The sequence below is a fragment of the Gastrolobium bilobum genome, unplaced genomic scaffold (genome assembly GCF_033153095.1).
Source record: "Gastrolobium bilobum isolate Gb01-03AN ecotype WA unplaced genomic scaffold, APGP_CSIRO_Gbil_v1 utg1991, whole genome shotgun sequence".
Taxonomy (NCBI): domain Eukaryota; kingdom Viridiplantae; phylum Streptophyta; class Magnoliopsida; order Fabales; family Fabaceae; genus Gastrolobium; species Gastrolobium bilobum.
Window position 1 is genome coordinate 32130 of NW_026898956.1, and position 72089 is coordinate 104218.

The window sequence follows — 72089 nt, forward strand, 5'->3', positions numbered from 1 at the left end:
CCAAAGTACAAAACTCATATTCTAATGGGGTCACTACACTGACCCGGTTCTGCCTCTTTTGAGAAGGTCTCTGACAAAGGAAAATTTAAAGGAAGTAAGAATGAGTTTTTGTTTTCCATCGACAACTCGTAAGGATTTCATTTGAAGGGGTAAAATTCTTACCTTTTCTAGAAGATTCATGGCAGTGAGGTGAAGATTGAAAACATTTAGGTCACTAGGAGAGAAGAGAACAATTAGATTTAGGTTTGCAAGCATTTTTGTTTATTTTTTTAATAAAACAATGTTGTTTAATGGAATTTTTAAAAAAAAAAAAACATGTAATGACCCCCTTTGACCCGGGAGTCACTGAAATCCGGCCGGGTTTTGGAGGTCGGAGAGGTCGATATGCATATAGGGTCCAACTTGTGACCCCAACCCTCAGAGGGGAGGGGTCAGGGTTGATCCGGGTCAACCCGGGAGGTGGGGCGGAGTTTTAAAACACTGCTTAAAACTCCAGCATATAAATTCATTAATTAATATTTTTGTATGTAAGTATCTAAAATTTGACACTCTAAACATTGTATGAATAAATAAAAGTACCTATAGTTATTTGCAATAGCCTATACTACTTGCTAAAATTATTATAATTTATGAACAATGCATAATGAGCTAAAATAATCTGTGTACGAGTTTTTTTTTTTTTTTTTTAATTTGATAAGCAATTACAGTAATAAAAACAATTTCAGAATTTGTATCCATCCACGTTGGGAAATGAAATTTTATTCTGATATCATGTGGCAACGTTCACATATGTTTGATAATATATTCATGAATATAAATAATAACTAAAATTTCTTTTCTTATTAAAAACAAATATATATATAGCAAAATAGTAATTTAATTTAATTTAATTTATTTGCACATATACGATTGACTCAGATTCGTAGCTGGTACATGTGTCAATTAGTATAATTATATACTAATTAATAGTCTAAGAGGGATACCAATTTATATAGATGCAAGCAACCCGATTCGAAAAATAATATTTATTTCCATACGTGCAACATATATAGTACATTTATTACAGAATTATGTTCATAAATGAGGATGACTTACAAGGTACCTAATTAAACACTGATTTCCAAATCCATTATATAAATTGACCGTATCTATTTTATAAAACAAAAAATCTATAAAAAAAACCACAAAAGCACAGAAAAACCATTTTGGCCACATCCAAAGACCAACTTTTTTGCCAAAATCTGTGTATTATATTAAAGAAAAGAAGCAAACACATGTAAACAAATTATGGAGACATGCCAACGCCAAACACTTTCTTTAGAAGTGCTGTTTGATTCTTGCTGCAATGGGAAAAGCAAACAAAGATCTAGATCACATCAAATTGTTTCCCCTACCAAGGACATTGATAACAAGGAGGAAACCCCATTAGTAAATTTTCTGTCTGCTTGTCTCTGTTTCTTTGCATTATTAGATGCTCCCCATTTATCCTATTCTGCTGTGGAGAATGATGCAAATAATTGGTGGACCTTATGGGAAGTATTCAATATGAATATTTTCCTTTATTTTTCTCTCTCTGTATATATATAACTTCCAAAACTCATTTCCCTTTACCTGGTTTGCTCCAATTGGATTAGAAGAATATTTTAATAGGATAAAAAAATATGAGTATGGTGTTTGTCATTTTAAAAGATATAAGTTATGTCATTTTGCCGAGTTAGGTTGCTTCAACTTGTAACCCAAATGGAGGCATCAAAGTTATGTCATTTTAGAAGAGAGATAGACACAAGGAATGAAAATCATGGGGAAGAGTGAGTGGTTTTTTTTTTTAAATTTAAATTTTAAATAAAAAATGATATTTTGTGTTTATATCTCTATTAAAATGACATAACTTTATGTCATCTAAAATGACAAACATTTCCCCAAAATATATATATATATATATATATATATATATTGAATGAGAAGAGAGAACGTGGGGTTCTTAGAAGGTGACGAGAAATGGAGGGGGAATTCAATGCTCATATATATAATTAAGAATAAACTAAAGTATAAACAAGTTTTGGGTCTATTATGGATTCCGCTGGTTCAATGGTTTTTGGGTGTAGCCATGGAGGGGACACGGTTGTATGGGTCAGCATACCTCATTCATAAGCTAAGTATGGTACCTTATCCTGTACCACTGTCTTGTACCCCTTATGCGTGCATGTATCTCCAGGATCTTCGTTTTGAGACATGATGGGCACCAGAAAATAAGGAAAAACAAAAAACTTGTCAATCAACACATAATTTCGTTGTTATTCTGCCATGTGATTGAATATCTATGCCACCTGGTTTATAAGATTGAATACGAGAGCTTAACTTCAATTCTGTATTGTCTTTATCCGAAGCATATATGAGAATATATAGTAGTTTGTTTTGTTGTGAGAGTCATAACTGATAAGTGTAAGTATGTACAATTTAATATGATATGAAATGTTAGTATACTAGAACACAAAGTTACATATAATGACTCTTTTAAAAGGTCCATATCGCATTATGTAATCTCTAATCTCGACCGTAGTTTAATGATTAAAATTTGTTCCTTTTAGGTCTCACGATAAACCAATTGTCCTATTAGGCATCCCTGTTCTGCTTTTCCTCCTCTTTACAACTTAATTTCATTGTGTTAACTCATTATTTAATCTTAGCTAGGATTAATTTTAAAGTATATCATGATAAATATCAACATTGTTGTATCCTTTGGAATGCTTACATAGTTTGTATCTGGAAGTTGGAAACATGCAGTTGCACGCTCTACTTTACGAAAACAACCGGGGAAAATTTATTGATCATTTTCTGCTTATTGAAAGTAAAAATGGATAAAAAGGCTTGACACAGTTGGAATGTTTTGGATTGTGTATAGAAAGTCCAAATAACGCATGAGATGGACTACGAACTGTGAAACATATCCAAGTCCAACATCCTCAATTGTCCAAAAAAAAAAAACCTTTATTTTAGTCGGTGCATGTTTCCCAATCTGTAATGTCCATTTACTGTTGGGCCTTGATCGAAATAGCTCATCGTAGCTTACAGATAGGATCATTAGGGAGTTATAAAAATAATTTTCGGAATTTTCTTTTTAAGGTCAAGTTTGTTTTAAAAGTGATCATTTTCAGTATTATTTTTGAAAGAGATTTAAAGTTTTAATTCTGTACCCGTCCCAAACAGAATTGTCTTCTGTGAAAAATAGCGGTGGTTTATACAAAAAATTTGCTTTAAGAGTGAACTTCTTTTTCTTAAAAAAGGTAAAATAAATAAATGAAACCAAAAAGATTAAAACGATAAAGTAGTCAACTTAGAGCCTGTTTGGATCCTCTTATTTTTAAGCTAGAAGCTACTTATAAGCTAAAGTTAAAAAAAAGAGCTTAAAAAAAGAAGCTAAAAGCTGTTTGGAAATTACATAAAAAATTTAACTTAAAAATTACTTAAAAGCACATATTTCAAGAAAATTATCTCTCTCTCTATCTTTATCACTCTTCATTTAAAAAAAAAGCACACAATTCAAGAAAAACAGATAAGAGCTAAAAAAAAGCTCCTCCTTGGAGCTTTTAATTTTCAGCTTTTTCTTCATTATAAAAAAAAGAGCTTTTCGTTATAAGAGCTTTTTCCAAAACCTGTTTGGCCTAACTTATGCTTATAAGTAGCTTCTAGCTTAAAAATAAGAGGATCCAAACAGGCACTTAATAAGATTAGAAAGAATTAAAAAAAAACAACGGTTGTCATTTTGAGAAATGAAAATCAAGAAAAAAAAAGTTAAAATTGACAAGATTAAAAAAAAAATATTGAGTTTCCTTTTTCTTTCTGGGTTATTTAGAAATAGTTTATCTTATGTTGGGTGATTTGACTGATCACTTTTTTTTACTCAATGGTATGATTTTGTGTTAATTAAATTGTTGTTGCTCATGTTACCAAAAAAAAAAAAAATTGTTGTTGCTCATTTATCCTAATCGTTTAATAAAATTTTATATATTTTTTAATGCATGCAATGATTTCTAATATTGACTGAGTAGGCTTTTACTAACTTCAATATCTTCTGACTCAGAAAAGTTTATTAAATAATCAAGGGCTAACTTAAACGCTGCATAATAGTGAATTTGTTTACCTTAAAAACATAAATAATCTTGAAAATAATAAACGCATCACAGTATAAGATCCTATGAAAAATTTGACATTAGAGGATTATTTTGTAATCTGATTATTTATCCATTATAATCTCATCTAAAATATATTCGACGTAAAGGAAGAGGGGATCCGCCAATTCAGTAGTTAACTTGCTAAATTCTCATATTTAGATCACGGAGAGATAGCTTTAGAGTATTAATATATCTGAATTCTTTGAGTTCTATCTAATCAACCTTAATAGCTTCAATTAAGAACACAATGAACTATACAATAATTGTTCCTTCACAAGTCACTAAGAATAGGCTAACGGTGAAAAACTTTGATAATTTGCTTCTACATCAATGTTATTATTGTGTAAAAAAAATGTTCCTTCTAAAATACAATAAAACAAGACAAAAAATATATACTTTCATAAATCAACTTCTTCATTAATTTTCATTTTCGTATAATTTTTCTTCTTGATGAAAGAATCTGAAAACAAAAACTTAGAGCAAATATTAATGGGCCTAATTCTCTATTTTATTTTTCTTCTTATCCTATGTATTGTATGTGTTCTATGTTATATTTAGTCATAGGTAATGAATTTTTTCATCTCTTTGTTTTTTAGTGTTATGTTTCTCTTTCAGAGTATCTTCAAACTTGCTCCAATAAAGCAACAAAATGTTCTGCTATTGCAACAAAGCTTAGGAAATATTGTTACATCAAGGTTTTAAAATGGTAACGTTGCTTATGAAATCTTGTCGTAAATTATACATCATTTTGTCGCAATATACTTTTTTTTTTTTTTTTTTTTTTGGAAATAATGTCGCAATATACTTTTATGATGCAAAGTTGTTATTTTTTAAAACCTTTAATGTCTTTTTTGAACTTTAAGTGGGTCCTCAGGGGTATCAACAACATGTCTTTTTTGAACCAAAAACAAGATCCGTGATTTCCTCTCCGTTTTTAATCATACAGCTTTTCTACAATTAGAAGTTTGGATTTAATTATGGAAATAAAGTTAGATAAGTAATTTAAACTTTTTAATGATCATAAGCGACAAGCTTTATTATAGGTAAGGTATAATGGAGATATGATAACTGCATTACTTTGTTCTTTCTTCTGAGAGTTAAGTTCTAATTAGTTTAAACGACATAACTTCATTATGAACATGGAATTCTCCTTCTCGTTGTTATATCCATTTATTTTTCTCTTTTTATGGTAAACTGAATTATCTTTGAGCTTGAACCTTAATTGGATTGTTTAGGCAACAAGAATTTTTTTTTAGAAACACAGAATAATCTTGGAATGAGATGTCGTTATAATAACTCCATCCATTGCATTCAGATTGAGGGTATAGTAAGTTTTCAAGTGGGGGTGATTATTGGTTGATCCCTTTCCCAAGTTTGTATAATCCAATTGATTATTAAAAATCTCGTTGATTGCTGATATCATATATGTCACTCTCTTTATGTAATGGTAGGACTAGTCCTCTCGTTTAATCAAAGTAAAATTTGAGGGTCTATGTTTAATGAACTAATAATAGTATAGTACCACAATTATTTCCTTTTATTCTTTTTTTCTGATTAAATTGGGGCCACTTATACAAGAGCCAATTATGCCATTGATTGGTGGGAGAAACAGAATGAGAAAAGAAAGAAATCTCATCAGGGAGAATTTGTCTTGACAATTTTGCAGGGTCACGCATTAAGTGGAATGGAACTGCAAAAGTTACACACCATGTGATAGAAATGGCACATAATGCTGTGTACTTAAAGTTTTTGCAGTAAAACAACAATTGCAGTTAGTGTCTAACTTGACAAGCTATAGTTCTTCTTCATCTATAATTATATGAAATTTTCATGCAGATGGACCATTAGCTTTCAACGTCTGGCAACTTGCAAGGATCAACGACTGTCCCCACACATTAACACGAAATTTTTCAGCGTGCTTTGTCCTCACTCGCACATTTCTCGAGAAAACTTCCCAGGAGGTCACTCATCCCAGAATTGTCCCAAGTCAAGCACGCTTAACTATGGAGTTCTTCCGTTCCGGGCTACCAAAAAGTAGATGCATCTTGTTAGTATAGGTAGTACAAATTAATTCTTATAAGCTATTCCCAACTGTACCGTCCCATACCAGCACAGTCTCTGGAATCCCTCTCTTTCGAGTGTTGACTCGATTCATTCATGTACCCCCGTCGCTGGAAGCCTGACAGGAGCCGCTCCTTATCCATGCCCTTTCGCACCGGCGATCACTGCTCGCCCTTGTCAACGTCCGGGATGTTACAAGCTTAAGCCAGACAAGAAAGGAAGATTAGGAGATGAGGAATTAGTAACTGAATTATAATTAGAGGAGTTTTGAGTAATACTAGTAGGACCTGATCACAGTATGTCAGCAATAAATTAGAAGATAGACCCTCCCCACTAAACCTTTGTATGATGATATCATGTGTCTGTGTTCCTCACTATATGAAATTGATGCTATATCTTTGAAGGGAAAAATGTTTATCCTTTTAAATGACACAAGTTATGTCATTTCACTCTCACAAAGAGGTTAGACCCACACCTTTATTTTTTTGTCAACTCTCTTTCTTCCTTTATCTATTTCTTTCTCTTTCCTAAAATGACACAACTTTACATCATTTAAAATGACACACACTTTTTCCATCTTTGAAACCAGATAATCAGACCAGAAACAAAAGTCATATATAATTAAAATATCCTCGATTGACATTTACTATGAGCTTCAGAATCGTGAAATTGATTTAGAAAGTAGCTTTCCATAAAACAAATTCAACCTACTTTTATACAAACTCACATTAACTGAAATAATTAAGATCAAAATAAAAATAAAAAAATAAAATAAGACTCCTCCTTTATTCTCCTATATAAAAGCACAACATGATCATGTCTAAATAATTAAGCATTTGAATGCTATATTTTAATCTTTACTATTGGGATTTTTTATTTTGTATTTTTTTGAAAATTTGATTGTTATCAGAAGAACTTTACAAACAGTGCCAATAGATTAAAGCATGATAAAGATAAAAGGAAACATTCCAATTGGTTTGTAGTGCAATGAAGTTTGTAAAAATGTCTAAATAAAAAGCATGCAATAATTTATAATTTAAAATCTAGCAAACGAAAGATAAATGGCAAAAGCTTTTCCATGAAATGTATTGGGGTAAAATATTTCAAGCAATTCATTTAGGGGTTTGTATTCATCATGCAACATGATCACAAAATTTTTTCTACACACACAACATATTGTGGGGCCCACATTTTTTGAAAGAAAAAAAAATAAATTACAGCACGAAAAACGAATTTCTATAACATAACACAATCACTTTTTTTACACTATAACTTTTATAAAACCCATTCATTTAACTCTACCTTGAATAACACATTTCAGAGGAAAGGGGGCCTAGGATTGGTTGATACGACAAGAAAAACCTACTGTCCAAATATTTGTGAGGAGATGAATTTGACTCAATGTAATCATTTGCCATCATAACACACTACAATTTCTAATCTACCAAAATACTACCATAGGTTCAAAGTTTACTTGGTTAGTTAGCCGATTGTAATAAAAAAGACAGTAGGGAATTATCAACTGGGTCTAAAATCGGCACCAAAATATTCCTTTAAGATTAAGGTCAACACTTTAATAATAAAGTATAACTTTTGCATCTGTAGAACAGCTCCTGCAGAGTATGATCGAAAATAACACACTAATCACATAACCCGAGGCAGCAGAGCACTATTTTTTGAATCTCTTGTGGGTGTTGAAAACTCCTCCCGTACTTACCTTTTCATGATCACTTCCATAACCACCAGAAACATGATAAGGAAAAAGTTCTTTGTTACTTTATTAATTAAGAGCAATAATAATAAAAAAACCAAGTGTTTAGATGTCAAAATACTACACCATACTATGCTATCCAAAAAAAAAATTCTACACCATACTAGTGAAATTATCTAACATACATGTTTTTTTTGTTTTCTTTGACCAGGATATTGTCATAAGCATTGTTGTGAAATTAACTCCTCTTAAGAAGCCCTTCCAATAATTATCGTTTACAGAATTTGAACTTTGATCCTCTCCATAAAAAAGTAGCTAGCTTAGCACCATATCCTATTATGCAACAAGAAGGATTGTGTTAAGAAAAGAAAAAGACATTAAAAAGAAGATTAATCATGAGGGAGCATGAAAGTATGAAGATTCTTGTAAAAAGATGGACTTGTCCTATGTCAATCATCACATTCTGCTCTCGTATACAAGAACCAGGATGGAACGGAAAATGAAATTATACCATACAAGCAAAGGAAAAATTAAGGGAAAAAAAAAGAAACACACATACCTACTAGTTGGTAGACAGTCAGAAATGTTTGCCCTTGCCGACATGATCCACTGTCACAACACCAAATTGATTACCAAGATAAATCAATTATGAAATCAGAAATGCAGCGTTTTATTCTATTAATGAGCTCAATCAGCCCACGAAACTTTTTCATTCACATCCTTATTTAACATTTTGCCAGTGATTTAAGGAGGCAGAGAAACTTTCATAATTTCTGGCCTAGAGGTGAGTTAAGACACTTAAACCCGTAATAAGAAGAAATTTTAACATGCTCTAACCTATACCTTAAAAACTGTGACATGTGACAGTTCAGATAAATACGGGCTTTTAGATTAACTTTAAAAAACAATCTGAAACGTTGGGAGAAGATAATATTTCATAGGCAATAGATTGCCTGGGTACTATTGGAAATTGTTAACAGCCTATTTCTTTATTTCATGGATTTAAATGTTGCATCGCACACGAAGATTCAAAAGTCCTATTTGCACACACATGGAGAGGCAAACAAAGTTCCATCCACATTATGGTGAAGAATTTATTTAATTATTGACAAGTAGAGTGGAGGATGCATGCATTAAGTTGATAGAATGTCAGAATACACTTACATCAATTTCTGAAGCTTGCATAAGTATGACACCAAAAAGGGAGTCATGTGCATATGATATGACTATGACAAGAGGGGAAAATGATATGAGATGTCAACCTGCTGTTCATGGTTAAAAATAATCCCCTAAACGTATATGCAAAAAAAGCTCTATGATGTAGCATATTGCAATATTATCCCCTCAGCCATATCGTGTATCTCCTCATGCCGGCAGGCCTACTTGCTTTCCCTTTGTTTATCTTTCCCTACACTCCATGCTTCAACTTTCCCCAAGACTTTTTAGCAATCATGGCAAGCAAACGATTAATTCGGCAAACCTACAATTTTCAACGTTAAGGTAAACAGTTTACATCAGGTCCCATTAATAAGTATATTATCATAAAAAATGTTTTTGTAACGGAAGTTACCTAAGGTTGTGGGACATTAGCTAAGCCAAAACAACAATAAACATACACATAAAGTGCAATGACGTAAAGGAAGGCCACTCATACCTCACTTTTCTTTGACCATGACAACCAAAGCAGTGACATGGACAGCCACTTCCCCCAGATGGGTCTAACCATTTCTCAGAAACAAACACATCAGTAGATATGCCAGATTATTTATAAGAAGTGCTTCTTCGGCAACAAAGATTCTTTCTCATGTTCTTCCGAGGTTGACCCACGTCATGACCAATTCTGGTTTACCACCCACCCTACTGCTTCAAGCATTTCCAACTCTGCAGCAAAAAGTAACATTCAAATTTTGGGAGCCTGCTCCAAGCAATTCCAATTATGCAGCAAAAAATAACATTCAAATTTTAGTAGCCTGCTACTTTAGTAGTTTCCTTCTACATGAAAACTTTATCTAACCAGAGCATATAGTGGCATGAGTAAACCATATTCTTTGAGATGTGTTTTCTTAAGGACATATAAATATTATAAATTTCAACAGATTTCTTGATCAATGTGGTTTTAAGAGCATTTCAATAAAAAATTCTGGATAAACAGTGTTCCCATTTTATCTTTCAAATTGATATAACAGAATCATTATAATCTCTCGTTATGATGAAAAATTACTAGGATTATTCCGATAGACATTTTTTTTGGGTGAATTCCTATCTAGTTTGGGATTAAAGTGATGTTGACGTTTGGTGAATTCCGATAGATATATCTGCAGCTATGTTTTTCCTTTCAGGAGTATAAAATAAATTAGAAGGGGAGGGTAATGTGAGAATGTAGTGAACTGTTGGAAACAGAAGAATCCAAAACTTAAATTAACTTTAAAAAGTGAGGCCAAAAACTGGCCTACAATAAGTTTCCACTTCACAAAAGGAAAGGCAATCATATACAACAGTGGTCTTCTCTGAAAGAGAGAGACTAAGGAATATCAATATTGTTCACAAATTCTTGTACTTGTAACTTGCAAGTTTAAAATTTCTTGAAAGTGAATTTATGCTTAGTTACTGGCTCACTTGTTTGCAGTAGCATTGTTGTTCTTAATATTTGTTGACTTGTGAAATTATCAGCAACTTTATGAGTTTCAAAGACAACTGATTGACTCAATGCACAATGTTTCATCTGATGGTAAGAACTTGATAATTCTCTTAATTCTTTGTTGTTAGAACAAAATAAGAATAAGTGCTGATGTATGCCCTTCTTGTGAAGCAAAAGAGTTGGGGTAAGTCCAACAAGTGCATCGTCGATGTTCAAGTGGTTTAGAACTTAAGAAACACAAATAAAACTCTATTTTGCTAAAGAAACTGCGAGTACCTCAAACTTCTACATGAAGCAGTTAGACCCATTTTTTGTCCTATGTTCAACTGAGCTTGGAACTATGCTTGAATACTAAGGTCTTTGGATGTGATGGACAACAGCTGGTCAAACAGTAAGATATTTCATCTTGTTCTACTCACACAATTGAGCATGACAAGCAGAGTCTAGACCAAGCATGGTGTAATGTCGTATCAAGACATGAATTATCAATAAGATGCATACACAAAAGTAATTGATTATCGTAGGATGATTTTTCCACTTTCATGTGTAAGTTAATTACCCCCCCGACCTTCCCAAAAAAAAAAAAATTGTCTTTAATGTAGAGAAAGGGGAGAAATGCTCCAGCCATAATATTTCCTACTATTAATTTTTCCCACTGACAATAAATTCAGTTTGCCTTCAATTTCTAAATATCATGCATCAGTGCTTGGTATCAACATCATATCAGTTTCAAGAGCTAAAAAACGATCCACAGCAATTTAAGGAAAATAACCAATCCAGAAAGATGCTGACTGTTTTCCTGAGGTTGTGGGATAGTAATTCAACTGATACCGTCAGCACTTAAAAGTTTCCAGTCTAGCATTTGATCTACGCAAGGTGAAACAGGAGAACAAGTTGTGGAATAGGACTAAATTCATTTCTTAGTAGTGACTTTCTCTGACAATTAGAGCTTAATTTTCAATACAAGAGGAAATGACTAAACATGACTTAGTTCACTACGACCAATTTTATATATTCATTCGCAAGATCAGCTTTTTAAGTTATTATGAATTAATTTTAGAATAGGACTTAAAACAATTCTCCTTACAAATTTTTCAAGAGGTTTTATTGCATTCTTCTAGCCATCTTACCGAATTGTTCTTGTGCTAATTAATGAGCAACGGTTCTCTGACAATTAGAGCTTAATTTTCACACAAGAGGAAGTGACTAAACATGACTTAGTTCACTACGACCAATTTTATATATTCATTCGCAAGATCAGCTTTTTAAGTTATTATGAATTAATTTTAGAATAGGACTTAAAACAATTCTCCTTACAAATTATTCAAGAGGTTTTATTGCATTCTTCTACCCATCTTACCGAATTGTTCTTGTGCTAATTAATGAGCTACGGTTCCTCCTTTACAAACCTAAGAAATCCAAATAATGGCTGGAAAAAAACTGATGATTGATTTGAATCAAAGATAATATCACAGCCACTAACATGCTTTTTAGGTCCCTCCCAATATCCTTTTGTTTCAATCACACGTCACAAAAAAAAATTCAGTAGAGGTAAGGGAATAATAGAACAGTTCTGGAAAAAATCTGATAAATCCTACAATTACAGAATTCTATGGGAGTTGAAAAGAAGCACATTACACTAGGGGTGTATCAGCAAAGACCTCAGCCAGCATGCCATCATCACTACCTGCCATGTCACCAATCAGTTGTGCGTCCTTTTCTTCCTCATTTGAAAAGTCTAGTCTTTCAAGCTTGGCATGATTTGCAATATACACCATTTTCTGAGCTCTTTCCAAGGAATTTCTTGAGCATTTATGTGCATAAATCATCCTCATGAAAGAGCAACTACTCTTAAATCCACATGAGGTTGCAGGCAGAAAAATAAGCCTCACCGCAATCTTCCCCAGGGATTTAAATTCACTTAGGCAAGTTTCCCAGACAAGTCTACTGCTCAGTGGATTTGCAACTTTCATCTTCCTTGTAACCGGGTCTCGTTGTTTCATCTGTACGGCCTGTGCATAAAGTGGATCAAGCCCTTCTGACCTCCATTTCATGAGCTCCATCAACACAACATGAGCTTCTTCTCGGGAAGATAGCCTCGTCAATAACTTATCTACATCTTTTGCTTGTTCACCAGTTAAGCACTTGAATGGAGGAAGGTACTTCCCACTTGTGTCTTTAATCAAGTAAAGTGGATCAAGTATAAATGCAGCTGACCATGCAGGATGATAGTTTTTTCTGAATCGTTTCTCAAGTATTTTCTCCACGGGTTCTTCCACAATATTGTACTTGGCACACCACTCCTTCACTTTGGTTCTCAGCTCCTGCCAAAGTGGCAGGCATCGACCAATCAATGGCCTCTCAGCCTCAATGTCCTGAACCACTCCTCTGATAAGCTTTACCAGTGAATAAACTGCCTCCAGTTCATTCCAAAATCCCTCATTCTGTATGATTCCAGCAACTTCTCTGGCTAGTGGATCCTCCATGCACGCCATCTTAAATGTGTCCTCCAACATGACCATTTGGATTACTCCAGCACAGCTCAGGATGTCTTCCATCATTGGAAAAACAGATGCAAAGTTCTTCACCACATCACATTTTGGTGAGGGAACTCGAACCAACCCAGCACACTCAAGCTCCTGCATCCGGTACCTGAGAAAACTATTCCTAACCGGAGATTCATTATTTATAAAATTTGCAACCTTGAGACAATTCTCAGTCACAACCCTGAAAAGTGGGAGGCCGTTGCTAAAATCCTTGATCAAACTAACGAAACCCTGAAGCTGACAAGAAATATTCACCATCCAATGGTTCTGCACCTCCAAGTTCCTCAATGCTTTGGCCTTAAACTTGTCTGCAACAATCCCCACACATCTCTGCACAACACTCCCAGTAACTGCAGTCACCATCTCCCACAAAATCTCCTCTGCATACTTGGATGAAAGCACTCCCCCACCAGTAAACACAGCCTTTTGGAACACACAAGTCCCATTTGGAAGATTCACTGAGAACTTCACCAAACCATCTCCTCGTCCACAACACCACTCCTTGTTCTTCCAACCATCACACCCCAGTTGGAAAAACAGTGAATCTCTTATTCTAGCTTCTGACTCAGCCTTGGCCACACGGAACCTATCCTCAAGTCTAGAACAACATGATATCTCACGTCTCAAGGTTGTTGCTGGCAAACCAAGTTGGGTAAGAAAGGCTTGAAACTTGGGGTGTTCAAGGGTGGAGAGAGGCACAGATCCACATGACTCATAGAACCAATCTGCTAGAAGTTCAACAGCAGAGTCAACCTGTTCCTTAGTCAAAGCAGGATTTGATGAAGAATTCTTGGGACTCTTAAGCTTCTTCACACAGTCTTCAAAAACAGCCAAAGCACACAAATCTTCCTTCCCACCAGACAACACCAAATGCTGTTGTTGTTGATTCACCTGAGAGTAACCCAGTTGCTCAACCATTGCCAATGAGTGATTTTGATTATAAGACCTTCTCTTCCTCTTCGAATCCGAAACCACAGCCACGGCCACCGGCACAAAGGAAATCGGCGTCGGCGACGGCGAAGAAGAAGAATGGTTGTGGTTGAAATTTGTGCAAGTCCCTCTCTTAAGGTGCTCGGAAGCGGTTCGTGAAGGGTTCGACGCGGAGAAAATAGAACCGCAGAGGGAACACTTGAGCTTCACCGACTTGGCTTGGGCGGAATCAGGGTTGGGAACGAGAATGGGTTCGAAGTGAGGCCAGTACCAAGCACCTTTGCCCTTTATGGCTCGGGAGCGCATTGTGAGAAGGCCCTCGTAACGCTTGTTCACGGCCCTGTCGTCGACGACGGAAGGGGTGGAGGCCATTGGGTTGTGGTTTTGCGTCAGACACGCCACCGTGAGAGTTCCATGCAGAGAATATTCGAATGGAAGGTGTTTGAAGAATTGTGTAAATGGAAAGAACAAGAGTTTAGTTTTAGAGTGAGAGAAGCATCAATATCATATCATGCATGGCATGCTGAGAATTAAAGGAGGGAGGGGGCCGTGTTCTTTTTTGTTTGGTGGAGAATAGAACTAATGACTTATAAGTCAACCAATTTTGTATTTTTATTTTTTTTCCACTACACAAATACGGCTTTGTAATTATTTTTATTTTACTTGTAATATGCATGCGAGGACGGTATTTTATTGTCATATGCTGATGTTTTGCAAATTATTCAGTGATGTACTCAGATATTTAAGCAACCATGATAATTGGGTGCTTTTTCATGTTCATTATTTTTAACTTCATATTATCCAAAAAAAAATTATTTTTAACTTCATATATTACTTTTTCGCTTTTTTTGATAAATTATTAATTAGTTAGTTGATTAAAGCTTAAGCCAATCGAGTGCTTATTCATGCTATAGTTTTGCAAAGATATTGAAGCTATAAAATAAGGGTAATTAACTTGTCATGTTACAGGAAAATAATTAAATTTTCTGTATAATTAAATTTCCTGTAGATAAAAGATTATGGTGAGATTCACTAAAAAATGAAATAAAAATAAAATAAAATCATAATTCATGTTTTCAATGTCTTTGCAGGAAAGAACAGTAGCTTTCTAGTAACAGTAACAGGACAAGTTGATTTCCCATAAAATAATTAGGTATATGCAACGAATCAATAAAAATATAGAGAATAAAATTTTTATAAATAAGAATATGTGGGCCATGTCTACCAAAGAAAAGAAAAAAAAAAGAATATGTGGGGCATTAACTCAAGCGTGTTTAAATCGGCAAACAAAATAATACTGCATAACATGGTGATGAGTACGGGTGAAACTGGGCGGGCCAGCCTACAGGGGTTTATGGCTTGACTTACATCAGGTCAGATCTGATCTAGTATATTTTGTAAAATAGGTCGAGTTTAGGTTTTGAAAAAGCTTGTTTAATAAAAAGGCCGTAGGCCCACTTTCATAAGATCTGGCCTATAAGCTTATAGGCCGGCCTATATTATACTATTTATTTTAAATAAAATAAAATAAGTATGCCTTGAAGAAAAAATAAAAGATATAAATTTAATCAATTGCAATTATTTATAACATAATTATATTCAATTATATTTTAATAGAAATATGACTTTATCTCTTGTGTAGAGGAACAAAGATCTCAACATGTTAGATTATGTATATGAATATATTAAAAGATTTTCGGGAGAGGTTATACTTACTACAAGCATCAAGATGTGTTTGTTGGATTTATGTAGTTTTTAAATTTAAATAGTATGAATTTGTTTGTTGGATCTGATGAAATATATGTTATTTAGTTTGAGCATTTTGTTTTTGAAAGTGACTTAAATGCATATTGTATAAGTTTTGTTGTGATTGAAATTATGATTTTTGGTTTAGCAACAGAATTTGAGTATTTTTACAAAGTTGATTCATGATTATGCTTCGAAGTTAAAAATCAACAGGCTAACGGGATAGGTCAGACCATTTGTTTTTTTATAAACGGGCCAAGACAGGCTAACAGTTAGACTCGTACCACGCTTGCGCCAGACCAAATTAAAATTTTTTGGCGTAGGCTTGGACTTTTCGGAGCAAAGTTTGGCTCAGCCCAGCCCATTTTCACCCCTAGTGATGAGTGATGACCCCTTTAAACTGTAAAGAAAAAGGCAATTTAGTAGAACAACGTCCGAAAAATTCGTGGGATATATTAATAAATTTGTTTACTCTTATGTAATAAGAAAAAATATATCTTATGCTAAGACATAAAATGAAAAACTCATCATTAAAAAAAAATAACAACACAGTTATTGAATGGTTTATGATATAAAATAAGGGTTCGCTTTTTCTACGGTTAATGTAGATAACTTATCTACAGTGAGCCCAAAATGACGTCGCTTTGAGGCGGAAATCAAGGTATTTTTGTAATTATAATTTATTTCAGAGTTATAATAGTCTTTTTATTATAATTTTTTCAACCCAAAACGATGTCATTTTTAGAGCGAATGTAGATAACTTATCTACATTCACTTTAGAAATATTAAAGTCATAAAATAAAGGGAAATATGATCATCATGTTACATGACACAAATTATATCATGTTATAGAGACAAAGTTGGTGGGGTCCATTGTTTAATTTATTTTTCATTTTTTATTTAAAGAGTGAACCTCACCAAATTTGTCTCTATAATATAATGTAACTTGTATCATGTAATACGACGAAAAACAATCCCTAAAATAAAAGTTTCTTACAACATGAGATTTGTATTTGCCTTTATTAATATACATGGCTGTGGAAAGAAAGCTATTGCGGTAAGGATATTTCAACAATTAAGCGTTTAGAATACTAAATTACAATTTAACATTTTTTGTTCTAGAGATATAATTAAATTGGAAAAAATTATGAATTATTTTAATTATGGAATTATATTTTATATGGTTTTTAAATTTTAAACATAATATAATATTTTTTTGAAAAAACTTCAATGTATTTTAAAAAATAAAAAAGAGATGATTAAGACTCAAGGGATATAACTTTACCTTAAAGCAACAGTTATCGAAAACCATTAATAGAATTTGTTGATAAAAAAAATATAATTTTACTTGAATTATGTTTGAAGCAGCTTACAAATACCAGCTTGTCTATGTTTATTATTAAAAGACATAAGAAAAGTAACCGTCTTTACAGATTTGTGCTAGCGCTTTTTTTATTATATATATATATATATATATATGAGGCAGGATCATTTGACACCGGTGTTAAAGGAAAAGTTTGACACCTCATCTGAGAGCCGTTAGATTAAAAAAAATCAATGGTGTCACATGTTTACAAATCAGAATCGTTGATTTTTTTTAATCTAACGGCTCTCAGATGAGGTGTCAAACTTTTTTTTTGACACCGGTGTCAAATGATCCTGTCTCTATATATATATATATATGAAAAAATATTTCTGAAGCAGTTTGAGATAAGTTTATTTTCGGTTACCTCAAAACTACGTCGCTTTATTTATTTATTTCTTTATATCAATTGATTCACCTTTGAATGGTTATGATTCTCTTTTTCTCTCTCTTCCTTTTTCACTATTGATCCATCTTTGTGCGGTTATGATTTAGTAGCCGGAGATAAAGTTATCTCCGACAGCTTGAGAAATGATAAGATATATATATATATAGGGCTTATCGTTTCTCAAGTTGCTTAAGATAATATTATCTTCGGCTACTAAATCATAACCGTACAAGGAGGGATCAATGGTGATAAAAGAAAAGAGAGAAAAAGGAAATCATAACCATTCAAAGGTGAATCAATTAATATAAAGAAATAAATAAATAAAACGATGTAGTTTTGGGGTAGCCGGAGATAAACTTATATATATGAGAAATGTTTTTCCCATATATACGTGTGTGTGTGTGGTTGAGGTTTATATTTCTGCAACTGTTGTACGTGCAATAATCAAATATTTCTCATATATATACTTGAAAGTATTAAATATGGATAATCATAACCATACAAAGGATGAAAGCATTAAATGTGAGAAATCATAACCATACATATGTCATTGTTGTACGCAAAGCGATTGTAGAAATGATTTTATCTATATTGTTTGGATTTTCTCATGCCAAAGACACATATTGTGTGGAGTCCACATTTATTATAAATAAATAAATAAAATTAATTGTTGCACGAAAATCGAAAGTCACTAATAAGAGAAAATAATTCTCCTCCAACGTGAAAAATATTTTCTCGTATATATATATATATATATATATATATATATATATATATATATATATATATATATATATATATATATATATATATATATATATATATATAATTATAAGCGTCAGATGAACGGAATCAACGGCTGCGATGAAGAGTAAGATTTTTAAGTCTTACTCTTGAGTCAAATGATCCCTCCATATATATATATATATATATATATATATATATATATATATATATATATATATATATATATATATATTTATATGATCAATCGGATGTCATATATATGGTTAATCGAATTTCAAGTCACTTGACATAAGGATTTGTTCAGTCAGAAAATCATAACCATACAAATAATGGCGGAGCCAGGAAAAAGACTCAACCAGGTGGAACCAGGAAAAAAGATCAACCAGGTAGAACCAGCCAGCGCCAAGATTGTATTATTTTTAAAAACTTAACCAGTTATAGATATATATATATATATATATATATATGATCAATCGGATGTCATATATATGGTTAATCGAATTTCAAGTCACTTGACATAAGGATTTGTTCAGTCAGAAAATCATAACCATACAAATAATGGCGGAGCCAGGAAAAAGACTCAACCAGGTGGAACCAGGAAAAAAGATCAACCAGGTAGAACCAGCCAACGCCAAGATTGTATTATTTTTAAAAACTTAACCAGTGCCAAGCTTATACCATAATTTGAAAAAAAAAAATCTATATGTATTAAAAAAATATAAAGAAAATATATGTCATTTTTTAAAATTAGCTAATGTCAAGGTACCAATTAGCTCTGTCACTGCATACAAAGGTGAATCAATGATGATAATATCAATTTTTGATCAATTAAATAAGAAAAATAAATATTTAAAATGACATAATTTTGGGTGATATATATATATATATAGGGGAAATATTTCTACAGCCACTTTAGATAAGGTTGTCTACAGTTAGCCCTTTTTAACTAAGTATGACCGGTCATTAGGGGTGTTCATCAACCGAACCAAACCGATTCAAACCGCAATAACCGAACCGAAAAACCGATAACCGAATAACCCGAAAATCGAAAAACCGAAACCGAAAAAAAATCGCAAATTTTAATTGGATTGGATCGGTTTTCGGATTGAGTGATGAAAACCGATCCAATCCAAACCGATCCAATATATTAATTCTCCTCTACCTACTTGGGCCTTTCCCCAATCATATTCCACAAATTTTTAAACTCAAGACCCATTAACCCATCAACTAAATCCAAGAAAAATCCTAGTCACATCTTATCAACAAAGTTTTATCCGTGTAGAGCTTCATATCTCATTGCCGAAAAAATTATATATATATTATTGTTTACTAATGTTTTTGTATTTCAAAAGAAAAAAATTTACAAAGCCAATATATACAAAAGATGTTATTTGCACAATAATTATGAAACAAATTTAGGAATTTCAAAAAACCGAAAACCGATCCAATCCAAACCGAAAAAAATTGGATTGGATCGGATCGGATTTGAAAAAAAATCCAAACCGAATGGATGATTACATGATCAAACCGAAGGGATTGGATCGGATGATTTTTGCTCCCAAAACCGATCCAACCCAGACCGCGAACACTCCTACCGGTCATACATTAAAATTGCATTTTCTCTCTCCGCCAAGTCAACCGACAGTGTCTGAGGAAAGAGAAAAAAGAACAGCTTTATTGTTATAACTAAGTATGACCAATCATACTTAGTTAAAAAAAGGTAGTTGTAGATAATCTTATCTAGAGTGGCTGTAAAAATACTTTTTCGATATATATATATATATATATATATATATATATATGAGATAGGATCCTTTGACACCAGTGTCAAATCTAAAGTTTGACACCTCATCTGAGAGTCGTTAGATCAAAAAAGATCAATGGTGTCACATGCTTACAAATCAGAGTCGTTGATCTTTTTTGATCTAACGACTCTCAAATGAGGTGTCAAATTTTAAATTTGACACCGGTGTCAAAGGATCCTGCCCCTATATATATATATATATATTATTTATCGATTAGTGACCATATAGGCTGCAAAACTCTATTCTAACACTGTTGCATTTTGAAGAACTTGAAACCATTAATTGAACTAGAATAACTCAATGTAATATATATCCAAGCGTTTGGTGGTGATTGTTAGCACTTTAGAGTTCACTCAAGTCTTAATATTCTTTAAACTCATATTGAATGGATTTTCTCACGTGACAATGTTATTTGATCACAATCACTCATATAAAAATTATATATTTTTCTCTCTCTTATCTCATCATCAATGAGTGGTTGTGATTAGGGGTGAAAATGAGCTGGGCTGGGTCAAGCTTTGTCCCGAAAAGCCCAAGCCTACGTAAAAAAATTTCAATTTGGCATGGCCCAAGCCTAGTATGAGTTTAACTGTTAGCCTGGTTTAGCCCGTTTATAAAAAATAAAAGGTCTGGCTTGACCCATTAGCCTGTTAATTTTTAACTTCCATGCAGAACCATGAATCAACTTTACAAAGTACTCAAATTCTGTTGCTACACCAAAAATCATAATTTCAACGTCCAAACAGAATCATGAATCATAACAAAACTCATACAATATGCATTTAATTCATTTTCAAAAACAAAATGCTCAAACTAAATAATATATATTTCATCAGATCCAACAAACAAATCCATACTATGTAAATTAAAATAACTACATGAATTCAACATACACATCATGATGCTTGTAGTAAGTATAACATTTCCCAAAAATCTTTTAATATATTTATATACACAATCAAACATGTTGAGATGTTGATTCCTCCTATATAAGAAATAAAGTAAGATTTCTATTAAAATATAATCGAATATAATTAAGTTATAAATAATTGCAATTGATTAAATTTATATCTTTTGTTTTTTCTTCAAGGCATACTTATTCTATTTTATTTTATTTAAAATAAATAGTACAATATAGGCCGGCCTGTAAGCTTATAGGCCCGACCTTTTGAGAGTGGGCCTACGACCTTTTTATTAAACATGCTTTTCTATGGCCCAAACTCGGCTTATTATACAAATTATACTAGGTCAAGTATGGCATGATATAGGCCGAGCCGTGGGCCACTGTAGGCCGGCCCGGCCCAGTTTCACCCCTAGTTGTGATCAAACCACTCTTTTAAAAATTATACACTTTTCTCTCTCTTATTTCTTTATCAATGAGTGGTTGTGATCAAATAATATGACCACTTTTTCACATGAGAGAATCCACTCCCTATTCCAACGGATTTGAATTTTTTCACATGAAAAGATAGTTAGGTGATCATATTATTTAATTACAACTATTTATTATTGATGAGATAAGAGAAAGAAAAATATATAATTTTAAATAAGTGAATATAATCAAATAATATGATCAGTTTTTACGTGGGAAGATTGACTCCCTATTTCAAGCCTCTTGTTTGGAGCCTGCATACATTAACCAAAATCCACTATCCAAAAAGACAGGACCTCTCTCTCTCCCGTGTTATGTATAGCTATCATTAATTATCATTATTGTCAATGATTACACAATACATATTACCACATATCTATCTTTTAAATATTGGGCTTTTATTTGTTATAAACAAGAAAGGTACAGAAAATAATTCAAACACTCATTCAATAAGCCCCCTTTCCTAATTTGGTCCGGATATTTGGCTTTTCAATTGAAATGTAATAATTAGAGTAGCTTTAATTCAACGATAGCCAAACTTATCAACATTGCATGCCAGCAAAATATACTATTATATAACAAAAATAAAAAAATTGCCGGTTAACACCAAGGTAGTTAAAAATATAATTTTATGTAAAAATAAAAAGAGGACAAAAAATCATTAAAACGTAAAAGAGTTATAACTATCATAAAAATGTTTTAACGAAAAAAATCATAAAAATATAAGGATAAATCAAGATTTTAACTATCACAATCCACATTTTCCCACAGGTTTCTTTTGATATCACTACAATATCAAGATTCAAGAATCATCAATTAACTATTAGATATTGTTTGTGAAAATTGAGATAATTAACACAATTTAGGTCTAAGACAATGTTTATGAGCCAAAAAAAAGTTTGATACTTTTCAGAGTCTAAATTGCTAAAGGGATTGTAGGATCATCTAATATAAAAAAATGTAAGACATTTAAAGATTTAAGAGACTGAATTTGTTTTATGAAAATTATAAATTTTAATTGACATTAAAGAAATTGAATATTACAACACCCAAACTTGGATACCACCCTAGGTATAAAACAACCATATGCCAAAAACATTTAAATTCATAAAACTTAACTCTAAAAACTTCGCTTCAACCTCAAACCAAACATACTCTACAAGTAAAATGTTTCAATTTTTTAAATAGAAAATTTTCATTCTACAAGGTATATATTATTTCAGGCATAAAATGATATATCCGGTTGAAATAATAACCCTTAACAAATTGCGGATGTAGTATTAGCAGAGTAAAGAATTCAGCATTAATAATTATAAGCTCTAAACTGAATCGTATTTGATAACACAATCATAAAGACGTGACCCAAGAAATTCTGCAACCTCAGGATGTTTCACCTGTAATAATAAGAATAGAATAATCAGAATTCATATTCTCATATGTTAAAGGAAAAAAAATGATGAAATGCATTACCATAGCAATCTTGAGGGAGTCACATTTAAATTGAGCATAGAGATTTGTTTCTATTCCACGACCCTGTCAAAAGGAAATAGGTCAGTATTTAATGTATATGAGGCACCAATAACTGACAAGGCTCAATGGATAAGTGTAGAGGCCTTATTGGAGCAAGAACTGAAGAAACATTACAATGTAGGAGCATGCAACTTGTCTAGCCCAACAGAAACATTACAATGTCAAAGGAAGAACTTACCATCCCTTCTAAGATGACAAGATCTGCATCATTGGCAAGGTAAGCAAGCTCTTGTGACACCCTTGTAAGATCAATAATCTGGAATCCATTGAACAAAACAAGAGAGAAACATGCAATCATCATACAAGTCAATTGTCTGACATATAGGCCAAAAACTATATAGAAACCAGAAATCTCCTAATATAACAAAAAAATACTTCTGATTTTCTTACAGGTAAATCATTGCCAGAGTTGGCAATTAACAGATTTGAAGTACTGACACCCATGAGACATCCTTCTTCATCCTTTAACTGGCAACCAACATGACAAGAGTTAGCAGAGAACTTGGTTATACCAAAAATTTGCCAAACCTAATTTGTGTTACCGTTGATATAATTTCAATTAGCTCAGAGTAAGTCACATCATTGATGGAAGGTAAGTCATTAGCAGCCAATACAACCTGCAAACAAAACAGGAACAAATAAAATATGTTGAAGCAGGCAGCTAACCTATAAGAACGGGCACATTGAAAGCAATTTCAATTTCAAACAAAACTTTAAAATGGACAAATACAATTATACCTAAAACATGGCAGTTCTGATAACAAATCGTTTCATCCAAAAAGAAGAGTTCAGTGGATCTAATTTAAGTACTTAAAATAGATTAACAAAATCTGTAGTTCCTCAAAATTCCCTATAATGCAACATAAATTCCAAGTATTTCAACACATTGATCTACTGAGCTAAATAGTAAAAAGGCTACCACTATCCTCCTGATAGAGAAATAAAATGTCTGTAAACCTGACTCCCACGCCGAAGGAGCTCCCTTGCAAATGGCAAAATACCCAAAATGATATCTGCACCAGAGTTATCCACAAATATGATAACCTGCCATGATAAAGAAGTTGATTAGGACACTACCCTTCACAAATATGCCAGAAGACATAAATGCATCATAAAATTGTATACTTATATAGCCATATGACACTTGCCTTCTTCCAGGACTTCTTGCTCCATTTCATTTTGCAAGTGTCAAGGTCATCAATAACCCAAGGTCGAGGGACAAGATTTTCACAAGTACCCAAAAAGGACATTCCATCCTTAGAGAAAACCTCCGCAAGCTTCAAGAAATTGAGCGAAGAAAAAGGTAAACCATAAACTACAACTAGTTATAATCCACCAAACTAGTATATGATTGTAATAAATAACACAACAAGTGCCTCCAAGTGGGCGAATAAATCCAGTTTGAGCCTTTGAGGTAAGGTTTGAACTATATCTAGTTTCCCATGCAAATTGTCAGCCTATGGTTGTGTACATTAAGGCATCACAACGAGAAGCAATTTTGTTCTAATAGGCATTTTTTTGCAATTTTTTTTTTTTTTTTGGTTGTATGAAAGTTTGTATGCTCTCTCCGTATATTACAACAACACATTTATCACACATTTATAAGTGCGGCCCTACATTTGGCTGCGGGTGAAACTTGAGATAAATGAGATTATACAGTGATAGCCATGTTGAATGTACACCGTGTTTGATTATTGAGAAAACCTATTTATATTATGACTCTTTCATGAATGTTTCACATCTAATAATTCACCTATTGTTATGATCAACTTTCCACAATGAGATCTTAGCTCTAAATACCAAAATCCTTAGCATCATGGAACCAGCAAATGAGACTTATCAGGTGTTAGAATGACCTATTGACCCTCAGGATAAAATTCCTACAATTTAAGTTAATCTAATTTAGGACACAAAGAAAGCATATCTCTTTCTTACTCCTAATTTTCACAGAAAGCATATCTCTTTCTTACTCCTAATTTTCACTCTTGCATTCTACATAGTTCGACCTGTTATGCATAAACATAGTTCTCATCCTTTTAAAAACATAATTTTTTGAAATTTCATCTTTTATTTACCCATGCATTTTGCGTAGTGATGCACGTTAGGCACGAACATTGTTTACACCTTTTCAAAACTCATAAAAAAAAAACTGCATCATTTCTAATACTCACTCCTTCCTATGTCAAAAATCATCTCAAGAGAGTTTGTCAGAGAATGGTCGAATTTCAAGGCTTGATTATAAGTATCATTGACGGAAGATAATATGGAATCAAATATCAGTAAGGCAACATCATCAATGTTGAAAAAGACACTACATCTTAAGGCCAAGAAGTCTAAAACTTAGAACTTGAAGATTTTGAACTAGATGTCGAAGAAATTGCAACGTCTAACCTATGCCATAAAGTTTGGGAAAATCGTGGATATATTAGAAGTGGAGGCAAATACTGCAATAACCCAATATTATAATCCACGTCTGAGATGCTTCACCTTTCAAATCTTCTAGCTGGCCCACACTTTGACAAAATTCAAGCGGATCTTGAGTTTGTCTTTAGTGATGAAAATTTGTACCACTACTTCAGGCACTACCATTCTAATCATATTGTTGCTAGAGGCTTCAAAGTTCATGTAAATGACTTACATCAAGGAAAAGAAAGATCAGAATTAGGACCAAGAAATTCCAAGGAAGTATCTAGAAGCACTCACACCCGCCATTTAGCTTAGTTGAGGACCGGGATGCTTTTATTAACATATTGACCCTGACCATTTTTTGACATACTTATATTCCCAAAATTTGACGAATTCATGAATCCTGCAGTTATGGATCTGTTTAGAGCTCGCAAGTTTAGGGTTGAAAACCATGTTCTAACCATTCTCGTCGAAGTCTATTACTCTCTTATACCCTAAACCTTTGTTTCTACAAGAGGATAGGTAAACTAATCTTGTGTAGTTTGTCAATGCTATTTGGATGACTCACTGCTCATGTGTTTAATAGAGGATTCAAGGTATCATGTCATATCGCCAATCTCTGAATGTATCAGTTGAAAACTAAAAGTGGCCATGAGTGGGCTCAAAGTTTAGCTAAGGTTGATGAAAACATTATCAGATAATATTCTCAATGGGTGGAAAGATAACTTTAACTTACTAATGTGGGGACACAATACACAATATATCTTTCTTGGGTACACATGCATATTGCAAGCAACAAACACCTCTATAGCTGCAAAATTCACAAATTGATCAATATGCAAAAATATAGAATGTCATAAATGGTAAGTGTCAATATATCAAGTGCCATTGGTATCCTTTATATCCTTCCTTGGAATTTCTCTCCTTCCAATCCTGATCTATTTTTCCTAGTATCCTTTACATGGCCCTTCAAGACCTTGGCAACTATATGCTTAGACAACAATGTGCATAGATAGTACCCAAACAGGAGTACAGCTTCTCGTTTTCTAAAGACAAATACAAATCGATTCAAATTCTTTCAAAGTAGGGGCATAACAGAAATTCTAAGATAAAAGATATCAAAGTTGATCATAATAGTAGACCATGCAATAATTTCCTTGAGTATTGAATTCGGTGAATTTCTTAACTGAGCTCATTCACAGTTTTTGGGAGTTATTGTTCTGAGGTTTGGTTCATTTCTTAAATCAATTATTCGCTATCATAACAACATAAGTGACCAAAATTACATATAGAAAATCAACCTACCTGGGCAGAACCAAGATCAAATATGTTCCCTGCAAAAATTCCTCTAACTAAATTCTCAAGTCGCTTGCCTTCGTCTTCAATGGCATCATTAAGACGAACAACATTCTCAAATAGGGAGATAGCCTTTGCATTCTCTTCATCCTGTTGCATTCAATTGGAGAGGAATTACAAATCTTGGGCAAAATAGAATTACAAATCCTTAAGACGAACCACTCCCTCTCTTATTGAAATTGAAAACTATTAGTTAAATCTCTTCAACTTTGGCTAATAAAAATTTAGACCTCTAGCCAACAACATTATGAAAAGAATGCCATTAAATTTCCCTATGTTATGGTCAGCATTTACCACACAAAAACTAGATTGTACAGTTAAGTTACCTTCACTTTCTTGAAGATATCTCTGAATCCCAGTTCTCTAAGGACTTGCTCACGAAGTTTGCATAGAAACTAGAACCCCTCACCCCCAAACAAAAACAAGAGAAATAAAGGAAAACACAGAAGGAGGAAATTAGACATATACCAAACTGCTGCATTTAATGTTTTGTTATATTTCCTTCTTTTTTTGCGATAAATTTTCGTATGACTTCAGCTAAAGAACTTACAAGGATATCAGGAGGCCCGCCTTGACTTGAAGGATCTTTCTTGAAATTTTCAAGTATTTCAGCATACCTTTTTGCAGGAAATGCATCAGCAAAAGATGCAACAATGCAATCAGAAACTCTCGTATTAACAAGAAATTGCATTACTTGAAATAAGATATACATAAATATAACAAGAGGAGCATAAAGACAGGACAAGTCTATGATCCACAAGAAACGTTATGCCTTTCTAATTTTCAAAAATATGCTGATGTTGTTATCAAAAACCATAGGTCTCTGTCATGCAACAAGCCTCTCAAAGTGGACAAAAAATAAAGAGAAGCAGTAGGAGACAACCTTTGAGCAAATTTTTCAGCTTTATTTGCAGCATCAGGAACAGAAGTATCACTCTCAGCACGCTTCCTGTACCAAATCAAAGCTAAAGATTAATGTAAAACAAGAAACGTTGAAATAATAGAATCCTTGCAAAGATGTAAAAACCACATATTTCACTAAAGCAGGTAATGGCTACATTGATTTTGCTTTTAACCAGTTGCTTCTACTTACCAATAATTACTAATTAGAAGCAAAAACTATGCTGTGCTTTTAAAATTGCGTTAAGAAACATTCAAACTCCGTTGGTTCTTTTTGTTCTTTCGGTAAAGGTCCTTTAGACTTGAAGGTGAAGGTGAAGGAACAATTATCCCAAAAACTTAAGTTAATAGAGAAAGGTTTTTTTTTAAATGGCTATCATATATCTCTACCAGAAAATACATATATAAATTCAAAATTTATAACGAATGAGTCTAATAAGCCATTGCAGTCAAAAAAGGGTAAGCAAGCAAGATATGAATTATTGTGAACCACACACTAAAAATCATTTTTTTATAGGGAAAAAAATGCTAAATTGTTTAATTTTTTTATTAAAGCAGAAATTTGAATCACACCCCATTTTTTGTTTGTTAGAAATTCTTTAAAAAAAAAGATAAAGATAAGTGATGAATGAAGAAATTTAAACCACACCCCATTTATGTTTTGTTGGGGGCGAAAAAAAAAAAAAACAAAGTAAAGAAAGAGAACATACTTGTAGGAGGGTATAAGATTGAGTAGGAGATTAATCCAAGATAACTCGGTGGGAGTGGTGACGTGTGGATCATCAGAAGGGAACCTCCAAGGAATGGTAGAAGCTTTGTAATTGGTATTCAATAATAATGGGAATGGTACCAACTGTGATGTACTCTCCATTGCTTCTTCTGCAGATATATGTCAGTGACAATGATTTACTCAACAGTTATATCAAAAGGTTGCAAATGCAAATGAGATCAACTTAGATGAAGCAAAATGGACAGTCCTTAAATATAAAAAAAAAATGTTCTCATTTTTAATATGATTTTCTTTTTTTAAAAATTAAAAAAGCAATTCCTTTTTTTTTTTTTTTAAAAAAAAAAAACATGAATGGATAACGTTATATTATGGTACTGTTACCTACAGTTTTGGAGTGGACGTTATGATGAGATAGGGAGTTAGGCTTGGTAGAGAGGGTAAGAGAGGAAGCATAGAAACGGAAGGACATTGATGATGGAGGATTCCAACGCCTGCCCCATGGGACAAAAGACCTCTGAGTCTGCTGAGTTGGTGTTACCATCGCTTTCACTTTCCCCATTGAAGCTGGTAATGTGAACTTGTTATCCCCTGAACTTCTCATATACCTTGGTAGTAGTACTGTGTGCCCAGGAATTCCTTATAAGGGTTCATATGTCAAACCCATGTACATCACACGGAATATATGTTTTTTTTTTTTTTTTTTTTTCCCGATATGTAGCCATCCCGTATTATAGGCCTAATCCATAAAGACCGTTTGGTACAAGTTTTTTTTTTTGAGATTCTTGAAAAATTGAAGGTGTAATCTTATTTACTCATGAGATTTTTAAAATTTTACTAAAGAATCAGATTTTTTCGGAATTTTATTTTCTGTGTAATTTTTTTTGAAAATACCATTGAATGGGGTGATATTCTACGATTTCTATGACAAAGAAAATTTTAATACACCCAAACATAATATCAAGAAAATTAACCCAATATTTTCAGAAATATATTAGTCTATCAAACAACTTTTTGGTAACATTACCAGATAACTCATTTTTTGATCATATTCTTGGAAATCGTGATTCCTTAATAAAAAAAAATTCTCCTACCAAACGCCCCTTTAGTGGTTTGAAGGGTAAGATTTTCATTATTGGTTTTAAATTGGTTCCGGGTAAGAATTGAACTCGTAACTTCATCAACCACATAAATCTGAACCTTGAACTTTTTTTTTGCAATTTACACCACTCACTAATCACAACTGCCGATAAGGGAGTGAGTTGTAAAGTGACGGTTTTTCAACGCACTATGAATGCAGAGTAAGGGTGTTAACGGGCCAAGCCGAGCTTTGGTCTTAAAAGGCTAAGTCTGTGTTTAAATGTGACAGCATGTCCAAGCATTATGAATATAATTTCAGTATGTGGCCTGTCTTATTTACAAAAAATAAAAGTCTGGTTTAGCCTGTTTAAAAAAAATAAGACAACAAAAATTTATCCAAACAAAATATACAATCAACAACACTAGTAATTCCATAAATATTCATAAATTTAATGTATATCCAAACAGCATAATATAAAACAAAATCATTCAAAAAGTCTGTTTAATTAATAAAATGGGATGAAATGAATTGAGAAGAGAGAGCTATCACAAGTAGTATAAAAATATAAAATAAAAATAAAAATAAATATATTAGACCAGTCTGGGAGGCTCTAAGGCCGAGCTTTTGGAGCCTGAGGCCTTTTTATTAAACGAGTTTTTATACAAGTCCAAGCCTGGTTCCAACAATCAATTCTAGACATGTAAGCTTAGGCTTTCACGAGTCGGACCAAAGACCCCTGACTCGTTTAGCACCCCTAATGCAGAGGAGACTTAGCCAAACTTATTAACTCCAGTCTCATTCATATCATGAGTCTCTAGATTAGACATACATTGTTACCTACACTATCAGTTTACAAATATCCAAGCTCAAACCAATGATCGCTTAATTAAATTTGCTTTATACTACACTCCCATGTGGATAATGACTTAACATGTTTTTTTATCAAAACAAGAAAAACTACAATTGATTAAAGCTCACAATGATTATAAAAAATTCTGAAAAATATTTTAATTTTGAAAAAAAATAACTTTTTTATTATACCGACCCTAATTACCTTTGAGTCAGTCATCAAGTTTTAACTTTTTGAATTGGTCATGAGACTAATACCGAGTGTTCACCCCTTCCTAATAAGACTAATCTCGAGTTTTTATCTCTCTCCAAAAATATATTTGGTGGCAATTGAAATCAGATTCTCTTCTGTCTCAGCATGTGTCGCCAAGGGATAGAAAATTAACTTTAAAAAAAAAAAATCCACCCAAACGGCGCTAAATACTTTATTGGTATAATTCTTAACTTGTAACAAAGCTATAAACAGATTAAAAAAAAAAAAAACAAAAAAACAACAAACAAAGCTATAAACATAATATAGTTAGAACATGGAAGTTAGAAAGCAAGTAGTTCTGTCTCTCTCGGATATAGTGCAATTGAAAGTCAACCAAGGAGGATACCCTATTATTATTGGTGGGGGTGTTTCAAATTTCAATTATCAATATTTAAAACAGTTACAACTTCACCGTAAATATGTAATAGTCATGGAAAACAGCAAGAAACTGCAGCACCTTTAATTTTTTGTTTTTAAGAGACTTTAAATTGGATTCATCACTGAATTTCGTAGCTGATTCGTACAAATACTTATTTCGAAAAATATATAAAAAATTTGAAATTTTGAACTATAACTATTTCTTCAGGCTTGTCTCAGTTTTGGGCAAATAGATTCACCAAGATGATAAAATTGAGATGGTAAAGTTAAAAAAAAAAAAAAAAAAAAAAAAAGGAAAAATTGTTTATCATTTTAAATAATATGTCATTTTAAGAGAGATATGGACACAGAAAATTTGAATTTTAAATTAAAAAAAACCACTCACTTTTTCTTTCCCATAATTTCTGTTTTTCTGTGTCTATCCCTCTCTTAAAATGATATAACTTATGTCATTTTAAATGACAAACACCAAACCCAAAAAAAAAAAAAATAGTGAGAATTGTAGAAATTACATAAAGAGAAAACAGTGATATAATTATGGGTTTTATAAGAGTTATGTTGTAGGAAAAATGATCGTGTAATGTTATAGAGATTCGTTTTGCGTGTCGTAATTTTCTTTTTTCTTCAAAGAGTGTGGGTCCCACAAAATGTTGTATGTATAAAAAAGTTTGTTGTGTCATGTTAAATGAGAAATGCAATCCCCTATAATTATTTAAAATACTAATGTACACTACACAAAAGTCTGAGTTACAGATAGAAAATAAATGCCACGTAGAAGTTTTGGTGGTGGATGACATAAGAGTTCTGTGCACATGAGTCATCAATTAAGAAAGTTCCATGTGAGGTTCTCCTATCGTATAATAGACTTATGTTTAAATTAATGAAATAAAAGCCCCACATATAGTTGAATGAAATGAAACTTTCCACATACATTTATACATCAACCATTACAAAAAAAGTATATTGTATTTTGTTCTGTTTTGATAGCTTTCACACCACACTTCACCATCAGCTCCTTAAACTTTGCAACAAAAAGAAGGTTCTGTCCACGTTTGCATCTAATCCAAACAGGACTTTAAATAGGCCTTAAAATTCTCAATCTGCATATACCACAGCTATCTATCTGTGTCTAACTCAACTCACATTCCTCCTCCTTTTTTGTGTTTGTAATTGTCTCCTTGTTGTTCATAACCATGTTAGATTCTGTGGTGGAGTACATTACTCAGGCAGCTTCCAGTTCTGCTTTCATTTTCTTTTTTTGCAATTTGATCATAATCATTATCCTAGTTGACTTGAAGATCAAGCTCAATTTTGATCAAGAAAGTGAAATCCCTCTTTCCATGCCCACAAACACAGATATACAAGGAGCAAATTCCAAGTGCCTAGTCAACAAAAACACATTGTTCCCACAAGCTGGAGAAGTGTCACATGCCCAGGAAGAAGTAGCACTAGACAAAACTGAAACTGAAGTTAATAATGATAATTCCTACAGTGAGGAGGTGGAAGAGGGAGAGGAGGAGGATGATGAGCTGAGGAAAAGAGTGGAAGAGTTTATAGAGAAAGTTAATAAAGGATGGAAAGCAGAATATTTGAGCACATCTAGTTTGTTATAGGACTCAAAACAAAAAAAGAACTTTAGGCCTAAGCTTGAAGTGAGAAATTTAACCTTCATCAGTTTGTTGGGTGATTCTCTTCATTTTTGAAACATTTGTAATGAGATGAGGCTGATTATAAGCTTTGTTGATCATTGAAGAAAATGTCTTACAAACTTAGAAGTGCGTACAGAATTTCCTTGGTTATAACCGAAAATTTCTCTTTCTTCTGTGTTTTGGAGATAATTCTGCTCAGACATGAGAATTATAGTGCTTTGGTAAATCTGAGACTGAACAAAAATGGAGAGAGAGAGTTCCACTGAGAAAGAGATAAATACATATTTCGATGCAGGACTCTATTCCTGTTAACTGTCACATGGATAAGGAGAAAAAAGCAAAGCGCTTAAAAAGCATGCTAAAAAGTAGCAGCATATTTGGAAATTCCATTTTCACCTTATGTTCAATTTTTTATTTTTATTTTTATTTTTATCATAAGAAATAGTTCCAAGACATTCTTTTTTCTTTTTTCCTTATAATTGATGCACTACCCAAGGAGGTGTGCTCTATTTTTCTTTCTTGCAATTGGATGTTAATAGAAGAGAAAAGTAGTGTAGAATATTACAAAGCCTAAGATAATTGTAAAGTGTAAGAAATGCAGCGAAATTGCTGCACCTACTATTATACAATAAATTTAGTTTAGGAAAAATCAATGTTCTAGACAAATTAATGATATTTTAAAATCAATTTAAGTTTATATGACTGTGAATAGATAACTTTGAGTTGACTAATCCTAAAGTTTATGTGGTTGTAGAGATGGTTTTAACATCGTAATTAACTGGAAGCTGTGGCACTTCAGGCTGTAGTATAATGTTCATTAAGCTAAGGCAAAACAAAAAAAAAAAAGGAAAGATGAAACCCCTTTTGCATCTTTTCAATTTTCATGATCAAAATTATAAATCGGAGCCTTATGCTTTTACTTTATCAAAGTCACAGATGTTTGGCCAAAAAGAAAAATTATATATATATGAAATTGGAGATATCTATTAGTTCCCTGATGATACTTTAGAGCAAAGAATCATGGCAGGAAGAGAAGGTAAGCCGAAAAGGCTGATATGCAATTTCATCTTTCACAACAAATAATATTAATTGTTGAGTTACAGTACAGAAACACTCACATCCACTCACATTTATAACATCCATATAGAATGTAAATAAGGGAGAAAAAATGGCACAACATATATCCTACATCTAATTGCTACAACAATGAGTAAACAATACTAAAGATACATCAGGAGAACGGACACGTGGAAAGCCTAACAAACAGATTTCCCAACTAACACCTAGTACATAAGAGTCCAACTTTTGAGTCAAAACCACCATGTGACACTCATCTGACTATCAGAGCTGTCTTTGTAAGTTAATTGTCAGAAATTGAGGTTGACTCTGTGGAATACCAAATAATTCACAATGTAGCCTCAGCATTTGATTGGCCTAGGTTAGACTCCTTTTCAGGTAAAGGCTCTTTATCATCAGCAGATGAGTTCCTAGAGTCTTGAACATTGTTAAAAGAAGCATTATTCTCTTCTTGAAAAGCAGCAGGTGTCATAATAGGCTTTACTCCACCAAAACTGACATTTATTTCCTCATTAGATATAACATTAACATGTGTAGAGGTCATAGTTGGCATATGATCCACCCTCTGCTTCTTGGGTTTATGCTCAAGCTGGTGACCAGGAAGAAAACTGCCCACAACAACCTGATAAGGAAGATAGTTAAAGGAAATGCCCTTCATGAATGTAATGTGGTTCTTCATTGCATGTTTTCTGCTTTTATTCGTATTTTTCAGGGTTAGTCGATATGGCATGCATATAATTCATAAACCATAATAATTCCTATCCAAGATCATTGGTCATCTAACCTACAAACTTAACAAATTAAAATTTGCTTTATGATGATGGGAATAATTTGAACAACTAACTTTCGCATTATATTATCTTGTTTTGACTAAGGTTCTTTAATATATATTTTTTACCAAACATCCTTTTCAATAGCATGAGGTTTACCTGCACAGGACCAGCAGCTACCAGCAAACCAGCAAGTCCACCCCCCATTACTCGACCATCGGGACCTGCCAAAGTGACACTCATCCCACCAGATCTGCTTCTTGCAACTCCATTCTCGGTTGGCATAAAGGAACCGGACAAGGAAAGAATCTCAAACCGTCCCTGTAAAAGCACCAAGTGTGAGCATTTTTAATCTATTCACTAAGGGCTGTAACTCAAATGAAATTGGAAGATATCTGTAACATCAATTCAGTGTGTAATGAATTAATGGTAAAAGAAGAATGAGTTATCCTTGTTGAGGAAGTTAGTGAATTAGCCATTTGTCAAATCTCTGATTCCAAAAGCTACAGAAGTTATATCCTGAAACCACACACAATTAGTCTCCAAAATAAGTATCACATGCAAAGAGACATGAGTTGTTGATGTCCAAAATGAGGTCCTCGGCAGTATCCAAGACAAGTGGCAAGTATGGAAACATGAAAAACTACAGGATTCATCCCTAGTGTTCATATAGGAAAGATGCCAAAATCTATGCTACTTGCTTAGAGCTATGAGGGTAATTCAAACTAAAGCAATTCAGCTAGAAATTATGAATATATGAAAACAAAACGGCATCCCAAGTCCAGAATTTGTGGATAAGAAGTGAGAACAGTTACAAAAATCCTTCTATTTCTGTCACTTCAACATTTGCTAATATCGAGATTATCATAGCAACCAATTGACTGATGAACATATTAATGTAACTAATAACATCTGTCCTTACAGAGAATTTTACGCGAGAAGCCAAATCACATAATGATGGTTATTATCCTCTGGGAAATGTACCCAAAAAAAGGTTATTATCCTCATGCACTTGCCAAAATCAAATATACTGAAAATGTTTAGTCAGCAAAGCCCCAATTCTTAATTTTTTTTTGGTAACATTCGAACAATCTGCAGTGATGCATTAGTTTCCACTTAAATGCATGTTTTGTTTCAGCTTATTTTTGGGGAAATGATTGCTTTTGTTAAGCTCTCTCACTAAAAATAATAATTTACTTTCCCAAAATATGTTATTCCCAACACACACTAATATCATCTAAATGTGCCCTTCTTTCTAAAGTAAAAAAACCCAGCACCAAAGGAGCCTTCACTTTTAGGGCACATTTAAAAAAATTAACATTAGATATATAACATCAATACATACAATGCCAGATAGTCAGGGCTGCATATAAACCAAGTGCATTGGTGTTGCATATTATGCAATTGACTAAATGTTATATAAACATTATCTGATAGAGAAACAAATGGCTGAACTCATTTTCTTTTTGTGCTGATTACATAAGATTGAACTCACCTCATATGTTAAAGTACCCCCGGAAGAAGTCGGTTGACGAAGTGTAACATTTGAAATTGTGCCAGTCGCAGAGAGAATGCAAATAGCACGTGATCCTTGTTGAGAGAATGACATAATCTTCATAGTAATATCCTGAGACAGACCACAGGAAAATCACAAATACAAATAAGCACACCAATAATGAAATTAAAAAACAATAATGCATGTCAATAGTTTACTTCACTGATAATGACATTGTACACAACCACAAGATATGACCCATGCAATAGTAAAATACAAGTTGTGCGATGTCACATCACTATTACATATTGCAAATAACTGTATTTCTTCATTATTATAAGTATAACAAGGTTAACATGCCAATGTCTCTTTTCATAATTTATGGATAAATTATATGTTACATAGTTGTACTTTAGAGTTTATTAGAAATGAAAAAAATAAAAATAAACATATATTTATATACCTTATTTCACTTATTTTTTCTACAACTTCAGCATTTACTTTAAACAGCCTGGTATTCTTTAAACTATGTAACAACTATGTAATTAAAATTGGTACTCTAGAATCAAATAATTTCATATAATTGGATATCCTCATTCCTTAATAATTAACATCAAGCAGACAAATAATTTTATCATAAGTAATAGGGTTTTATAATTCTCATTCAACATGAGAATTAAAATTTTCCTACACACCCTTTGATTTCCGTGCTGACATGGATTCTACATATAATTTTTTGTAACACATGAGTCTCACATGCTTTTTATCTCTACAACATAAGATTTCAATTCTCATTCAACATGAGAATTATAAAACCCTAAGTAATATTATAGTTTAGCACATCTAAAAGACAAGAAATAAATAGGAGTTAGTTAATGCACGAACAATAAACATACATAAAGTACATAAACACATACGAGTTTGGACCAAAAGGAAAATATTGCATGTTCTGAAGTTATTTACATTTTACACATTAGATTTTTTTTTTTTTCTATCTTTTAACAAAATTTGTTTTTAAGAAAATTTGGCAAGGGAGCAAGCCTAGAGAAGTGATAAAACTGCTCTTTTGTTATCGAAAGATCATGGGTATGAATCCAAAAAAGGCATCTTTATAACATGCAAGGGCAAGACTGCGCGTATAAGGATTTCTTCACCCCTACGCTCGCAAGTTTGGATTTCGTGGAGTGGTTTTTATATGAAAATGGCATTTAAAGTGTAAGGAAAATGAATGGCTTTTGCATGTCAACTGTATATGGCATTCATACACAAATTCATAAGAATAAAACTATAATTTAACTAAACTTCCGCATATAGACCTAAAAGGAAATGAACAGAATACCTCGCCAGCATTTACTGTAAGCACATGCGGTGTGAAATTGGCACCAACTGAGTATGCAATTCCCTCACCTATAAAATACATATATGGGAAGATGAATAGATGGAGAGAGACAGGAAATAAAATAGTGCATTGATGTAAGTCCAAAGAGGAACTTTCTAGTTCGCTTAAAAAAAAAAAAAACACACACACTAATCGGTATTCACACACAATACCATATAACCCTGGTTGCTATCCTAGATCTACTCTGCTTCACGAATCAAGTCCATAAATAACCTACTGTTCTATATGGCATTCTAGACCTCCTTCAGAACCTTCAAAGACAGAGAGCCAACTCTCATAAAAAAATTCATGAACCCGGATCTTGTTCATATTTAGAAGTCAGCATATTCAGTCAAGCAAGATGTAGCATAAGCATGCCTACTATATTAAACAAAAGTATTCAATGTTCATAACCCCCCTTGTCATTATTTAGAAACGTATCTTGCACAAGAGGTGTGTTTGGATGTTAGCAGAGAAAGAGAAGGGAAAAAGGAAGAGAATGAAATGAGGGATAAAATAATAATTTATTTTCTTTCCTTTTCTTTTGATGTTTAAAATCCTACAAAATCGAGAGAACATTTTAATGTTCAAAAAACTGAATAAGGGAGAGTTTTAAATGATCTCATGAAAATCCCTTATTATCTAGTTCTCTATTTATAAAACCCCCCACACAGAGGAAGGTCCACTTAAAACCTTCCCTTATCCTTCTTCCAAATCTACCCCATGGGACCACAAAGCTCTTCCTTGAACTTTAAAAATATTTCATTGCATTTGAATGTTATATAAACATATACTATCATGCTAAGAAGCCGCTCTTAACATCCTTAAAGGATAAGTTCAACTATTTGAAAATATTTCCAACCAGAGTTCCAATTATGGAATCCATTTTATAAACTTTTCCAATCCAACAAAGCAGTTAGTAAGCAGCTAAAAAATAATTATTAGTTTTAAGACTTTAGACTAGTTCAAGCGAGGTCACATCAGCTAACAAACTATTTGACTCAAGCTACTGAATAAGCTGGTTCCTTCATTTACTCTAAATGTTTCCATGGTCAGATAATGCCAACCTCTTCGTCTCCTCATATAGAAAAATAAAAAAGTATCATATGCTCCCTGAAACAAAAACCAACCTCACTTTCAACCACAAAATATCTCCATCCACCTCACAATATGTATACAGATCTGAAAAGGAATCTGAGCTAAGGGTCCACTCATACCCCCACACCCCATATAAACTCTTATCACAAAAGAGTAAATAAAATCCAAGAAACTAACTATACACTAAAAACACAGATCAGAGGAAAAAACTAACTGATCAAATGATTACCTCCAAATCAAAATAGGTTAGAACCCAAAGCAAAAAAAATAAAAAATAAAAAAAATAAAAATAAAAATTACTTACGATATTCCTCCACTAAAAAGGTAAATGACAAGAGCAATTAGGTTAGAAGGATTCATTCATTTATTATTACTCTCATACTCCAAAATTCTTAAAAACTGCAAATGTAGCAGTAAAAACAAAATCTCAGCAACGAATGTAACTGTAAAACCCAAAAAAAAAAAAAAAAAAAAACAGTAACAAACATTAAAGGCTTTCATTCAAAGTTCAAATTCAAAAGATCAAAGAAACTATATAATACCTGGTCCTGGACTTTCAACTTCATACTTATATGATAACTTCTTGATAGATTCAACAGGCTTCCCTCTACCTCGTTTCCAAGCTGAGAACTCGCCGGTCAACGGAATCGACGATGAAATCGGCATCGGCGATAGCGCCGTCACAGTCCCTAACGCCAGCTTTCCGTCCGGTGCATACTTCCTTGGCCTCCCCCTCTTCTTCTTCTGCACCGTCGCCGGCGTCGGCGCCGGCACCGTGGCCCTGGAAAAGTCCAAGTTGTTCTCAATCCTCGGAGCCACGTGGAAGCTCTCTGGGGCCTCATCCCCCACCACTGCATGCCCAGCACCAAAACTCACCCTTTCCTCCATTTTTATGCGAATCAAAGAAAAACTAAGATACCCCAAAACCTCAAAATTTTGCTTAAACCCTACCCATTGAAGATTCAAACATTTTCACACTCAATCACCCAGAAAATATCAGAAAAAAAAAATTTAAAAGGGAAATAATGCTAACTTTATTGAAGAGAAGTTGATTTTAATGCAGGAAAAACTTACAATCTTACAAGACACTTCAAAAACACAAACTTTTTTGTATGAAATAGTGAAAATATGAAAACCCAGAAGTGGAATTGGAGCAGTTGAGCTTAGCCTCCGAGAAAATCGCAGTTCTGCAAGCTCAAATCTGCACCATTGCAGAGATCACACAGAACTTCGAAATTAACACAGAATTTTGAGAAAAAAAATTCTACAATTACAGAGAAAAATACAAACTCTGATTCACAAATTCTCCAGAGTGATATGTGAATTTAGGGTTTTGCAGGAAAAAGGTGGAGTAAATAAATAAAGTTGATATAAAAAAATTCGGAAAATTAAATAAATCTTAAAATAAAGTAATTAAATATTGGGAATTTAATTATGAATTAATATTTTAATAGTAAAATTCAAAGTATAAATTTTGGTTAAGAAATAGGTTCACGTCCGTCTTGGAAATTTAATAAAGGTGAATTAATAAATGAGTGTGAATGCAGATACTTAATTTGAATGCATTAAAAAAAGATGTAACATTTTTGAAAAGGAAAGAAATTGCCTTTTTTAATACAAAACTGGCATTTATTTATTTAAAGCTTTTCTTAAAAAAAATATATTTAAAGCTGTAAAGCTAAGATTGGAGCCACTACATTTTCCCAACTACTGACAAGTTCTTTGTCCTTTCAGTTAAATTAAATTAAAGTTGACCTACAAAACACAAATTGATGAATTTTTAAGAAAAAAAAAAATGTAATTTGAAATTGCCCTCTTGGTTTGGTGAATCTACTGCAAATGCCACGGTACAAACTCTTTATCAAAATTAAAAATAATAAATAAAACAGATGTAATAAAGATAATATCATGTTTCCCAGAAAATTTTGTTCAGATATCATCTCATGATGCTCAAAATCCATGTTCTCTGTGTCACGGATCTGTTCCCTCTATATTTAAAGCTACTAATATTATGGAACAGTTACTTACGATACTGTGTCAGATTTTTTTGAAGTCTGCTTCATGGACTGGTAAGTAGGTAGATAGATACTTGAACCAAATTTTGCGTTACTTGTGAAAGTAATTTCAAATGTGCAAGCTTATCTTAAGATAAGTGTATTTATAAACTAAGTTATTTTATGTTCAAATAACTTTTAATTAAAATTTTATTAAGAAAAATTATAAGTGCAATTATTTTGAAGGAACTCATATAACTTAGCTCTGTGGTTCATTTATACTAGAATATATAGATGGATCTTGGATGTCTAGAAATTTGTACAGAATACATCTATTTATCATAATATAAATAAATTACGGATACACTGAACTGAAGATTTTTTCCCCTAACCGTGGTAAAGACATAGAGTAATGTTACTCAATCAAGTTGTACATAAAATGACAAAATTGACAATTACTTCTCTTATTTATTAATTTTTTTTTTTTTATTGTTGATTTGATAAAGGTCCTTACACAGTTGTTACATGAAAGGAAAAAAAATAAATGAATGATTCAACTGATCATAAATTAATCAAAGCTTTTAGTAATTATAATAGATTAAAATCAAAGTCTCGGGAGTTTCCCTCGCTAAGAACTGATAAGCAGACAAAACATGCCACGAATAAGAGGTGAAGCACTTTTTTTTTTTTTTTAGTACATAGGTGAAACACTTTTTTAACATTTCTTATTGCAAAACTCACAAGATCCTACTATATGGTGGAAAAACAGTACTCAAACCGCATTGGATAAAAAATAAATAAAAAAACGTAGGTTTGCAAATATGACCACATGGATATTATTATTTTTTCCAATTATTTTAAGAGTTACCTAATATGATCGCCTGACAAATATTGCTTTCAAGGTGATGATGAATCGAGTGCTTGAAAAACAAATGTTTGATGGCACTATAACTAATAGAAGAATAAGATGTCTCATCGTGTTGAATATCAGTTATATCCTGAATCTAAAATTGAATTCAATAATATATAGTTTTAACAAAACAAGTCCAGAAAGTGGCAGAAGAAATAAGAAAAGCAAGAGGATGATGAGTTAACTTGCCAATCGTCTATATGATGATCTCTACATGTCAATAAACTCTCCCATTGAAATTTGAGTCATTGTAGGAGAACTACAATAATGAAAGGTACTGTTAAATCTCATGATAAAATATTTTGAATTCAAAATATTAACGAAGAAACTAAATCGCAACAATAGAACGCAAATTCTCACATTAGTATATTTGTTCCGCATCCTAGTCTACGTCCACTCCTCGTAGACTATGTACACAAATCAGGAAGCCAATTACAATTGACTTCTGATTATCCAATATCCATCACAGCCACAGGAAACAACAAAAGTAAAATAAAAAACCAAACAAAAAGAATTATGCTAAAACAAAACCGAGCCTTCTTTCCTCGAAGGAATATTCAATCTCTTGAGGAACTGATGAGGGAGCTGGAGTCACGCCCATATTCAACAGAACTGATGAAGGAGCTGGAGTCATGGCCATATTCAACATAACTGATGAAGGAGCTGGAGTCATGGCCATATTCATTGGAACTGACACCGTAGAAGGTGTAGCTGGGACAGGAATAGGCATTGCCTTTGGTGTTCTATTCTCTTCATCTACAACAGTAGCTGTCTTGGAGGGAGTAGTGAATGCCACATTGTTAAGTGGCATGGTTTTCAGCAACTTCTCACTCTGTATATTCATTTCATCTTTTGATGATGATACATTAGACGAGATGGGAGAAAAAGGTTGTCGGGTCAGAGGAGATTCTATGCCGTGAGCACTCCCAGAACCAAATGAGTGCTTTTTTATAGGAACACCAGCAATATCCAGCCCTCTTCTAGCTGCACAAACACAAGGCAAAACAAAAATTACATATATGAGTTCTAAACGTGTCATACGGTAACATGAGAATGCGTAAAGCCATCATCATGAAGAAGAATACTAGGGAGAATCCGTTGGAACATCTTCTACTAAAACAAACGAAAACATAAAACTGGTATCTGACAATCTTTGAGGCTGGTTTTTTATGACAAGTTAGACCTGGTAACTACATTGAGCAAGGCCTCTCTTTGTGTCATCCATTTTGAGAAGAAAATTCACAGATTGAAAAACACTATGATACTGGAATCTGGAACATCATCTGCTTCCTCAAACGAAGAAAAGAAAATATGGTTTTACACACAATATTTTTCTTTTACCCACACTAAGAGACTGACTTGATTCCTATTCTTTCTTCTTTTCAGCCAAACAGGAAGAAACATGATTTATAAATTCTTAATACGCCAGAAATCTGCAACCCTAAACTTTAACCAAAAAAGGAGAGGAAAAGCAGAGTTTAAAGAAACTACCTGATGATAAACCCGAAACGCTATCATCCAGGTAATTTAGTTGCTCAAATTGGTGCGCTTTGTCAGTCTTTTTCATGGCACGTGAATGAGTAGCTTTTGAATCAGGTTTTGGAGTTTGAAGCATTGCTCCTCCAAGGGAGATTCTTCTACTAGCTGCACCTCCAGTTGACATCCTAGGTGCCTTTTTTACACTCTGAGGCTTTGAAGGGCTTGGCTTTGACCCATATAGTGCCTCCTGTTCCGCTATAATTTGTCCCTGAAGTTTCTTCAGATCCTGAAACAGGAAAATAATATTTTAACAAGTTTTGGAGGAACACCACAAAACATCTATTTGTTGAATGATATACAGGTCAATAAATGTTGCCTGGATTTCAAAACCCAGAGTCAGAGACAATACCAGATTTCAAAACCCAGAGTCAGAGACAATAATAAGTGTTTTATAACTGGAAAGTTCATCTGGGATGAATTTTTAAATGCAATAAGAGGCCCATACCCGCTGCCTACGACGTTCTTGCTCTTTCTCTTGCCGTAATATATTGTACTCTTCAACCATAGAGAGTAGACGAATCTAGAAAGCCCCACACAGAAGAAATCATTTTGAAGTAGATTTACTTGAGCAACCAACTAAAACAAAATCTGAAAAATTAAAAATTCTTTATGAAACTAGCTCATTGCAGGTATTATAGAGAGTGTACTTACACCATCATATGCGAACTCAATGCCTTTTTCCTTTTCCCATGCTATAGTTTTTGAAGTCAGAGCATCTACCATTGCTATATGCAAAAAGAGAGAAATTTTAAAATTATACACAAACACTGATGCAGAGAAAAAATATGCTAGAAGCACAATCAGACAGCTAGGCAGAGAAATGAAGTTGAAAGATGAAAGTAGTGGAATAAGACTTGAAGAAAATCAATCACGAAAATAACTAAACTAGTGTTTTTCACTCCATAATTGCTTTTGTAACTCACAAGCAAAGTCAGAATATTAAGAACTATCACTTCATATCCAAATTGGCACCCATGCTGAAGCTCCGTATAAAATTTAGTTGCACTCATAATGCTCTATAATAAATTTGTTGTGTTATATCATGGAACCATAATGGTAAAGGTCCAATAACAAATTAATAACAAATACGGCTAACAATTATGATCCATAAATACCTGGCATTTTGTTAACCAAGGCACGAGCTTTCTCAGCTCGCTTGAGAGTAAGATGAGCACCTCTCCCAGCATTGTATCGATTTTCATCCTGAAATATAAATAAAATAAACAGTTAAATTACCAAATCGTAAGTTTAGATAAAAGAAAAAGGACTCAGAATTGCAATGTTGAAGGAGGATACAAGCAACTAACCCTGTTGTATTCCTCAAGCCAAGACTCTTCATCACACGCTACCAACCATTTCTCAACCTTTTCAAGTATTTCTTTTCTGCTAAAAGCTTCCTCTTTGACTTGGGCAATCTGAAGTTCAATTTGTTCAAGCAAACAAGCAGGGTCCATGGATCCTGCATCAAATAGGAAGGGTCAGACTTTTAAGTTGACAAAAGAAGCAATGATTTCCATGTCCAGAAATACCTTAATATAGAAAGTAGAAATTTACCAGATTCTATAGCTTCAACAGCGTATTCCAATGCACCATCTACTTCTGGAACCAAACGAGTCTTTCGACAAATCTCCTCCAGCTCTGTTCTCTTCTTCCATACAAGCTCTTTCATTTTGCTTGATTTCAACTCTTCTAACCTAGATACTTCGGCCTCAACCTGCATGACATCATTGATTCTCCATGAGTAATGAACACATAAAACCAAGAAATATAGTCTGTATCATACTCAAGTAACTTATTACTCACACAATTGATGAAGTCCACGGACAAGGTGTTTGGTTCAGTTACTTCATGTTCTGAAGCAGCTATATTACAAGTAACATTCTGAAATATCTGTTGCTCTTCAATAGGTGTATCCATCAAGTTCCAGAGCTCCAACATTGTTGTTGCAAGATCTTGGAGCTGCCAAACCACAAGTTATTTACAACTATCAACCAGAGCACAGAATGCAAATTTCTAAATATAAAGTGATAGAATTTATTTCAAAATCATTCTTTACCTTCTGCATTCTCTGTAATTTAACTTCCCGCAATTCTTGTTCAGCAACAGCCAATTGCTGGATGGTATCATTACTTACACACTTAGATCCATCTGAGTCTCCTAAACTGGGATGAATTCCATTGACTGTCTGTGTAAAGTCCAAACCAAGCACTGAACAAAGACAATTTAGAGCATACAAGTGCTCCTGGACCTTCTTGAGGCGACCATTCTGCATAAAAATAAGATACAAGCCTAATTAGTAATAGTAATAAAGAGCATAAAATGTTGTAAGCAAGTGAAACAGTAAAAAAATGAGTGGAAGTAAATTATTGACCTTCTCAATTTGAAGTGCATGAAGCTGTCTGTGTAATTCTTCAAGTTTTCTCAAGGATAAATCAGTTTCATCTACAATGGCAGGAATATACTCTCTGGGACCATAAATCTCAATTGAGATACTTTGAATTTGCTCTTGAACTTCTATAAATTGATTTCTACGCTCAGACTTCCTTTTTTGCATCTCCTCCAACTGTGGAAGAATTCTTGAGTGCTCTTCCTTCAGGCTTCCAGCATTTTGATCAGACTAGAAAATTGAGAGTCAGAGAGTATCAATCATATTAGTAGCCTAATCGGATAACAAATTATCTTGACAGAAAAAAACTCAAGAAATTGGCACATAATTAGTCTTTAAAGCTATATATAGGGTGGGGATCCACCAAGCAATGCAACTTATTTTTTTAAAATGCAAATTTTAGCACTCCAAATTATTGTAAACTTGAGCACTTTTTCCATCCCATTCATGTAATAGACAAACACTTTCTAAAACAACAATAAGCAAATTATAGCAATTCTTAAAATGTCTGACCTGCCGAATATGTACAGGTCGCTCTCCCATTGCTGAACAGATGGCTGCAAGTTCTGCCTCACAATCAGCAATTGCCTGCCTTAATTGAGCTCTAGACCGATTTGCCAGATCTACCTTCCTTCTGTACACTTCTAGACACTCTTGTTCAAGTTCAAACAGCATTCTATCTCTGTCAGCCTCAGACTCTCCAACTTCGTTCCATATTATCTAATAATTCAGTTGAGGCTAAAAATGAGAAATTCTGCCAGTTTTACCAAATATTCTTCAATCTGCTGGGGGGTAGGAGAGTGATTGCAGCGAAATTTAATGTATACCTGAAGTTCATACAGAAGTGACCCACAAGTTGTTTCGGCTTGCAAAAGTGGATCGTTTTGAGGTTTAGACATTCTGGGACACTTGTATCTGCCAGAAACATATTCTTAAAATTCAGAAAGATCAAAGCAGTGAAAACATGAATGACATAAACTGTCATTGACTCATTATAACATGACTGGAAATTTATGTATCATAGCTATAGACACCAACAAAATACGTGCTACAGAAAAACATATTAAAAAACGGAACAGGCCTCCGTTCAAAAGGTGCCAATATAGAAAAGGATCTTGAATTTTGATTGAGGCCCAGAAGCAAAATTTGTAGCCAATGCAAAAAAGGCAGCCAACGCCGCTCCCAACATGTAACGTTATGGCTCAAATATATGTTTGCAATTGCAAGTTAAACGATGACACAACGATATAATTGCTAAACAGTGAAATGCCATAATAAACAGCGACTACTGTTCTCTTCACTAAACAAATACCTCTAAAACCTAAAACCCGAACCTTTATCACAAGGATGGACCCACGGGCTCAGTAAAACAAGCTCAAGAGAAACACTACATTAGTAACATCACTGCTAGTGCTAGACCTAGAACATGAATTCACTCAATCCCGTCGTCTCAAATGGAAAAATCAAGATAACTAAACAATATCAAGAAAAAAAAAACTTAATAGAACCCCGAATTCAATCAGAACTCAATTTTGAAAAACACGAGGGGGGAAAGTACACAGCTTATTCTATTAATCTGATTCAGAGAAATACTACATCGATCTCAGCTGGAAGTAGCTACATAATTCAAATTTCAAAAGAGCAAGAAACAAAACACAAACAAACTCGGGCGGGCTCGGCAGCGAGAAATAGACTTACGGATTTCACAATGAGGAAAAGGGAAACTCGCTGGAACGATACAGAAACTGAATTGAACGTGTCCAGATTTAGACAGAGGTTTCAATTTCCCAGGGTTAGGGGTTTGGCCGGTGGTTCCAGTTCTGGTCCGAATCTGAGGAGCGAAATGAGAACTTTTACTGAGTAAAATGATGTGAGTACTGACCTGAACAACACTAGGGATCGATGAATTGCTTCGCGTTGGGATTTTCCTTACTCGCTCGCTGCTGAGAAGAGGAATGACGATTTTCCCGAGAAAATGAAGTGACTTGTTTTCGTGGAAAATGGGTTTGAAGTTTGAATTGAAAAGAGAGAGAGAGAGAGAGCGAGAGAGAATGTAGCCGTTTTGAGGAGAGAGGACCGTTGAAGAGCGCTCTCGTGAATTTGATTTTGATTTGCATTTATTATTACTCTCTCTCTCTCTTTCTCTCTCCCTACCTGCTTTTTTTTTAAAATAAATAAAAAGTATTATTTTTATTTTATGTGTCTGTGGGGCTTCGGATTCTAAGAAAAGAAAACGATTTTTGAATTATATGATGATGACATAGGAAAGAAAAATATTTGAATTTCAATTTAGAAGAGAGAGAAAGTTGTAAGAAAATTTGGATTTAGCAAGTACTAGTAAGTAGTAACACAACTCTTCTTACCTTACCAACTAGAAACATGTAGTAAGCAGACTGGCCAATCACATTTTCATAAAAAACTGTAGTAAGGAGATGTTTGGTACATGAGAAATTTTTTTTATTCAAAAAATAATTATTATCGGAATATAGTGGAAAATATATTTTATTGAAATGTTAATAAAAAACTGTTTGGTAGACCCATATTTTTTCAAAAAAATAAAAAAATTTATTGAATTTGTGTTTTGTTAATTATGAAATATTAGTGGGAATGTGAGGTTATTTTAACAAAATAACCCTACTTTCACATTTTTATTCAAACATGTGTTTGTATATCCTAAGACTCCATTGGCTGATCAGAAACAGAAACATATGTCTAATCAAATAGTGAAACAGTACATTGATTAACAATCACACAACAACGACACAATACAATTATCAGGGTTATTTTGGACAAATTTTTCTCGATTTTTGTGCCTCTTACACTAGAAAGGAAGAAATCCAATTAATCTGTGGTATTATTTGTTGGTTGTTTGTCTTTCATTTTACACATCAAGTCGAATTCGAGGAGTGAAAATTTCTCGGGAAAAATTTTATTAAATGGCTACCAAACTTTGCATTCTTTTTTATCCAACCTCACTTTCCCAAGTTTTTACAAATAAATCTCCTAGCAGCACCTAAGAAAAAAATGAGTTAGGATTTTTTTTATTTATTTGATAACTCATTGGATCGCGTAAATTAGATTGTAGGATGGGAAAAATGTGTATCATTTTAAAGGATATAAAGTTGTGTCATTTTAAGAGAGAGAAATAGATAAATCATGGAAGAGAGAGAAAGAGATAAATCATGAAAGAGAGAGAAAGAGATAAATCATGAAAGAGAAAGTGGAGGTGATGAGGACATAGGAGGTGGCATGACCAAGACAACAAACTTGGAGGACATACAAAGTCTTGGAGGCCCAATAACGAGCAAAAGCTAAAAAGGCTAAAGAGCCTCTAAATCTCTTGGTGACCACTTTACTTGAGACAAGCCCAAGTCTAAAGGAAGAAGAGCCCAAAATGATACACTTAATTCAAATTGAAGACCTTGAAGAATAAGCCTCAACGGATATGCATGAAGGCTTTATTTTACTTGGCCCAAATTCTGCACTTAATTTTTATTTTCTTATATTTAGTTAAACTTTTTATAATAAGGCTTATTGGGCTGTCTATTTTCTTTTGTGTAAGCACTCTTAGGTTAAACTCAATATGGTTGTTGCCCACTATATAAGGGAACACCATGGCTTTTGAAGACAGATTTGGAATATCAAGTTAACCTATTTTGGTGAGGCTAGTTCTCTTGGGTTCTTTTGAGAATCTCTGAACTTACCAAGGGCATCAATCCTTGTGGCGTTCTTGGGCTTATCAATTCTTTGGAATTGTGGCGCCTACCTATAATCCTTAAACTCCAATTTCGTTCTATATTATCTTGGATTCATATCTCCCGAATTCCTTATCCTTTTCCGATGATTCTTGTGCCAAAATCGTGATTCAGGAAGCCATCTTTCACCTCGTTTTGGAATCACCCAAATCTGAGGTCCGTAGCGTGAGATACGTTCTGTTTTTAACAGTACGTGTTGGCGGCTGAATTTGGAGTTATAATTTTCCATTCCTAGTAGATCCATTCCTCCAATCCTATTGGGGGATCATATCAGGAGGGAAAAAGTTTTAAAGATGTGAGCCTCACCTCTTTGTGAGAATGAAAGGATGTAAGATGTGTTATTTAAAATGACACACCTTTTTCCCTTGTAGGATATATAGATTATGTTAAAATTTAAAATCGGGAGAAATTCACTTGTCGTGAGAGATTTAAAGCGAAAATAATGATATGGGATTTTGATAATTGGAGGGTTATTTATAAATAAATAAAAAGATAAGCACAAAATTTTCACCTGAAATTTTAACATGAAATCTCTTAATTGATGACAGTTATATATCTTTAAATCACAAAATCAATCAAATGATAAAAAATGCAAAATTATTTATATCATTCAAAGAGGATCCTACTTAGATCAATTTTGTATTAGATATTTCTTCACATAATAAAATATCAATCTTTAAATACAACACTTTCAACATAGTAAGGATGGAAAAGTTACTAAGGAATAACCAATCTCACATGCAATTTTTTTATCATCAAAATGTATATTTAAATCACTCTTAAAGTTTTTGATTTTGCAAAGTATTACGAATTTCTCTTTGAATAACCTATCACATGAGATAGAATAGGATAATTTATCATATCCTATTTTTATTTCTAGTTTGGTGGGTCACTAAGATATGATTAGCTTATCCTATTGTCTCATTTTATCCTATCCAATAGATGATTTCTTATCCTATGAGAGAGCTGAGTTAGGATTCAACAAGATAGGATACCATTATTAAATACTCAATATATTCGCACGCTACCCAACAGGATCTGAATCGTACTTGAGATCCTTTTTCTCTCAAACTTGGGATCGACGTGTAAACGTATAAGATTAATGGAAACAGACATTTCCACCATTGAAGCGATTCAGGTGGGAAAAAAACCCAGATTTATGGCGGCTTAGATTTGGGAGAAAAAAAATGCAGAACAGGAAGAGTCTTCAAGCGGTGGTCGGCGAAGACCGAATCCTCAACAACCTCTTGTGATTAAATTTGGCCAATGGAACTTAAAAAAGAAACAAAAGAAAGAAACTTAACAAAGGGGGAAGAAGAAAGGGAAATACTCGCTTGAAGAGAGAGAAAAAGTCTTAAGAGTAAAAAAGTTAATTAAAAATATTTTGTTTAAAATTATAATTGTTAGAATTGTATAAATAAATTTAAAAAATTTAAATATAAGTTTTTGATAAATTATATGACATTATGTTAAAAAGGGTATTTTAGTCTATTTGGATCATATCCCGATGATATCTGATTCGCCTCAAACATATGTTAAGATAACATAATCTTATCAGATTGCTAATCAGGTGCTCATCAAACACAGGACATGATATAGGCTTATCAGCCTCATATCCTACCCTTATCCAACTCTCTTATCCTATCCGTTTTTGTCCTATCATTCCCGTCAAACGAGCATTTATGTCATAGAAATAGTAGTAATATACAAGGAAGAATGCACTTGCAATTTCACCCCTTCCCTCTCATAAAATTTTATTGCTATGCCATTTTTAGGTTAGGTAGGGACGGTCAAAATGTGGGAATATCTATGGAAAAAAAATAAACACAAATTTTATCACTCATTAAAATTTAATATTAGATTATCTGAAATATATAGAAATTGCGAAGTAAATAAATCATCACTGATAGGTTATCAGAAACCATAACACCTAAACATGCTTCATTGATATTAACAATCCCCAATGCATATATTATAGTTTATGAATTTATTATTTCTTATGTTATAGGAAATAAATTTATCTGCTATATATACATAAAAATATGTGAAACTCATATTTTTTCTTTCTCTTTCTTCTCCTCATATACATTTATATATATATATATATATATATATATATATATAGGAAATAAAATTTATATCCTACAACATTAAACCCATAATTTATATATATTATCATTGAAACTAAAATTTTGGGGAATGAGGAAGCCAGCTGCCTCCCTTGACCCAAATAATGTCCACTACTTAAAATATTTATGATGAGTCTACCTGATCTATACTGGTTAATAGGATAATTAATTTGTCAATTAACAAAAATTAAGTTTCTTGATAAGTAAAAAAAAGGTATAAGGAGCCGTGGAGTTGTCAATATGGGTCAGTTCTAACTCACGCAAGTTGGAGCTAAAAAGCTCACGGGACTAAAGTCCACAAAAAAAAAAGTCCTTACAGGCTAAAAAAATCGCAAAGCCTTGTGATGTACGACCACCTTATAGGCCTTTCAAAACTTTTGTCTTTTCTTGAACATTGCTAGCATCACATAACCAAAGAAGGTAGAATCCATACAGACACCACAAGCGTAGAGGTAAGCATATCACCCCACTAACTGATTATTACTAGCATCATATACCATCATGAGCAAATAGCTCACTAATCAAGGAAATTGTGGCCAATATTCAAATATTGAAATGAGGAGAGAAATAAGTCATCTCCAAGTGCCAAATCCAGGGTACCAGAAAACCAGTTGTTGCTTAAGTCAACATGTAGCATACTGCCCATATGAGAAAAGATATACGTACTATCCCCAAAAAATTTTAAAGGAAAATGCTTAGCTTAAACCTTCAACACAGCATGAAAATTTATATTTCATCAATAAACTAATTTGGCTTGCTATTGCTACGTACTAGTAACAAAGAACCACTAAAAACGAACTTAAGAGGAACATATTTAGCCACGTCAGTAGTACTGATGTCTTTGATGGTTGAGGTATAAGGTAGCAGCATATGCATATCATCCCAATCCTTAAAGAAATAAATTAATTTCTCTATAATATATTATTCTGTGAAAAGATACCATAAGGCTATAATATATTATTCTATGCAGCTTGAGTGTCAAAAAAATAAATTAAATCAAATCAAATCTCATGATGCACTTTGGCCTTCAAATTCTCTCTTAATGATTTCAAACACAAGTTCATTCCAGGTATCTACAGGACCTGGCATGCACCAGTGCAAGCAATCCTGTGGTGGAGGCCTTCCATCTGGACCACGTTTTGTGATCTTATTAGGGTCAGGACTCCGGTAAGGGCCAGGATGACCATCATGCCGGTATTGAAAGACTTCAGTGATATCCATTAACCTCAACTTTGATCTACTTGTTGCCTTTTTCATTGCACGGTTAAAACCTGTAACCTGTTGCTCATGCATTGTATTTGTGTGCCCATTTTCCACCAGTTCACCAAGTGTAAGAGGCTTAACCTTCCCAGTACATGATCCACCTGTGTTCCAGGCCCCACCCTCATAATGGTCAGGGGAATAGGAACGCATAATTGTAAGCCCTGTGTAATTTGGATGTGTGACAAGAGCAGTGAGAATTGTTTCAACAGATATACCATATGCATGAACATTGTTAACCTTCTTAGGCTTGGACTTGTCTGGCCACCACAACTGTCCTCCCACTATCTCATTGTTCAAAATATACACAGACTTCTTGGCAAACCAATGACCAGAAGAAAGAACAACCACATCAAATTTTGGTATATATTCCATCAACTTCTCATCAGGGGCATCTAAATGGAGCTTATCCACACCAGCTGGAGCAAAATCAAATGGTTCAGATATTTGTTTGACAAGCCACGAGGACCATATCCGGACAATCATTACAGATGTGGACCTAAAATAATATCGTTGCATATTACGATTTCCCCGATTCTTCGGTACCTCTACCTGAAAGCATAATATTTTTTTAGTTAAGCTTCTTACTATGATAAAATGGATGCTCATACTCATGCACCCTGCACGCATATGTACGAATATCTTAAGTCAAATGCATTATACTGACTGGCAACAAATCATTTGATCAAGAACATGGCGTGGTGCAGCTGGCACAAAGGACACATGAAGGGTCCTAGTGCCAAAAGGTGTTTTTTTTTTTTTTTAATTTAATAAAATTTGCCTGGAAAAAAGAAACAACCTGCCAGAGAATACACAGCATTGATTCCATCTGGTTTCGAGCTACTGAATCTCCAATGAAAGCCAAGGTCTTCCCTCTCATCAGCTGTAAAAATTTCTTGGGATCAAATCGTGGTATGTCACACTGAAAGGGCTTCCATCGCCAATTCTCATAATCCTGGTCAGGCCTCCCATTACCCTGGCAATTCTGCATCTGTGTAATTACAGGGCATGAATTGTTTGTGTATAATGGTCCCAATGGATCATGTATCCAATTTCCATGGTACAGATCACAACCTACACAACACAATGGAAAACACCAATTAAAAAACTCACAAGATATACAGAGTAATTCCAAACAAAATTATAATGAGAAATTTTGAGTAAAAAGATACAGGTAACAATAATTTACATATCCTGAGAAGATTTGAAAGTATGTAGCAACACAAATGAAATATCCTCCCTTTAAAAAAACAATAGTTGAGAGCAAGATCACTGATTCCAATAGTGTGTCTCTGTCTGAAATATGCATGTATATATTTGTGTCTGTGTCTTGTTTACCAACCAAATGCAGACTGTAGAAGGTTTAAATTGTAATCTGTTTTGCGAACTCAACAAGATAATTAAATTATAGTAGCCCATACACCTAAACTGCTGAACATTCAACTTTTTTAACATACAATAATTTGTTTCATATTTCAATTTATTCTGTTTGTATACGTTATGATGAGAATTCTAGTAAAATTCTTAATAAGCAATTCAGTGTTGTTGACAATGAGATGCAGATCCTTCTACTTTTCACATTTGCCCAGGTGGTAAAAAAATATAAGTAAATCCAGAGATGAAGTTGCTATTAACAAAACAATTATGTGCTGAGCAATTTCTATTTCTTGAGTTAACATTCAAGTACTTTATGATGTGGATCAACTTAGTGTAATTTGCCATACATCAGTATTCAGTAATTCAATTTAATAAAAATTTGGAATAAGCAAAATTAAACTGAAAAACAGACAAAAAGATATCCACCTTCAGAATAAAGAAACAAGGAACAGTGGACAGCTAAACAAATACTCCTCCTGTCATGATGTTTATGAGATTTTCAGACTAAGAAACCAAGTTAAGAACAGCATTAGCACCATAATGGCATCAGAAGTATAATCTATTCCAGAGTTGATGTTTTGATAAAAACTCTTCTATTTAACAAACATACACACTAGACAACTGAACACACCAAAATCCCACCAGATCTTCCTTTTGTTTTTCCTAAAACAAATTAACAACTCCTGGGTTTATGGAGAAGTTAGTGCTCATTAAAGATGTAGACCTGGCAACTCCCTTGAAGCAACCATGAACAAAACACCAAACAGAAGCCATAAATGTAATCCTATCCTATAACAAGTTAAATCCGAGATACAAAACTGCACCTATTTGTTTTTACCAAAACCTATATAACAGACCATTAAATAATAAATATTGCTTCAAATTGAAATGACTCATCCAATTGTCACTGGATCCTTTGAAAACGAAATTGTTATAGGGAGCATAATGCACATATTAGAGGTAAAAAAAATGGGACAAAAATAATGAATGGCATATGAAAATCCACCCAATATTGAACCTTGGAACCACAAAAAGGGAAAGTTGGATGGAACTGAATGATGAACTTCCGTGGGCTTGCTGAGTGACATGAGTTCAACGTTTTGCATCTGAAGCACTTGACTGCAAGCCCTCATAATCACCTTGTGTTAAAGTTCTAATAGATAACATCATAACCATACATCACTATGGTAACATACTAGAGAGTTGGCTCCGTAGTGCTTGTGAACATCCAATTTTATCCAGACCACTCAAAATTGAATATGAATTGGATGTCTAAATGATACTATATCTGGAACTAGAATTTACCCAATTTTTATTTTTTTCTATATTATTCTCTTCTGTTTCTGTTATTCAATTTTGTCAAGTTTTCAAATAAAAGGGTTTTTTAAAAAATTTATCATTTAAATAAAATTGGTGGGTACTCTATTTCCCTTTTAATTTTCAATAAATTTCAATTGCCTCTTGTCGCAATGCCCTGTGGGGAGGTCGTGACAATACTATGATTCAAACTACCTTCAATGATTCAGGGCATAGTGGCATATGTTCCAACTCACAACATGATCAGTTTTATGCTCCCTATCCCAAGCCAAAGGAAATCTAATGATTTTCACAACTCTCTTAATTAACCCTATTGAGAATTTAAACAAAGACTAAAGTCAAAGAGAGGTTACTAGACAATCATACTAAAATCAAGCTAAACCGGTGGAAGCAAGGAATCTCATTTGAAGCCCTTGTTCCTGTACTCACAGAAATATATGGAGAGCAATATCACAACAGCTATATCATTGTCCCCAACAAAAATATTTTTCTGGCCAAAAAGTAAATTCTCTCTCCCTAACCAAGCCCATTATAAAACAGCTTTAATGTGTGAGGCAGAATGTATTTATGCATGCCTTAAAGACTAAATCTATCTGTCCCTCATTTTCTTGTCAAAAATTAACTGGACAGATAATGAAATGGGTGTTACATAAACCAGACCACAATTGCAAGTTAGATGACAACAGTAAGAGTTAAAATTGATAACATGAAACTAATTCTGACATTATGGCTCCAATGTGCTTCCAAAAGAGAGTGAAGTAAAGAAGAGCAAAATAATTTTATGTTATAATTGATGATATACAACAAAAATGGTAAACACATATGACACATGGATAATAAGCTAGTGCAGGTGAAAAGATTTCGATTGCAACCTGAATTAACTGAACCAGCATAGGATGTGTTATTTGGCTTCTCTAGTGATGCAGGAACTGCTGTTGATGTGGAATCATCAGAAGACATAGAGGTCTCATTTGATGTTGTAATTACAGCACTGGACTGATTGATCGAAACCACAGACGTGGGTTCCTCAGTTCTAGTATTACTAGTCACATTGGAAGAATTGATATCTGCCACTGGCATAGTTGCACTTGAAGTCAAATCATTTTGTGAATTTGCTTGGGCAGGAAAGCTACTATTGACCACATCTGCACTGTTGCCAAATGAAGTCACGGGTTCATGTGAATTAGAAACTGCCCCATCAGAAGTTTCTATGCCATTCACATCCTTGGTCATTGGGAAATTCTCTGAATTAGACTCACTCATATCTACTTGTGAATTTGATTTAGTGTCAGTTTGTTCTATCTTGCTATCACTAGAGAGATCAGAGGAAATTGTGGAAGATTGTGGATCAGAGGATGGTTGATTATCAACAAGATCTAAACTTTTATTCAACTGACCTTCATGTGTAGCAGTAGGAGAGACCGAAAAGTCTAACTTCTGCGAACTACCTATACCATAAAAATATCCATGAACCGTGGCACCAATTGGAGATGATACAAGAACCCAGGAAGCATAAATTAAGAAAACTGCAAGTGCTCCCACTAAAACTACAATCCAAGAAAGAGGCCTTGGATGGGAAGACATTCCAAGGGAACCTTTGGAACTAGCCCAAGCCATGTAATTCAATAAATACAATCAACTTCTACACTAAACCCTGAAGCATGAAAGCTTTCAAAACCATAGAAAATATCTTAATGTTAATTATAAAACATAGCTTCCAGTGATGAAAATCACATAGGAGATTTGGAGCCTGAGATGAGATCAATCCACAAAATCACCCTGTTACATCCACAAATACACAAATAATCAATAGGACATAACAAATTCCGAGTGAAAAGGTGCAAAAAAAAAAAATCACACTTAAACACTTGTCCTTGCAACCCAGTAACTTGAAAAATTCATAAATCACGAAGAATCCACATTGAACCTTCGAAATTCAGATGCCCATCAGGAAAAAAATGAATTTTTTTACGCAGAAAAGAAAAAAGATTAAAAAAAAGGATTGGGATCACCGAACGTATGAAAATCAGATACCTTGGTGACGAGATTGTGAGTGTACAATGGAGGGAATGAAGAAAGTTTTAGATACGAATTCGGAGTCAGTGATGTATGTTCCGAAGGGACGTGGAATTTGGATGAAACGGCAACAAGTTTTGCCTCTGTTTATTTCAGATGCTTTTCCGCTAGTGCAAGGAATGGAGCGAGATTTTAGAGAGAGACAGAGAGAGAGTTTGTGTGCCAAGAAGAGCCTCCCTCACCTCAAAATCCATGAGCTTATTTGCACATCTATATTTTTTTAATTGATGTTTGTTTCAAAAATAAAATAAAAAAATTAGGGCAAAATTTTGATAATGGACAAATTTGAAAAGACAAAGTGTTGAGTGGTTGACTGGCTGCAATATCCCGTTTAGGGCAACTAAAGTATTACTATATAAATTGAGTTATATTTTTTTTAAAAAAATTTGGTGTAATGTTGTCTTTTATACTTTCTGGTGTAACGTGTCACGTTATTCATACAAAATTCATAAAAACTATTCATGTTTTATATAGGAATACTTTTAAAACAGTTTGACTTCTTATTATAATAAGTTTCTTAAATTTTGTGATAATGAATTATATGATAAATAAAATTAAATGCCTATTCTCACACAGAATCAAAAATCATTATGAAACATTTTACTCAGATAAATCGGCTAATAAAAAGGATAGAGTAGAATAACTAATCCTATCATATTCTTATCTCTTGTTTGATGAATTCATGGAATAGAATAAACTTATGAGATTGAGTCATTTTACCCTGTTAAAAGTTTAATTATAAATGTGGGAAACCTTGATATACAAAAAAAAAAAAAAAAAAATGTGGGAAACCTCTTCTTGTTATAATTGTGTTGAAATTTTGTCAGAAATTTGATACTTGTTTAAAATGGATAAAACAAGAAAATGTTGGGTATTAGAGGCATATTTCGAGGAGGATAATAAAACTAATAAGCATGATGAGATACGATTAGGTGCGTTAGTTGGCAAAGCCCTGATTTTGGAGCTATCTTATTAGATTGAAAATAGAGGCAACAAATCAAAATCAAATTGCTTTTCTATTGATGGTGACATGTAAGGAGGAGTGAAACTGGGTTAAGTCGGTTTACAGAGGTCTATGATCTATCTTATATTAGGTCAAATTTAACTTATTACGTATAGTCAAATAAAATAGATCTGAGCTTTTAAAAAAATTATTTAGAAAGTAGGTCATAAATTTTTTTTCACATGCCGGGCCTGAGATTTATTGGGGGCGTAATAACAATCGCAAGGTTTGAGATCACCCAGAAAGCACTATGCACTTTGAAAGCCTACTTGGGTATTGAGCATTTGATAAAAGAAATAAGAATACGAGCTTGTTTTATAGCAATCGTAATTAATCGTTGTTGTTTTAAGGTCAATCTATTCACACGTCTAGATAATATTTTTCCTTGTTCACTAATAAATCGATTAATTAAACTCATGTTTTTATAATCAATTCGATCCCCCGATTGGATCGGGGGCAAACGCCTACGAAAAGATCGCTTGGATTTAAGAAAGAGTCGCTTAGATTTATCCATGATTTTTAATTCCTATCCTAAAAATACACTTTTGCCGGGTCTATAAGTTTACATGTCTCCCTATATCATATTATTTATTTTAAATTAAATAAAATAATATTATTCATAATAGTACTGGTGATAATTCAGTTGGTATATGTGAGATGAGTAGGTGGTGGAAGAACCTAAGTTCGATACCCCACCAATCCTACCTTTGGGAGTGACATAAGATTTTTACCAATCTCTACACTACCATCAGAATTAACATTTAGTGCTAAAAGAAGAGTTATTGATGCTTATCGTTCTAACTTGGTGGAAGATATCATACAAACTTTAATATATGGTGGAGATTCGCTACGTAATAAGTATGACTTGAAGAAAAAACAAAAGGTATAAAAAGGTTTTTTTGTTTTTAATCTTCTTTATTTTTCTATTCTTTAATCTTATTTTTTGTTTTTTACATTTACAAATTGTTTGCCAACTTATGTAACTTTGAAATTGTATTTGCAAGGGAGAGGAGATTGATAAGTTTTTGGTTATTACAAGGATGCATTTGTTGAATTCATGCAGTTATTTTAATTTACATTGTATGGATTGATTTGTTGAATCTAATGAAATATATGTTATTTAATTTAGGCATCTTGCTTTTGAAAGTGACTTAAATGAGTTTATGATAAGTTATTGTCGTGATTCATAGTTTTGTTTGAACATTGAAATTGTAGTTTTTGTTTTAACAGTATTTGAGTATTTTGTGAAGTTGATCCATGTTCTGCTTGAAAGTTAAAAAATAATAAATCAATGGGTTAGGTCAGGACATTTTTTTTATATATATATAATTGGGTCAGGCCAGGTTAACAGTTAGACTTATATTATGTTATTGAGCCAGGTCAAATTAAATTTTTTTAGCATAAGCTTAACTATTTCGGGACAAAGCTCAGCTCAACTCAGCCCAATTTGACTCCTATATGTAAGTAATATACAACTGGCGAACACGTATACAATCAAAGAAATGTGTGGGATCAATTTTAATTCTTTCAGATAATAAAGTTAGGGTTCGCTTTTTCTGCAGTTACTGCAGATAAGTTATCTGCAGTAAGCCCAATACGACGTCGTTTTGGGCGAAAATCATGGTGTTTTTATAATTTTAATTTATTTCAGGGTTATAATAGTCTTTATATTTATAATTTTTTAAAATTTCAATACCAAAACGACGTCATTTTGGGAATAAATGCAGATAACTTATCTGCATTAACTACAGAAATATTTTTCACATAAAGTTAATCGTAAATTACAAGCCTTAATGTATTTGGCAAGTCTTTTTTCTTTTTGTATATTTTTAGAATGAAAAAACAAATGCGGCATAAATTTAAACTTTTTTTCCATTATCACACGCATGATAATTGAATGTAAAATATAATTCTATTCCTGGACCCCAAATCTCACAATTTCTATAAACAACCGATTAATTATAAGTGGCAAGCGTAACTTAAGAGATAAAAGATAGGATTAATTATCCTATTTTCGAACAAATTTTACTCTCACTAAGATTTTTCACCTATATATAACTCCATCGATTAAATAATGGGTTAAGCCTTTCAAGTACATATCTTTTGATATATATTCTCTTAATTATCATCGTGTAAATATCTCATTCGATCCGTCAGTATTGCATTTCCAATATTAAAAACAAAGAAATTTGAGTTTGAGGGGTGAATTAATTAACTCTCGTGATGCATTGTGTAACAGTTTTTTTTTATGGAAATGTGGTTCTTGTAACATAATCCAATAATATGTTTAGGTTAATTTGTTTCTACGATATTTATCATAATATTATTTGAATCTGATAATAATTCTCAATCAAAAAATTGATTAAAAATATTTTTCAATTTATTTATCACTTAAATTAATCCATGTAATTAAAATAAAAACTTACATGAACTTTATCAAATACGACTCAGTGATGTTTAATATTGAATTGGGAAAAAAAATATAATAGATTACGGTTAAATTATCCCAGCTTGGTAGAAATTGATTGTCATTGCAATTAAAAACCCTACTAAACGTAAAGTAGTATGCAGTACAAGCACTAAAAGCCTGAAGTTTATTTTGCTTGGGCTAACTCTGATTGATCCACGGTGTTAATGTAAATATGGTTTTGGTTTTTGCTGATTAATGGAGAAGATTATTTTAGGTTTAAGAATTCCCGGCAATAATTGTTGATTGATACCTTTTGACCATCGGTGTTGCAAGTTCCCCTATGGAGCATTGCACTTAATATATTTTATCATCGCATTCAATATATTCGCATATTGATGATTCTTTTGATTATCATTCCTCAGCCATAAATTTCATATTGACTTGTGCCAGAAACCTCACTTTCATGTATAGAATTATGTAATAAATATACTAATTAAAGCATTATAATAAATATATAATTATCGCTTGATGGTTAATGTTGCATTAATTCTTTATAAACTGGACTGGATAAATTTGTGGTCCACTATCCAATTAAACAGGTCCAATCCGGTTTTAATAGTAGTTGATTCAACACTGTTCTTTAACGGTGGTTGTTTGGTCCCTATGACTTGTACCAGACTTTCCGTTGTTTTGCTTCCTAAAATGATTTTCTGATTCCATTCGTATTGTTTTTGTTTTTATCAGTTAAAGGAATTGTTTTGTCAACAATTCCATTAACTAATTGCAAGGATTTAGTGTTAGGGTAGTGAAAGAGATGTGTGTCTATAATTCTGTCCTATTAAGCACTAATTTTTACATTTTTTATTTTGGGTTCATGGACTGGATTCATATCTTAATATTAACATGAGGAAATAAAGAAAAATGATTTTCATTATCTCAGTGATTTGTACAAAGCATGTATCTCTCTATATATATCAGATACAATGAAAGAAAGAATAACCGAATGGTCTAAACGTGAGGTGTGAGTGTGGGTCCCTTATGTGGACCATGTGTCACTAACAGAAATGTTACTAACAGAAAGGAATATTAAAGCTGTAACAAAATCAGAACAAACAGCAACAAATTAAATAAAACTATATTCTAATACTCCCCCTCAAGATGGAGTGAGCAAATTGTGGACTCCCATCTTGGAAAGAAGAGCAGAAAATTGTGTAGGATGAAGAGCCTTGGTAAGAATATCAGCCAACTGATGGGCAGAGACAATGGGAAAAGTTTGAAGGCAGCCTTTAATGATCTGATGTCTGACAATGTGGCAGTCAATTTCGATGTGCTTAGTGCGTTCATGAAACACATGGTTGGCAGCAATGTGAATAGCAACATTGTTGTCACAAAATAGGTGAGCAGCAGTAGCATGAGCAATGTGGAAGTCCTTGAGCAAAGAAAATAACCAAATGATTTCACAGGTAATATGTGCCATAGACCTATATTCAGATTCTGCAGAAGACCTGGAGACAGTAGGTTGCTTCTTGGATTTCCAACTGATTAAAGAATTACCCAAGAAGACACAAAATCCAGAAACTGATTTTCGGGTATCAGGGCATGAAGCCCAATCCGAATCAGAGAAAGCAATGAATTGGATTTTAGATGAAGAAGAAAATAATAAACCTTGACCAATGGAGCCCTTTAAGTAAGCCAGAATTCGATGAACAGCATTGAGATGAGGAACACGAGGTGCAGACATATACTGGCTGAGGTGATTGACAACAAAGCAAATATCAGGCCTTGTGATTGTTAAATAGAGCAACCTGCCAATCAATCTGCGATATTGGGTTGGATCAGAAAGTAAATCACCCTCTTGAGAAGAAAGCTTGAGATTAGGCTCCATAGGGGTAGACTTGGGCTTGCAACCAAGATAGCCAGCATCAGATAATATTTGTAAGGTGTATTGACGTTGACAGATGGAGATACCAGTAGAGGAACGAGCCACTTCAATGCCCAAAAAATACCTTAAAGCACCCAAATTCTTCAATTTAAACTTGTCGTCCAGGACAACAGTGAGATGATGAACTTGATCAATGTTGTTAGAAGCCACCAATATGTCATCAACATAGACAAGCACAGCTATAAAAAAATCACCTTTGTGCTGAATGAAGAGAGAATGATCAGTTTCAGGATGACAAAAACCAAGTGAAGAAAGGGTAGAAGAAAATTTAGCAAACCATTGACGTGATGCTTGTTTTAATCCATATAAGGATTTGTGAAGCCTACAAACAGCATTGGATGGTATAGACTCCCCCTGCTTAGGATAGCCAGGTGGTAAAACCATGTAGACCTCCTCTGATAAGTCTCCATGTAAAAAAGCATTATTGACATCTAATTGAATTAGATGCCAATTATGAATAGCAGCAAGGGCAAGTAGGAGACGGATTGTGGTGATCTTGGCAACAGGGGAAAAAGTCTCCATATAATCTAAGCCTTCTTGCTGGGTGAAGCCCTTTGCAACCAATCGTGCTTTGTAGCGCTCAAGAAAACCATCAGAGTGATATTTCACACGATAAACCCATTTACATGCAACAGGATGTTTACCTTGGGGAAGAGATACAATGGTCCAAGTATTATTAAGTTTAAGGGCTGAAATTTCAGCATCCATGGCAGCACACCACTCAGGTAATTGAGAAGCTTCAGCAAATGTAGAAGGCTCAAAATGGGATGATATGGAATTAATGAAGGCATGAAAATAATGAGATAATTGGGAGGATGATAGATGCGCAGATAAAGAATGCATAGTAGAAGTGGAGCAAATGTAATCTGAGGGATGTGGAGGTTTGGATTTAATGCGAGTAGGTCTGTGTGGTGACTGATCATGAGCTTCAATGGGTACAGTAGGAGGAACAATATGAGTGGCTGTGGGTGATATAGAGGGTAAGGAAATTAAAGGGGTGGAAAGAGGAGTAGAGGATGCAAAAGGAAAAATTGATTCATGGAATACAACATCTCGGGAGATGATAAAACGGTTAGTGTTTAAGTCAAGGAGTTTGTATGCCTTGTAGCCAGGTGGATAACCAAGAAGAATGGCAGGAGAAGATCGATGAGAAAACTTATGTCTGGTGCGAGACAAGGTGGAATAAAAACACAAGCAACCAAAAACTCGAAGATGTGAGTAAGAAGGAGGTTTGTGACACAAAAGCTCAAAAGGAGTTTTGGAATGAAGAAGAGGAGAAGGAATGCGATTAATCAAATAAACTGCAGTTTGGACATAATCAGACCAATATGCAAGAGGAATGTGCGATTGGAAATGCAAGGCACGTGCAACATTGAGGATGTGTTGATGTTTGCGCTCAACAACAGAGTTTTGTTGAGGGCGGTCAACACAGGAATGGAATATTTTAATTCCTTTGGAAGAAAAAAAATTAGGGAGATTGAATTCGAGTGCATTATAGCACCGAATGGACTTAATAGGGAATGAATATTGAGTAAGGATCAAATTATAAAAAGATTGGAAAATTTGTGAAAAATCAGATTTGTGTTTGAGAAAATATACCCATGTAAAACGGGTGGAATCATCCACCAAGGTTAAAAAAATTTATCACCAGAGACAGAGAGAGGGGTAAAAGGTCCCCAAATGTCACAATGAATTACAAGTAAAAGCAGTGGAAGACAATTTGGGATCCAAAATAAATGGTAAACGTTTTTGCTTTGACAATGGACAAATAGTGCAAGGTGAATGAGAAACTGAATCAGTAAATTGTAAAATATCTTTCATTGAAAATAAAAGGGAGTGGGATGGATGGCCTAACCGAGAGTGCCAAATTACAGATGAGAGAAAATTAACAGAAGAACAAAGGGGTGGGGGGACATCAAAAAAAGGGAATTTTTTTGAAGAATCAAAAAGGTAAAGGTCACCCGTGCACCTAGCAATCCCAATCGTCTTGTGTGTTGTAGCATCCTGAAGAAGACAAAAGGAGCCAGAAAAAAGAGCAATGACATTAGAATCTCGTGTAAGAGCACTCATAGAGATGAGATTGAGAGTGAAAGAAGGAACAAATAAAACATGATTTAAAACCAGGGATGAGGAAAGATGAACATCACCAATGGAACAAATGGGAATATTGTAACCATTGGGAAGGAAAACAGAAGCGGAAGAAGTGGGAGAAGATGAGTTGCAAAGAAGGGAAGAAAAATACGTGACATGATGAGTAGCACCAGTGTCAAGTATCCAACAAGTAGGAGAAAGGGAAGATCAAAACGTACCACTGAAGCTCGCGGTCATGGGTTTGGCAGTAGGAGAAGGAGTGGGAGATGCATCCGAAGGTGGGGCAGCTGTGGTGAAATTGGGGCTACGGTTGAGAAGTGAGAGGAGCTGAGTGTATTGGGTGGGGGAAAGGGAATGAGGGCCAAGTGGAGAGAGGGGCTGGGATTGGGTCAGGTGAAGTTGGGCCGAGTTAGGAGATGGGCCAGAAGCAGGTTTTAGGCTTCTGGGTTTATAACCAGGAGGAAACCCATGTAATTTGAAGCACCTCTCACGCGTGTGGCCCAGTTGTTGGCAATGAGAACAAAAAGGACGAGGGCGTCGTTGAGGGCCAATTGCAGCAGTCATCGGCGGTGGAGGCAACAACGATGAAGGTGGGGAAGTAGCAAGGGAAAGTCCAGAAACCAAATTAGCAAGGGGAGAGTCAGGAGATTGGGGAAATGAAGTGGAGATTTTTCTCTGACGTTCCTCTTGCAAGACCAGAGAGAACACCTTGGATAACGGAGGTAGAGGCTCCATGAGGAGGATTTGAGCTCGAATGGAAGAGAAGGAATCATTCAACCCCATCAAAAATTGCATGGCATTGTCCTGTTGACGTGAAGCAGAGATAGCTCGAAAGCCTCCACAAGTGCAAACAAAAGTCGGAGAGTGATCCTGAAGCTCATCCCAGAGGATTTTGAGCTTGGTGCAAACAAAAATTCATCAAAAGTTCCTTGATGCAGCGACAAGATCTGTTGTTTGAGTTGGAAAATTCGTGGACCATTGGCTTGGTGGAAGCGAATGTGAAGATCATCCCAAAGATCATAAGCCGTAGAAAAATAAATCAAGCTATCAGCAATTTCCTTAGAAACAGAGTTGAGCAGCCAAGAAGTGACCATGGAATTACACCTATTCCATGCAGCAAACAGAAGATCATAGGGATTTGGACGACGAATGCTACCATCAACGAAGCTTCCCTTTTTCTTGGCTGTGAGAGCAATTAGCATGGCCCTTTTCCAGGAATTGAAATTGGGGCCAGTGAGGGTATGGGTCACAAGAATGAGACCAGGATGGTCACCATTCTGAAGATAGAAAGGACTGTCGGAATCATCCATGGAAGGAGAGGCGACAGTGGTGTGAGATGGAGAGGCAGTGGTGGAGGCAGTGGTATTGGTTTTACTCCCTCGAGCCATGGAAGGAGGGGATGAAAAAAGATTAGGTCATCTGATACCATATTAACATGAAGGAATAAAGAAAAATGATTTTCATTATCTCAGTGATTTGTATAAGGCATGTATCTCTCTATATATATCAGATACAATGAAAGAAAGAATAACCGAATGGTCTAAACGTGAGGTGTGAGTGTGGGTTCCTTATGTGGACCATGTGTCACTAACAGAAATGTTACTAACAGAAAGGAATATTACAGCTATAACAAAATCAGAACAAACAGCAACAAATAAAATAAAACTATATTCTAATACCGAACAATCCTATTATTAGCAAGATTGGACACGGATATTTCAACCATATAATCTAGAGAGGATCAAGGGATAAAATCCCTATCCCTATCAATCAAGGCAGATTTCATATCAATTGAGAGAAGGTAATCCTTATAAATAAGAGGCTAAGACACCAGGTACACACTTTTAACCTATTTACCATTACAGCCAACACTGTGCACACACTCACGTCTTGGCTATAAGCATATTGCTTGCGCGCAGTGATCGAGAGATTGACTATAAGCCAACCAAAATATCTACCTCTAAGATATCTCTGAGCGCATACCCTTGAGGTATCCTTATTTGGTTTTATAGTATTGAACATTGTCACCGTTTGTGGGAAACAACAAATTTTGACTCCCATCCATGGTAAACACGTGCGGCATAACGCAAAGCCATAGATTGCAGGCTGCCTCGCGACCCTGAAATTGCTGAAACCACATATATATGAGGAGACAAACCCTACCGCAAAAAGGGCTTTTGATCCTCCGAGAGACTCTAGAATGGGGCTCCAGATCCAAGCAAGTGACGATTTGACGGAGATTCTCGTCATCGCAATTCTTGATGGAGCAAGTGAAGACCTGAAGGTCATTAAATCATAAAGAAAAAGGTACATGAGAATTTTGAATTCTTTATTAAAGGAAATATCATCCCAAATTTTGTGAGCTAGGGAACTAGCAGACCATTAATAACCCAGCTTCAATCCAAAAAGGGGCTTAAAATTTAAAAGCTTGGCCTTGAGCATCATCTCAGCCCAACAAAGGGCTTAAAGTTTAAAAACTCGGCATCAGTCGTGAGCTTTAGCTCAGCCCAGTTAAGGGCTTTAAATTTATTAGCTCGGCCTCGGCCTTGAGCTCAACCCAGTGAAGGGATTCAAGTTTAAAAGCTCGACATCAGTCTTGAGCTTCAACTCAGCCCAGTTAAGGGCTTCAATTTTATTAGCTCGGCCTCAGCCTTGAGCTTAGCCCAGTGAAGGGCTTCGAGTTTATTAGCTCGCCCTCAACCCAGCCAAGGGCTTCAAGTTTAACATGTCGGTCTCAAATTTAAAATCCACCGCAAATGAAGCAGGGTTCAAAATAAGAAAATCACGGCGTAAAAAGTCGGGTTCAGATAAAAAAGCCTCGTGAAAGAAACGGGGCTCAAATTAAAAGATCACGACGTAAAAAGTCGGGTTCAGATAAAAAAGCCTCCGCGAAAGAAACGGGGCTCAAATTAAAAGATCACGGTAAAAAGTCGGGTTCAAATAAAAAAGCCACCGCGAAAGAAGCTGGGCTCAAATTAAAAGACCACAGTGTAAAAAGACAGGTTTAGATAAAAAAGCCCCCGCGAAAGAAATGAGGCTCAAATTAAAAGACCACGGCGTAGAAAGTCGGGTTCAGATAAAAAATCCTCCGCGAAAGAAGCGGGGCTCAAATTAAAAGACCACAGTGTAGAAAGTCGGGTTCATATTAAAAAGCCTCCGCGAAAGAAACATGACTCAAATTAAAAGACCACGACGTAAAAAGCCAGGTTCAGATTAAAAAAGCCATTACGATAGAATAGGGGCTCAAATTAAAAGACCATGGCGTAAAACGCCGGGTTCAGATAAAAAAAGGCCACCATGGGCTTCAAATTTAAGAGCTCGACCCCAGCCTTGAGCTCATTCCAAACGAAGGAATTCAAGATTTAAAGTTCGGCCTCAGCCTTGAGCTCATCCCAACGAAGGGATTCAAGTTTAAAAGCTCGGCCTTAGCTTGAGATCCAACTTAGCCCAGTGAAAGGCTTCAAGATTAAAGCTCGGCCTTAGCCTTGAGCATCAACTCAACCCAGTGAAGGGCTTCATGATTATCAACTCAACCCAGTGAAGGGCTTAAAGCTTAAAAGCTCAGCCTAAGCTTTGAGTTTCTTCTCAGCCCAACTAAGGGCTTAAAGTTTTAAAGCCCGGCCTCGGCCTTGAGCTTCATCTCAGCCCAACGAAGGGCTTAAACTTTAAAAGCTCGGCCTTATCCTAGAGCTTCAATTCAACCCAACTAAGGGCTTTAAGTTTAATAGCTCAGCCTCGGCCTTAAGCTCCAACTCAGCCCAGTGAAAGGCTTCAAGAATAAAGCTCGGCCTCAGCCTTGAGCATCACTCAGCCCAGTGAAGGACTTCATGATTATCAATTCAGCCCAGTGAAAGGGCATAAAGATTAAAAGATCAACCTCAGCCTTGAGCATCATCTCAGACCAACTAAAGGCTTAAAGTTTAAAAGCTCGGCCTCGGCCTTGAGCTTCATCTCAGCCCAACGAAGGGCTTAAAGTTTAAAAGCTCGGTCTTAGCCTAGAGCTTCAATTCAGCCCAACTAAAGGCTTTAAGTTTAATAGCTCAGTCTCGACCTTGAGCTCCAACTCAGCCCAGTGAAGGGCTTCAAGTTTAAAGCTCGGCCTCAACTTTGAGCATCAACTCAGCCAAGTGAAGGGCTTCATGATTATCAACTCAGCCCAGTGAAAGGCTTAAAGATTAAAAGCTCGGCCTAAGCCTTGAGCTTTATCTCAGCTCAACTAAGGGCTTAAAGTTTAAAAGTTCGGTCTCGGCCTTGAGCTTCATCTCAGCCCAACGAAGGGCTTAAAGTTTAAAAGCTCGGTCTGAGCCTATAGCTTCAATTCAGCCCAACTAAGATTAAAGCTCGGCCTCAGCCTTGAGCATCAACTCATCCCAGTGAAGGGCTTAAAGATTAAAAGCTCGGCCTAAGCCTTGAGCTTCATCTCAGCCCAACTAATGGCTTAAAGTTTAAAAGCTCGACCTTGGCCTTGGGTCTCATCTCAGCCCAACGAAAGGTTTAAAGTTTAAAAGTTCGGCCTTAGCCTAGAGCTTCAATTCAGCCCAACTAAGGGCTTTAAGTTTAATAGCTTAGCCTCGACATTGAGCTCCAACTCAGCCCAGTGAAAGGATTCAAGATTAAAGCTCGACTTCAGCCTATAGCATCAACTCGGCCCAGTGAAGGGCTTTATGATTATCAATTCAGCTCAGTGAAGGGCTTAAAAGATTAAAAGCTCGACATTAGCCATGAGCTTTAACTCAGCCCAGCTAAAGGCTTCAAATTTATTAGCTCGACCTTGGCCTTGAGCTCAGCCCAATGAAGGGCTTCAAGTTTAAAAGCTCGACATCAGCTTTGAGCTTGAACTCAGCCCAGCTAAGGGCTTCAATTTTATTAGCTCGACCTCAGCCTTGAGCTTAGTCCAGTGAAGGGCTTCGAGTTTATTAGCTCGGCCTCAACCCAGCCAAGGGCTTCGAGTTTAATAGGTCGGCCTAAAATTAAAAATCCACCGCAAATGAAGCGGGATTCAAAATAAGTTTAACAGGCCAGCCTCAAATTAATAGTACCGAACATGTTCTTTGATTAGAGTTAATATCAAAATTAGTGATGTATGCATCTATTGCTGTGGAGCTTTATGATGGTTTTATTTAATGTCTTGTGATTTTGGATAATTGTGAGTCTCCTACTCTTTCTTTTTTAGGTGGCATTGAACCAACCTCATGTGGCCTTAAAGTTGAATATGGGAAAACCTGAATTTAGTACTTTGTGAGCCATCTTGCCCTCTCAAGCAATATCAAAGTAAGTCTAGATAAGAAGAAAATAACGCTTTCATGTAGAAAGAAACTTCCCAAACATGCAACTTGAAAGTCGCTGAATGTTTCTGTCAAATCCATAGTATTCAACACCAAAGCAATTTGGTTTGTCAGTGAATGTTTCTGTCAAATACTTTTCAAGTTCATAATCTTGTCTGGATGCATTCTGATATGTAACATTCCTAAAATAGCATGCACGTAAATAGTTCAAAGATACTTGGAACTAAGAGCGATAGCAACACCAAGCAACACCAAACCCATGCCGATCCCTACACTAGCAAATCTCCCGCTCGGTTCAGCCTCGGTCGACTAAGGATGTGGTTCAGGCTGGCTGGGTTCAGGCTCACTGGCAGTGGTGTAGCCATGTTATAATTAGGTAGGGTTTGAGCCCCGGCTATATTACTACAAATTTTATTTATTATATATAATTATATAAGTAATTATAATTGGGCCCTAGCTAAAATTGTAAGTTGGTCCCAACTAAAATTGTAATAGTGGTAACAGACGAAGATTTGGAGTTGTTTTGCATATATGACCATATAATAGATTGGTTTCTTTTTAATTTCTTCTTTCATCTTTTTCCAATTAGGGTTTTTTTCTAACCTTTTTTTCTTATTTGCACTCACCACTCGGAACCCAGTCATTCTGCGACAAAGTACGATGTTTCGTTCCTTTCTCAAGATTTTACATATACATGTTCTTGGAATATGCATTGGTAATTATATTGTCCGCTTGATGAAAAAAATTATTTACAATTTTGAACATTGTAAAAGAGAAATTATTTGTCTTTGCTGACCATAATTGTTTATGGGGTGTTTTTTACATAAGTGAAATTCATGCCTCTTTTTTTTTATTTACAACATTTTTGTTGTTGTTGTATTTATTGATTTTATTTCTTTTGAAAAATGGAGTGCTGTATTACATTTAGATTTTTTAAAAAAAAAATTATTTTAATGTAGAGCTACAATTTCTATTTGTAATGGAATTGAATTGTTTCTTGGTGTTATTTGTATTTAATTTCACAACAGGCATGGAAATTTTGGTGATTAATCAGTGAAAATTGTTAAAGAGAAAAATCAATGAAAATATATGTATATATATGGAGGATGAAAATTTCTTGTACATATTCATTAATAACTTCTTTGTTTTTTTTTGTATTTTTAAAATTTTTAAAATATCTAAACACTGATAAGTGATTTATGTGGATCCAATGTCATTGAAATGATTTTAGACATTTGTGCTGATTGTTCCATGTTTCTTTTTAATTGTGAAGTTTGTTGTTCCTCTACATTGATGTTCTTCACAGGTCACGACTAGGAGTATAAATAGGCTAAGTTAGGTCAAACTTTGGCTTTAATAGCCTAATCCTATGTAAAATATTTAGAGCATATACTGGCCTATTAGCCTATTAATGACTTAATTTATAGGTCTGATCTGACATATTATAAAAAACTAAAAAATCTAATATGACTTGTAAGGCATACCAAGTTGCAAACTAAAGTTTATAGGCCCAAAACAAATTAAAATATAAAAGATAAAAAAATTTATTCATAAAGATCACATGAAATAAATTTTCATTATCACATGAAATAATGTTCATAAAGGTCACATGAAAATGTTCATAAAAATCACATGAAAATTTCATATATGTATATATACATATAATTTGCACTTTCTTTACTAATTTAATTTTAATTATATTTTAAATAAATATTTATTTTTTATTACTTAAATTTTTTTAAAGTAATAGGATTGATGTTATTTTTTTAGTATCTCCTATATAGACTCATCCATCATAAACCTGTTCAAGAAACAACTATATATGCATCAGTGTGTTTCAGGAAAAAGGAAAAAAAGATCTGGTGGAATTTTGGTGTGTTTAGTTGTCTAGTGTGTTGAGTAGTGGACCCAGAAAATTTGTTCAGTAGCGGACCCAAAATTTTTTATTTATATCTGCACATTTAGTGGTGAGGGTTCGAATAATAAAAAATAAAAAGAAAATTTTAAATATATTAAAAATAAAAGAATAAAAACAAGAAGAGAAAAGAAAACTATTCACATATATCGTATTATTGTAAATTGTGAATAGTAAACAGGAGAGAGATTAAGTTTAACTGCAGGATTTAAAAAAAAGCGAAGCAAAAGATGATTGTAAATTGTATTTATTATCAAAATCTTCAATATTAAAC

At 34.0% G+C, this 72089-nt stretch overlaps 5 protein-coding genes across 6 annotated transcripts; all 5 read right to left on the reverse strand.

The window, feature by feature from the left end:
* Window positions 1-9335: 9335 nt before the first annotated feature.
* LOC133285757 (uncharacterized) lies at window positions 9336-14430 on the reverse strand. Its single transcript, XM_061483038.1, has 3 exons — window positions 12221-14430; window positions 9599-9825; window positions 9336-9424 (listed from the first exon to the last, which is right to left on the reverse strand). The coding sequence occupies exons 1-2, from the start codon at window positions 14428-14430 to the stop codon at window positions 9810-9812; spliced, it is 2226 nt and encodes a 741-aa protein (XP_061339022.1). The 3' UTR covers window positions 9336-9424; window positions 9599-9809.
* An 8274-nt stretch (window positions 14431-22704) lies between these two features.
* On the reverse strand, window positions 22705-29132 carry LOC133285754 (damage-control phosphatase At2g17340-like). Of its 2 annotated transcripts, none has more exons than XM_061483035.1 (13): window positions 28783-29132; window positions 28382-28550; window positions 27655-27720; window positions 27322-27388; window positions 27098-27166; window positions 26721-26861; window positions 24158-24286; window positions 23967-24053; window positions 23552-23626; window positions 23400-23477; window positions 23188-23265; window positions 22950-23012; window positions 22705-22873 (listed from the first exon to the last, which is right to left on the reverse strand). In XM_061483035.1, exons 1-13 carry the CDS (start codon window positions 29000-29002, stop codon window positions 22799-22801), a joined length of 1317 nt encoding a protein of 438 aa, XP_061339019.1. In that variant the 5' UTR covers window positions 29003-29132; the 3' UTR covers window positions 22705-22798. The 2 variants fall into 2 exon arrangements, with proteins under 2 accessions (XP_061339019.1, XP_061339020.1); XM_061483036.1 differs by having other exon boundaries at window positions 28787-28910.
* A 4540-nt stretch (window positions 29133-33672) lies between these two features.
* On the reverse strand, window positions 33673-39750 carry LOC133285740 (AT-hook motif nuclear-localized protein 6-like). The gene is made up of 5 exons (XM_061483011.1): window positions 38969-39750; window positions 37290-37357; window positions 35951-36082; window positions 34615-34776; window positions 33673-34307 (listed from the first exon to the last, which is right to left on the reverse strand). Exons 1-5 carry the CDS (start codon window positions 39312-39314, stop codon window positions 34014-34016), a joined length of 1002 nt encoding a protein of 333 aa, XP_061338995.1. The 5' UTR covers window positions 39315-39750; the 3' UTR covers window positions 33673-34013.
* Window positions 39751-41844: 2094 nt separating this feature from the next.
* Window positions 41845-46154, reverse strand: LOC133285779 (65-kDa microtubule-associated protein 3-like). Its single transcript, XM_061483060.1, has 12 exons — window positions 46083-46154; window positions 45769-45975; window positions 45241-45486; window positions 44926-45135; window positions 44673-44828; window positions 44424-44583; window positions 44177-44328; window positions 43985-44072; window positions 43521-43594; window positions 43315-43389; window positions 42822-43095; window positions 41845-42314 (listed from the first exon to the last, which is right to left on the reverse strand). The coding sequence occupies exons 1-12, from the start codon at window positions 46152-46154 to the stop codon at window positions 41845-41847; spliced, it is 2184 nt and encodes a 727-aa protein (XP_061339044.1).
* Window positions 46155-52071: 5917 nt separating this feature from the next.
* LOC133285775 (protein YLS7-like) lies at window positions 52072-57299 on the reverse strand. Its single transcript, XM_061483056.1, has 4 exons — window positions 57128-57299; window positions 55966-56872; window positions 53199-53473; window positions 52072-52951 (listed from the first exon to the last, which is right to left on the reverse strand). The coding sequence occupies exons 2-4, from the start codon at window positions 56708-56710 to the stop codon at window positions 52148-52150; spliced, it is 1824 nt and encodes a 607-aa protein (XP_061339040.1). The 5' UTR covers window positions 56711-56872; window positions 57128-57299; the 3' UTR covers window positions 52072-52147.
* Between the last annotated feature and the right edge of the window lie 14790 nt (window positions 57300-72089).

Excerpts from the sequence above, each read along its gene's own strand:
- LOC133285779 (XM_061483060.1), bottom strand. The coding sequence starts at position 46,154 with ATGTCTAAACCTCAAAACGATCCACTTTTGCAAGCCGAAACAACTTGT. Across the intron at positions 45,487-45,768 it reads GACCTGTACATATTCGGCAG|TCTGATCAAAATGCTGGAAG; the intron begins GTCAGACATTTT and ends TCAATTTTCTAG. Across the intron at positions 42,315-42,821 it reads CGTTTCGGGTTTATCATCAG|CTAGAAGAGGGCTGGATATT; the intron begins GTAGTTTCTTTA and ends GTGTTTGTGCAG.
- LOC133285775 (XM_061483056.1), bottom strand. The coding sequence starts at position 56,710 with ATGGCTTGGGCTAGTTCCAAAGGTTCCCTTGGAATGTCTTCCCATCCA. Across the intron at positions 53,474-55,965 it reads TGCTGGTTCAGTTAATTCAG|GTTGTGATCTGTACCATGGA; the intron begins GTTGCAATCGAA and ends TGTGTTGTGTAG. Across the intron at positions 52,952-53,198 it reads TGCTGTGTATTCTCTGGCAG|GTAGAGGTACCGAAGAATCG; the intron begins GTTGTTTCTTTT and ends TTATGCTTTCAG.
- LOC133285754 (XM_061483035.1), bottom strand. The coding sequence starts at position 29,002 with ATGAGAAGTTCAGGGGATAACAAGTTCACATTACCAGCTTCAATGGGG. Across the intron at positions 27,167-27,321 it reads GCGGGCCTCCTGATATCCTT|TTTCTATGCAAACTTCGTGA; the intron begins GTAAGTTCTTTA and ends GAGGGGTTCTAG. Across the intron at positions 24,054-24,157 it reads GCAAGAAGTCCTGGAAGAAG|GTTATCATATTTGTGGATAA; the intron begins GCAAGTGTCATA and ends TTATCATGGCAG.
- LOC133285757 (XM_061483038.1), bottom strand. The coding sequence starts at position 14,430 with ATGGCCTCCACCCCTTCCGTCGTCGACGACAGGGCCGTGAACAAGCGT.
- LOC133285740 (XM_061483011.1), bottom strand. The coding sequence starts at position 39,314 with ATGGAGGAAAGGGTGAGTTTTGGTGCTGGGCATGCAGTGGTGGGGGAT. Across the intron at positions 37,358-38,968 it reads AGTTGAAAGTCCAGGACCAG|GTGAGGGAATTGCATACTCA; the intron begins GTATTATATAGT and ends TGTATTTTATAG. Across the intron at positions 36,083-37,289 it reads TTACAGTAAATGCTGGCGAG|GATATTACTATGAAGATTAT; the intron begins GTATTCTGTTCA and ends GGTCTGTCTCAG.